Genomic DNA, 72,089 nt, shown 5'->3' on the forward strand with positions numbered 1-72,089 from the left:
ATGCCGTTTTATGGTATGGTCAATGTTTTATCAAGGAAATATTAATATTGGGCAAAATAAGAAAGAAGACATAAGAGAATGTGAAAAGACCCAAAGTATTATGTATAAAAGATAATTATTGTTTGCAATTTGATAATTATTAGGAGAAAAATGGGATTTAAATTATATTAAGGTGGGGGACGAGAGAAATGTGTGAAGGGGGTCAAAAAGGCAAAAAGAAAACAAATGAAAAGCAAGGGAGTTGTGTCTCATTAACACTTTTTTCTTTCTAGCTTTCTCTGATGGATATTATTCCTCTAACATTTATGACATTACAAGTGTATAAATTTTACATTAATTTTTTTATACATCCAGATACAATAGCCATAATATAGAAAGCTGTTTTTGTTTTCAATTCTCTTTTTTTCACTTATCGCGGGTTTATTCAAGTCCTTATCAGTAAATTAAGCACTTAAAAAACAGCAGGGGTGGGGCACAGTGTGGGGGGAAGAGGGGGAGAGGGAAAGAGAGAACTTTCCTAATTGAGTCTGTTTTTTCAGGAACTCGGGATGGTTCCCCTCTGTCGTCTTTTCAGAGAAATATTTGCTTTTTTCTTGAACAGTGTAAGATTCTCAGCACGGATGCATTTGCCAAGAAAAATATCTCTTCCACACACAAAACCCAAAAGTGTAGGGTTCCTTTATCATTGAGACTAAAGGCATTCCTCATGAGTATTCCTGATGAATATTCCCTATAAGCAAATAAAAAAAAAAAAAGAAAATGGAAGGAAATTAAAATAATGGAGTAAAAATATGGAAAGAACTAATTGACAGTCTTATTAAAAATAAATTCTTTGAATAAAAAAGGGAAAATCTCAATAGATGCAATAAACAGGAAACTAGACCCAGCAGCTGTTTTTTATTTAAATTAGTGATTGCTTTTCGAAACTTTTTGATGTCTCCCAGAAAAAAAATATTAATGCCAAATATTAGCTGTTCATATTGCTTCTGTTTTTGTTTTCCTTCAATTCACCTAATCTGAAAATAAAAAGCAATCAAATAGTAAATAATTAAGGAAATGCAAATTATGACCCCAGTGAGTTACCACTACACAACTATCCAAAATGGTTAAAATTTGAAAGGACTGACAGTAACAAGGACATGAACACTGTACTGGTGCAAATCCCCAACAATTTCACTCTTAAACATTTAAAAAAGAGACATGAAGAGATATGTCCACATAAGACATGTGCAAAAATGTTTATAGACTATTTATAAAAACTAAAAATTATAAGCAATCCAAAAGTAAATCACCAGATGAATGGATTACAAATTGTGGATTAGTCATATGATGGACAAGTCAGCAATGAAAAAGAATGAAATCCCTATACACACAACCTGAATAAAACTCAAAAACATTATGTTGAGTGACATAAGATGCAAACGAGTTGATATTGAAGGATTGTGTTTATACGAATTGCATACAAAAGTAAAAAATAATTTACAGTGATGTAAATCAGATCTGTGGTTGCTTGGGTAAAGCAGGTGGGGCATTAGTTGGGAATTGACATGAGTTAACTTTTGAGGTGATGGAAATATTCTAAATTTTAAATGGGGAGGAAGTTACAAAGGTATTTCATTCATCAAAACTCATCAAAGTGTGTACTTCAAAACAGTATAATTTATTGTGTGTATATTATAACTCAACCAAGTGAATTTAAAAATAGCACAGGAAGACATAATTAAAAGCAATGAAGCTAACTCTTCTTCCTCTCTTTAGTCCTATTCCTCAGAGGTAAATTCTCACATAGCTTTGTTTTCTACTAATGTTTTCGTAGTCTTTCCATAGTCTTCTTTCTTTTTTATTTTTACTTCTTATTCCTTTACTACTACTTTAGTTGAATTTCTAGCTTTAAAAGTCAAGAGATGCAACTCAAGCTCTACTTCTCTCGTAGGAAGGAAGAGGTTCAGGGTTACAGTCGACAGGTGGCAGGGAACCAGAGTTACTGCTCTAATTTCTACCCAAGGTATGGTGCTTAACAGCTCAGGCATCTAAGTTTATGTATTAGTGAAGCTCAGCTTCCCTTTTTCTCCTCATTAGATCCAGATGTCTAGATGGATACAGTTTTTTTTAATTTAAATTTTAGTTTTACCATCTAGGTTTCTGATAAAACAGCAGAAATCATCAAGGGCCAAAAATGGAGAGAAAGCTTGAAACGAGAGAAATATTCTGACTCTGAAGTTACCACTCTCTGGGGTTATTTCCAATTTTAATAACTGTACAGTCTGGATTGAACCACTACAACAGAGATAGAGAATGAGGCTTTCACTTAGCTTGAGCAAAGGAGTTAAAAATTAGTTTCTCATGTAAAGCTTGAGGATATTAAAACAGTTTTTTCTATATTAGCTCAAGTTCTAGTTGATTATACAGACCTTTCTGTAATTTCCTAGGCAGACTCACTTAGAATTTAAGGTTACATTCCCTGTGTGATCCTGGGTTGTTAGGACCCCAAATCATCACAGAGAAAGTACATGCAGATCATCCATCTAAGGAAAGGACACTAGCTCAGGTCCAGATGATTGTCATATATAAAAATTAATTTAAAATACCAAATTGCATAGGGAAAAAGTCATAACAGTACTTAGGTGAGATAACAAAGAAATTAGATGCTAATACATCCAGGTAATTGAAGTATCAGATACAGAATGAAAATTAGATGTCTTTCAAATATGTAAAGCCTTGAAAAGTGGAATTAAAGACACAAAAACTGATATGGAAAGTACAAAAGGACCAAACACAAACTTAATCTTTTCCTGGATGTTTTAAGAAACAGAGCCTGAGCCAAGGAATAAAGTAATAAAGTTTTATTTGGGAGAGAAAAAAATCAGGTCATTGAGGGTGCGTAAACAGTGGGAAAATAAAAACTGAAGTAAAAAAATAATATGATTCTGGTTATTATTTCATAATGAGCAGCAGATATCACAGCAAATTGCTCAGAAGTATGTTTCTGTTCTGCATACTAAATTGCTTTTGAATGATTGCAAAAGGAACCCATGCAGTTGAATAATTAATGGGAGAAAGAAAGAAAAAGAGAAAAAAATAACAATTTGTAGGCTGAGGGTGGAAGCAAAGATATGAATGAGAGAAAATCTTAAAGAAGAAATTTAAAGTATAATTAATATATGAAAAGATGCTCACTTTCACGGGCAATTAGAAAAAATTGTAATTAAATAATGGTACATTATTTCAAATTTTAAAGATTAGTATAGATTTTTTAAAATATGAAAATTTTAAAAAGTTAGAAAAATGAGCAGATTAAAGGAAGACTCATACACTGTTGGTGAAATTGTGATGAGCAAAAGCAAACATATGCCTTCTCTGTTATACTCTTTACTGTTTACCTCAAAGAGAATTTTTTGAGCTATAATTGACATGCAACATTATATTAGTTTAAGAGGTACAATATAATGATTTGACATTTGTATATATTCTGAAATGATCATCAAAATAAGTCTAGTTAAAATCCATCACCATATATTGTTATAATTTTTTTTCTTTTGATGAGGACTGTTATTTTTAATAAGAGGACTACTTTATTTTTAAATTTTATTTATTTATTTTTGGCTGTGTTGGATTTTCGTTGCTGCGTGCAGGCTTTCTCTAGGTGCAGCGAGCGGGGGCTACTGTTTGCTGTGGTGCGTGGGCTTCTCAATGTGGTGGCTTTTCTTGTTGCAGAGCGTGGACATTCGGGCTTCAGTAGTTGTGGCGCACGGGCTCTAGAGCGCAGGTTCAGTAGTTGCGGTGCACAGGCTTAGTTGCTCCGAGGCATATGGGATCTTCCCGAGGCATGTGGGATCTTCCTGGGCCAGGGCTCGAACCCGTGTCCCCTGCTTTGGCAGGCGGATTCTTAACCACTGCGCCACCAGGGAAGTCCTGATGAGGACTTTTAAGATCTACTCTCTTATCAACTTTCAAATATACAACATGGTATTATTACCTATAGTCACCACACTTTACCTCCCCAGAATTTATTTATTTTACAACTGGAAGTTTGTACATTTTGACCATTTTCACCTACTTCCCTCACCACCACACCTCACCTCTGGCAACCACAAATCTGTCTGTTTCTATGACTTTGTTTTTAGATTCCATATAAGTAAAATCATACTGTATTTGTCTGACTTATTTCACTTAGTATAATGCCCTCAAGGTCCATCCATTTTGTTGCAAATGGCAAGATTTCCTTCTTTTTATGGCTGAGAGTTGGGAGTCTCTGTGCTTCCTGTACCTGTATATCTGTTTCCTTCTTTAGGTTTGGGAAGTTTTCAGCCATAATTTCTTCAAATACACTTTTCATCTCCTTTTTTCTCTCTTCGCCTTCTGGAACCCCTATTATGTGTACGTTGGCATGCTTTATATTATCCCATAGATCTCATACGTTGCTTTTGTTTTTCTTTACTTGTCTTTCTGTCTGCTGTTCTGATTGTGTGATTTCCATTTTTCTATCTTCTAGATCACTTATTCATTCTTCTGTGTCATTTAGTTGGCTATTCATTGCTTTGAGATTGCTTATTTTTTCTTTTTTTTTGCGGTACACAGGCCTCTCACTGTTGTGGCCTCTCCCGTTGTGGAGCACAGGCTCCGGACGCTAAGGCTCAGTGGCCATGGCTCACGGGCCCAGCTGCTCCGCAGCATGTGGGATCTTCCCGGACCGGGGCATGAACCCATGTCCCGTGCATCGGCAGGCAGACTCTCAACCACTGTGCCACCAGGGAAGCCCCGAGATTGCTTTTTATCCAGTAATTGGGTTATCTATTTTTGATTGGCTCTTCTTTGTAGTTTCTAGTTCCTTGTTACAGTGATCTGCACTTCTATTGACAATCTTTCTTAATTCAGTTAGCGTTTTTATTACCACCTTCTTGAACTTGGGGTCTGGTAGGCTGGTGAGCTCTGCTTTATTTTGTTCTTTCAGGGGATTTCTCTTGTTCTTTTGGTTGGGAGTAGTTCCTCTGCCCTTAGATTTCACTTAAATTTCTATGACTCTATGAATTTAGGGGAAACAGTTGTCTATTTTGATCTAGAAGGCGTGTTTTTATGTGGGAGCATTCCCGTGGAGACTGTGTGTATTCAGTGTCTTTGGTGTGAGAGCTGCCAGCCAATTCTTTCATCAGGGTGTGCTAGCCACGATCACCTTGATAGAGACTGTCATTGGCATTGGAGGATCAAATGCTCGTGCAGGGTGTGAGGAGGGACTTCCTTTCTGTTCAGAGGCCATCACTGCCCTGCCAGGTGCTGGATCTGCTCCCCAGCTGTGGTGTGGAGTGAGCAGGGCTGGGGTGTTTGCCCCTTCGGATTGAGAAGTGTGGTGATGAGGCAGCCACCAGTGCAAGGCTCTCTCCACCTGACTGTTGGCAAACCAACATGTGCACACTCCTTATGAGTAGCATGTAGGCTTCTCCAACCCTTCCGTCTGTCCCAGCAGTTTTCCCAGCAGGCAAGAGAGCTTGTCTCCTTTGTGCAGAACCCAGGACTAGGATGCCTAGATTGTGGCTCACCCTGCTCGCTCCTCAGGTTGAGAGTCCTTTTTTTTTTTTCAGATCCCTCCCAGGGGTGCAGGTCCCGAGGCAATGTCTTTTTTTCCCATCCTACCCAGTTATAGGTTTCTTGCAACTTTGGTTGTGTAGTTCTGCTAGCTTCCAGTTAGCTTTCCATGAGAACTGTTCCACATGTAGATGTATTTTTGATGTGTTTGTGGGGAGAGATGAGTTCCACATTCTCCTACTCCACTGCCTTGATCCCCTTCTCTAACTGTATGTTTTTGATGATTATAAAAAAGATTATTAAAATATGCAAATTGCATATGTTTATTAAACAGTTGAAGTATAAGTTTTTATGAAATTAGTTACTGAATTTTATTCCATATATTTAAAATAATTAATAATAAAAATTTCTGACAAAAGTGCAATAGTTCATTAATTGTTTTTTGTGTTCATATGATTATATATTTTTTAGCCTTCTCAATATGCATATATAATTTTTATTTATTTATTTATTTTTTGGCGGTACACGGGCCTCTCACTGTTGTGGCCTCTCCTGTTGCGGAGCACAGGCTCCGGGCGCGCAGGCTCAGCGGCCATGGCTCACGGGCCCAGCCGCTCCACGGCATGTGGGATCTTCCCAGACCGGGGCACGAACCCGTGTTCCCTGCATCGGCAGGCGGACCCTCAACCACTCTGCCACCAGGGAAGCCCTGCATATATAATTTTAATCACATCAAACAATTGTATAATATTATTTGGAATGCATTTTCCTTGTGGGTAAAATTTTATAACAAATTTTTAGTAGAAAAATTCAAAACATGAGCTAAATATTAATTATTGTTAACTATGGTTTGTGTAAAACTTGCCCAGAAATGTTACAAAAAATACTTGTTTTGCTTTCTATCTAATATCCATCTGTAAAACAAACACAAAGATATAGTAATTGTGTTAGTAGTAGTTATTCATAGTACAGAGTACACATTAGATATGTTTACATTTTCTAGAATGTTCCTGTGATCTTTGTTCAACCCACTGGATTGGATTTGGAAATAGCTCTTATCATCTTTCCAATAAATCCAAAACCCGGGCGGAGAGCCATGCTGCCTGTGCAGAGCTGAATTCCCACCTTCTAAAGATCGGTATCAAGGAAGAGCTGGTAGGGCAGACACTTCTGTTTTTTTTGTTATACTGTAACTATATCTGGTTTCAAAGCATTAGTGATTGACACCATAATTTGGGAAAACTGAAGGTTCTCAAAAGTGTATGATATTTTCTTACTTTGACTCAATTTTCTTAGGGAGAAACTCCACTTTTTGAACATTTAATGCTAGAAGAAAACCACATTAACAAATGAGATACCTTGAGAAAAAATCTTATTAATACTAAGTGGATGTGTGCAAGCCCTTGGGAGAACTTTGACCAATAACATTTGAGTCAGAAAGGAGTGGATTATAATATGCACACATTTCTGGTTTATGATTTCTTTTCCCGATCGGAAATTTTATCCATGCTTGAAATGAAAGGACGGATAGGTCTCAAAATCAGTGAAACCAATAAATCCTGGTTAAGGGAAGATGGCACCACAGTAATTGAAAGCCTGAAAGTATAGTGTTTTGATAACTGAACTTTTCTGAGAGTATATGACAATTCGTGTGTATGTGCATGTATGTGTGTGTGCGTTATGTGTGTAGGGCACAGAAAGAGCAACCAAGAAAAAGGAAATCATTACGGTTTTTGAGGATCAGTCTGTGGGATTTAATTGGGGGAAATTTTCCAGTTCTTTCTAAATAATATCACCTTTAGGGCCTTTACTTCTTTAACTTTACTGGACTCTTAGGAGAAATTTATGCATAGTTTTAGGCAAGCTGATAAATCCATAAACTTCTATCATATTGGCTTATAATTCTACTTAAATAAACAGGATAGGATTAGATACTGTTCAGTATTTTGTGTTAAGCTTAATATTTTGTAATTAAAGACTGTCAATCTTCAGGATTTAATTCTTGTTTTGATTAGTTTGTTCTTTTATTGTTTCTCATTTTGTTCTTTCTAATTTTAAGCTTGAGATAAAATTGGCATTTGTGAATATCACACCTTGCTTTACAATTTTTTTTTACAGATTCTTGCAAATGGAGAACCATGGTTGTCCATATATTGAAGGAAATTATGTTTATGCTTGTAACTGTTCATCTGGGAAAACTTACGTCTGTGTGTTTAATATATAGCAGCTGTTTTCCTAATACATGTTGTGATTGAATCCTAATTAATTAAAGAAGTACAAAATATTCTGTTGCCTTTATAAAATTTTATAAATTATTGTTAAAGTTTTTTTTTTTTTACTGCACTCACAATACTTTAGTTAAATTTTCAACTTTTAAATGTATTCGAAGTGAGGAAAATTCGCCACCCACAAATTCTTTGGGAGTGAGTGTTCTCCCTATGAGAGCTCATATTAATATTAATTTATTAAATAAAGTTAGCAAACTGTTTGTTTTAACATCTTTATTGGAGTATAATTGCTTTACAATGGTGTGTTAGCTTCTGCTTTATAACAAAGTGAATCAGCTATACATATACATATATCCCCATATCTCTTCCCTCTTGTGTCTCCCTCCCTCCCACCCTCCCTATCCCACCCCTCTAGGTGGTCACAGAGCACCGAGCTGATCTCCCTGTGCTATGTGGCTGCTTCCCACTAGCTATCTATTTTACATTTGGTAGTGTATATATGTCAGTGCTACTCTCTCACTTCGTCCCAGCTTACCCTACTCCCTCCCCGTGTCCTCAAGTCCATTCTGTAGTAGGTCTGCATCTTTATTCCCGTCCTACCCCTAGGTTTTTCATGACCTTTTTTTTAATTTTTAGATTCCATATATATGTGTTAGCATACGGTATTTGTTTTTCTCTTTCTGACTTACTTCACTCTGTATGACAGACTCTAGGTCCATCCACCTCACTACAAATAACTCAATTTCGTTTCTTTTTATGGCTGAGTAATATTCCATTGTGTATATGAGCCACATCTTCTTTATGCATTCATCTGTTGATGAACACTTAGATTGCTTCCATGCCTTGGCTATTGTAAATAGTGCTGCTATGAACACTGGGTTCATATGTCTTTTCGAATAATGTTTTTCTCTGGATATATGCCCAGGGGTGGGATTGCTAAATCATATGGTAACTCTATTTTTAGTTTTTTTAAGAACCTCCATACTATTCTCCATAGTGGCTACATCAATTTACATTCCCACCAGTAGTGTAGGAGAGTTCCCTTTTCTCCACACCCTCTCCAGCATTTGTTATTTATAGACTTTTTGATGATGGCCATTCTGACAGGTGTGAGGTGATACCTCATTGTAGTTTTGATTTGCATTTCTCTAATAATTAGTGATGTTGAGCATCTTTTCATGTGTTTGTTGGCCATCTGTTTGTCTTCTTTGGAGAAATGTCTGTTCAGGTCTTCCACCCATTTTTTGATTGGGTTGTTTGGTTTTTTTTGATATTGAGCTGCATGAGCTGTTTGTATGTTTTGGAGATTACTCCTTTCTCAGTTGCTTCATTTGCAAATATGTTCTCCCATTCTGAGGGTTGTCTTTTCGTCTTGTTTATGGTTTCCTTTGCTGTGCAAAAGTTTTTAAGTTTCATTAGGTCCCAGTTGTTTATTTTTGCTTTTATTTCTTTTGCCTTGGGAGACTGACCTAAGTAAATATTGCTATGATTTATATCAAAGAATGTTTTGCCTTTGTTCTCTCCTAGGAGTTTTATGGTGTCATGTCTTATATTTAAGTTTTTAAACCATTTTGAGTTTATTTTTGTGTATAGTGTGAGGGAGTGTTTTAACTTCATTGATTTACATGTGGCTGTCCAGCTTTCCCAATACCACTCGCTGAAGAGACTGTCTTTGCTCCATTGTATATTCTTGCCCCCTTTGTCAAAGATTAATTGACCATAGGTGTGTGGGTTTATTTCTGGGCTCTCTATTCTGTTCCATTCATCCATATGACTATTTTTGTGCCAATATCACACTGTTTTGGTTACTGTAGCTTTGTAGTATTGTATGAAGTCTGAGAAGGTTCTGCCTCCAGATTTGTTCTTTTTCCTCAAGATTATTTTGGCAGTTCTGGGTCTCTTCTGGTTCCATATGAATTTTAGGATTATTTGTTATAGTTTTGTGGAAAATGTCATGGGTAATTTGATAGGGATTGCATTAAGTCTGTAGATTGCTTTGGGTAATATGACCCTTTTAACAGTATTAATTCCTCCAATTCAAGAGCATGAAATATCTTTCTATTTCTTTGAATAATCTTCAGTTTCCTTTACCAATGTTTTATTCTTCTCAGTGTATATGTCTTTCACCTCCTTGGCTAGGTTTATTTCTAGGTTTTTTTTTGGATGCGATTTTAAACAGGATTTTTTTTTTTACATTCTCTTTCTGATATTTTATTGTTAGTGCAAAGAAATGCAACAGACTTCTGTGTATTAATTTTGTATCTTCCTACTTTGCTGAATTTGTTTATTCTAGTGGTTTTTGTGTTGGAGTCATTAGGGTTTTCTACATACATAGTATCATGTCATCTGCATATAGTGACAATTTTGCCTCTTCCCTTCCAATTTGGATAGCTTTTATTTATTTTTCTTATCTGATTGCTATGGCTAGGACTTCTGATACTATGTTGAACAGAACTGGTGAGAATGGGCATCCTTGTCTTCTTTCAGATTTTAGCTGGAAGGCTTTCAGTTTTTCATTGTTGAGTATTATATTAACTATGGGTTTGTCATACATGGCTTTTATTATGTTGAGGTATAGTCCCTCCATACCCACTTTGGTGAAAGTTTTTATCATGAATTTTATTAAATGCTTTTTCTGCATCTATCAAGATGATCAGTGTTTGTTTTTTCTTTTGTTTATGTGGCATATCACATTGATTGATTTGTATTTGTTGAACCATTCTTGCAACCCTGGAATGAATCTAACTTGATCACGGCATATGATCCTTTTTATGTATTGTTGCTTCAGTTTACTAATATTTTGTGAGGACTTTTGCATCCATATTCATCAAAGATATTGGCCTGTACTTTTCTTTTTTTTGTAATGTCTTTGTCTGATTTTGATATCAGGATGTTGGTGGCTTCCTAGAATGACTTTGGGAGAGTTCCCTCCTCTTCAGTCTTTTGGAATACTTTGAGAAGGATTGGTATAAGTTCTTTGTATATTTGGTAAAATTCCCCAGTGAAGCCACCCAGACCTGGACTTTTGTTTACAGGGAGTTTTTTAAAAAATTACAGATTGTATTTCACTTCTAGTGATCATTCTGTTCAAATTTTCTCTTTCTTCTTGACTCAGTTTTGGCAGGTTGTCCATTTTTAAAAACTTGTCCATTTCTTCTAGGTTGTCCAATTTGTTGACATAAGTGTTCATAGTATTTTCTTATGATTTTTTGTATTTCTCTGGTATCAGTTTTTCCTCCTTTTTCTTTTCTTTTTTTTTTTTTTTATTTGGCTCCTCTCTCTTTTCTTCTTGGTGAGCCTGGCTAGTGGTATGTCAATTTTGTTTATCTTTTCAGAGAAACAATTCTTGGCTTTATTGATCTTTCTATTGTTCTTTATCTCTATTTTATTTATTTCCTCTCTGATGTGTGTTATTTCCTTCCTTCTGCTGACTTTGGGTTTTGTTTGTTCCTCTTTTTCTAATTCTTTTAGGTGGTAGGTTAGGTTGTTTACTTGAGATTTTCTTCTTGAGAAAGGCCTGTATTGCTGTGAACTTCCCTTTTAGAACTGCTTTTGCTGTGTCCCATAGATTTTGTAAGGTTGTCTTTTCATTGTCATTTGTCTCCAGGTATTTTCTGATTTTCTCTTTCATTTCATTCTGACCCATTGATTTTTAGTATCATGTTGTTTAGTCTCCATGTAATCATTTTTTTCTCTCATTTTTTTCCTGTGGTTGATTTCTAGTTACATATGGTTGTGGTCAGAAGAGATGTTTGAAATAATTTCTATCCCTTACATTTCTTGAGGCTTGTTTTGTGTCCTATTATGTGGCCTATCCTTGAGAATGTTCCACATGCACTTAAAAAAGAGTGTGTATTATGGTTTTTTTGTATGTAACGTCCTGTAGATATCAAGTTCAACTGTTCTGTTGTGTCATTTATGATCTCCTTTGCCTTATTGCTTTTTATGTCTAGAAGATCTGTCCAGTGATGTCAGTGGGGTAGTAAAGACTCCTACTATTATTTTATTCCCATCAATTTCTCTCTTTATGTCTGTAGTGTTTGTTTTATGTATTTAGATTCTCCTAAGTATATTGGGTGCATACATGTTAGCAAGTGTAATATCCTCTTCTTGTATTGATCCTTTTATCATTATATAGTGTCCTTTGTCTTTTGTTATGAACTTTGTTTTAAAGTCTATTTTGTCTGATATGAGTATTGCTACCCATACTTTCTTGTCATTTTCATTTGCATGTGCCATTTATCTTGTGGTTTAAGCCTTCTTTTCCTCCCCTTCCCATTGTTTGGTTAGGTGATATTTTTAAAAATTACCTTTTCTTGAACTACATAGTTTGACTTGGGTTTATGTCGTTACATCAAATATTCCTAGTGTAGGGCTTCCCTGGTGGCGCAGTGGTTGAGAGTCTGCCTGCCGATGCAGGGGACATGGGTTCGTGCCCCGGTCCGGGAAGATCCCACATGCTGCGGAGCGGCTAGGTTCGTGAGCCATGGCCGCTGAGCCTGCACGTCCAGAGCCAGTGCTCCACAATGGGAGAGGCCATAGCAGTGAGAGGCCCGCGTACCGCCAAAAAAAAAAAAATATATATATATATATATATTCCTAGTGTAATATAGACAACTAGTCATGATTGGAGGATGAATTCATGAATGATATAATGAGTAGTTATTTAATATTTCCACCTATGTCATGGTGATACAGTTTAATATAGTTTGTGTTTTATCCTTTCAAGGGGAATTTATTTTTATCAGAGGAAATCTGCAGATTAAATTATTTATTTAATAAGAATAAAATAGAATGTAAGAACTAGGGCAGAGAAATAGAAATGGTATTTTGAAAATGATGGACTTTGTGCCAGGTAGAGTATGGTTGAGAATGTAGAAATTCCTCAGGATAATTAGTGACAAATATCCTTAAATACTTGTTGAAAATGGGATTATGGCTTTTAGAATTTCTTCCATGACAATAGAAATGAAATAATAATGGATATGAGGAAATAGTGTATGTACTGCCAAGATTTAGCGACTAGTTTAAAAGTAAAACTTGAGGTATTTGAAGTTTGCAGTGTTTATGATTGAGATGGAAATAAGATAACTGCAGGGTGGCTAAGCCGCCATGTCCTCAGATCTTGTAGAATATGAAAACAATTTCTCAGAGACATTTGAAAATGGAAAATCTAAATGACACACTTAGAGGTCCATTTGTCCTTTCAACTGGAGCCCAAAGTCTCCTAGTTTCTGGAGGTTTGTGATGAGGTAAACTGTCTTCAAAATGCCTACGTGTGAGAATTTCCTGTTCAAACCTAAAGTGACACTTTGATGAGAAATCAACTTTTTCCACTCTTGTTTCACTCTGAGCCTTCACAGGGCAGTCTGTGGAGGTCACAGACATTGTTTATTCTTGTCCTAGATGTATGTTTTTAGATTTCCTCTTTTATCACCCAGCCATAGCAGGCCTCTTTTATGAGAGTAACCTGACCTCCCCACTAAAGGATGCACAACTTTCTGGCCAACAGAAGGTATGTGTCCCTCCTCTCCTGTCTCTCTACTAGACCACCTCACTTAGTGGGAAATAACAAATGTTAAATGTAATGCAAGTGAGGTACAATTAATATACAACAAAATCAAAGTAGGATATTGGTGTTTTTTAAAAATAATTCAGGGTAAAAAGCAACCATAAAACATGAAATATGTTGGAAGATTTCTCAAAGTATTCAATTTATTGTCTGTAGGAAGTTAGTCAGTTGCATATGCACTTGCATATTTGGGTTTGTAAATCAATATAATATTAAGTGAAACCCACAGACATCATGGCAGGGAGCAATTAGTTTGGGATTTTATAATCAGTAGAAGGTGGGTTTTTTGTATAATAGTATGTTAATATATATTTTGCTCAACTGTTATAAATAGATTCTTGGAAAGGAATTCATTACATAACAAAAGCCAAACATAATTCCTCATACGTGTACTTAGACTCAATAAAAGCAGCCTGATTTTATAACAAAAATCAGGATGAGGTAGCTTCCTAAATGCTAATTTAAACTTAATTGTAAGTAATGAAAGAATTTTTTAAAAAACTGAACAAACACTGCAAAAAAATGTACCATGCTAATTAAAGACACTCCTGCTTAATAAATTACTTAACAGGGTCTAGCTGATATGAATTAGAAATAGTAACATAGAAATTGTGACTAAAATAATAATTAAAAGTGATACTTGTTGAGAACTTATAAGTGTCAGGTTGAGTGCTCAGTGTTACATGCATTGTATATTACCTATTCTTATTTCCATTTTAGATTAGTAAGATAGGTTACTAGATACTAAGTAATTTTTTAACAGTCACACTCTTGTAAGTTTCAAAGCCATAATTTATTTCCAGGTCTTTCTGACTACAGCATCCGTTGACTGAATTATTAAGTTATGTTATCTGGATTTTTTATACGTAATTTTTATAAGTAATTACCATCACTTATACAACTAAAATGACCTTTACTAACTTCGACACCTATAGGATCTTTCTGGAAGTTTGAATTAACAGTGTTCTTCCATAAATTACTTATATTTGTTTATTATTTTGTGGGTTCATATCTTAGCCATTAAGTCAATTATCGATTACTTTAACAAACTTAAGTATTATTTAGTCTTTTTCTGTTGTTTTATTTTCAATATTGTCTAGGTTATGTATACGTTTAGTGTATCATGTAACATTTTCCAATACATGAAGTATTTCCTCAATTTTTAATGTCTTCTCAGAACTCCTCAACCATTCAAAATAACGACCATTTGGTAACACTTTTAATAAGTAAATGTAAGTCACCAAATAATGTAATTTAGTGTAGGAGATTGTTGTACATGCCAACATTACTCTTTCCCCATCTTTAAAATACTCTATCTTTAACCATTACTGGATTTCAAAATTATCATAAATATAGGTGAATCTCTCTTTTCTAATAAAACATTTTAATTTTAATACAAGCATTATAATGGTGTTAAAATACTTCTGTGGAATCTGACTAGGATATTATTCGTCATGAACTTCTTTATTCCTCCCTAATTTATTGCTTTTCATTGTTTCAACCAAAAATATATTGTCAAATGTAGAATTACTTAAAAAAAAGTATTCTACCATGAGACACTTGTTTAAAGCTCTAAGGAATTTAGAACCAGACCTTAAGATTGTTCTACTGCGAAGTGAGTACTAGACTCTACCCCGCCCATTTTACTGTACTAGGGATCTCATCTTACATATACCATTCATTCCTTAGTACACTTAGAGCACTGTCTGACATAATTCAGCTGCAGAGATGAATAACCAAGGAGTAACCTATGCAGAACTGAAGGTAGCCAAGAACTCAAAGAGGCAGCAAATAAAACCTAAGGGCACTAAAAGTTCCATTTCAATAACTGAGCAGGAAATAACCTATGCAGAATTAAATCTTCAAAATGCTTCTCAGAATCTTCGAGGGAATGACAAGAACTACCACTGCAAAGGTAAAACATTTAATAGTCACATGATGGAACTGTTCTAGGATATGCAGTTGGAGTACAGAGGTTGGAGAAAGAGTAGGGGATACGTTCACATATTTTTCATTTTGAGGAACAGAACTTAAAGTTGGATATGGTTTTCTAATGTGAAATTGGAGGACTACTTTTATTCTGGCATTGCTGTAATTTGTAGTCTTTGATCAACAACTCATGAAACGTTATATATGCTGAAAATGCAATGGTATATTCTGAGAGAAAGATTATAGTGGTAGAAATGGGCTTGGGGTCCAAGTTTATATATATAACTCCCTGTTTATGTGGGTTCTCTTGTTTGTAAACTTTCTAAACAACTGTCACCATCACTCTTCTCAGTGTTTCCTTTTCTTTCCCTGCAGATTTACCATCACCTCCAGAGAAGCTCATTGCTGGGGTTCTAGGAATCATCTGCCTTGTTCTGATGTCCAGTGTGGTAACAATGGTAGTTTTTACTCCCTGTAAGTAGATTTTTGAAAAATTGTAAGGGAACTTTACACTTTAATGATGGTCAGTGCCTCTAAACACTTCATAATATTATGGAATGGGCATCTCATTAAAATGTATGCATTTAGACTAAATGTGGAATGGTGATTCTGAATTTGTCAAAAGTATACAACACAATAATTACAGAGAGTATGTATATGTATATTCTGATTTCATAACTCAAAAGCATGCTCTAGGAGATTGAAAGATCTTATTGAGAAATACAAATTAATTCTTGAGATTGGTTAAAACAAATACTATAAGAGATGGTGATCTGTTCCTTTAGGCTTTTGAAATATTTTTTCAACCAAATCTTCATTACTTAATTTTTCTTGGTAAAATCAATTTTATTCCAGATTATTCTAATCCTAGGCAATAAAGCAAATTTCAACTCAGAAACTACAGTCATTATGATTTATTTAGATCAATGTTAACTTTTATAATGATTAATTTTGTAGCTACTGCAATACAGGAGCAGAATAACTCCTCTCCGATAAAAAGGCTCCAGAAAGGTACATAATGATTTTCAAAGTTCTGATATAAATACAGTTTGTATTTTGTCTCTATCTTAGGCTAGTGAAAATGAGAATAGATTTTGGGGTTGAACATAAATTACAAAATCGGGCAACAAATATTCATAAATAATGATTATAGGAGAGTGTTTCTCCCTATGCAACAATACGATCACCATACCCACTGTTGCCACTGGCTCAAATTTCCTCCCTCTGTAATATGATAAGAGACAAATAATTTTGCTATTCTAAAACAGAGGTTTCATTTTTTGATTTTCAGGACATGTAAAGAGTGGCTATTTCTGTGTGTTTGCTTTATATGGAGACATAAATTGCGGGGTGAGAGATTGACACTTCTGTGATTGTATGAGTGTGGTTTGTTTTATATGCACCAGTCTTGAGGGTGCATAGATGTGTTTTATATATATACACACATATATATTTATACCTATGCATATATGTAAGTTAGTTTTCATTTTTTTTAATTCAAATTGTTTCTGGATAATAATTCACAATCTTTCTTCAGAATGTCATTCTGGTCATTGTCCAAAAGAGTGGTTTACATATTCCAACAATTGCTATTATATTCATTCTGAAAAAAAAACATGGAGTGAGAGTGTGACGGCCTGTGCTACTAAGAACTCTACTCTGCTTTATATAGATAATGAAGAAGAAAGGGTAAGATACTAAATGTTGCAAACACTTTGTTAAAGGCTTGATTCAGTCAATATTATATTTGCTAGGATTCACTTGTGGTTTTGTACATATTTGCAGTTTGTTTAAGGCCTATTAATGTTCCATTAAACAACAGAATACAACTTTATGATATTCTATTTATATTTTTATACCATTAATACACGTTTGATAATTTCCAGTTCTTGCTTTTCATAAAAAAACATGTTTCTACAAATGCTATTATTTTCTAAAATAAGCTGTGCTATTTAATTTTACAGTATATAAAGGAAAATAAACATATCATGATTTTGCATATTGATCACAAAATATATAGAACCATGTAATTGCATATCAGATCATGGAATAGAAGCTTCCACTTCACAGCAGCCCCACTCCTCTGTATTCTCTCATCACTTCTCCACCCTCCTTGTATACCCACTGTCCTGACTTTTGATATTATAGAATCTCTTTGCTTGGTTTTTTGGGGTTTTTTTTGTGGTACGCGGGCCTCTCACTGTTGTGGCCTCTCCCGTTGCGGAGCACAGGCTCCGGACGCTCAGGCTCAGCGGCCATGGCTCACGGGCCCAGCCACTCCGCGGCATGTGGGATCTTCCCGGACCGGGGCACGAACCCGTGTCCCCTGCATCGGCAGGCAGACTCTCAACCACTGCGCCACCAGGGAAGCCCCTCTTTGCTTGTTTTTGAACTTCATATACATGGAATCATAGAGTATGCATTTTTCTTCCTGTCTCCTCTCACCCCCATATGCTATTTTTGCAATTCATCCATATTATTGCATTTATGTGTAGTTTGTAAATTTCCACTGCTCATTATGTAAATATAACATTTAAAATCCAATCTATCCGGTGTCTCTGGGTACAGATGGAGTCTTATGCCCTCAGATATAAAGAGGCTTCCTGGGTTCAGTACTTTTAGTCATGGGATCCCCTTTGCTGGTCCCACCTCCACCCCTACCCCCCAACTCTGGTATCTCTCGGTGAGGGGGAGGAGAAGCACTTACTCTGGCTGCTTCTTGTTAGCAGGTGTCCTGCTGGATCACCTTGTAAGACTCACCTTGTGTTGCCCACAGGATTCCCCTCAACACCAAGGAGGAATGGCTAGGCTGGGTGTTGGGAAGCAGCAGGTCTAGGTCACTTTCTTCGGTTGGGTGGCGGATATAGGATGCCCCTAATAGTTGTTCCTTAACCCCAGGGTCGCAAACCATTTCACCTTTCTCTTTCCACCTTTCAGAGTTCTCCTTGACTTGTGTCTTTCATTAGTTCCATAGTTTACAGTTGTACTTGGCAGGGCACAGCTGAGAGAAATGAGTCTCTGACTCCTTGTCTGGTCCCTTGGATTCCAGCAACACAGAAACAGAATGATTGAGGGTTGATCTAGTCAAAGAACGGTGTGAGCCCCAGGAAACCAAATCTTGGGCTTTCGTGTCACTTATTTTCTCAATTTCATTCCCTTAATTTCCTTCTAAAACCGAAACTCTGAGAAACATAGAGGAGAAATCCATTGATATAGTCACAGTATCCTGAGAAATGGATGTCACAGAATCTAAAATCTTATTTAAAGCCTTGCTATGTTAGTTTTGACAACATGGGTAACAATTGAATTACGTGAATCAGAATTTTCCTTATTAACCTAAGAAAAACAGTGAAACTGCTAAGCATAACTGTTTGAGTTAATTTTACATCAGAAGTACAGACCTTGGTTAATGTATTTGGCAATATTAAAACTTTCAACTTTAATATATTTTTAGTGTTAGATGAGACTCTTAACACTCTCATTTTGTTCAGAAAACTAAGGATCCTATGAAAGAACACACTACTTGCCTTTGAAAAATTAATAAAAATCTTTTATAACAACTATTTAAGTGAAAATTCTTTATTTTTGGCTAGAAATTCCTGATGTCCCTATCAATTATGTCATGGATTGCAGTCTTTCGTGAAGGCCGTGATCATCCATGGAAGTGGCTAAATGGTTCAAGTTACAAACTACAGTAAGTTTTTAAAAATAATACTGTATAGAGGAGGAAAAGATTAAAAATAAAAATTTTAAGAATAATATTAAAACATTTGTTTCAGTTGAATTATAGAAATATGAAGGAAGATGTTGAAAGTTAATAAAATGTTGATATAATTATTAAAGAATGGGCTACTCAGTAGTCCATTTCCCTAATAACAAGCTCTTACTAAAATTATATTAAAATATCATTACCCATTTTCAAAATATCTTTTATTACAGTGACATGGAAGATGCAATTGTTTCATGAGTTGTCCTCATATGCTATAACAGAATTGTGCATTTTTTTCCATTACAGTATAACAGACTCATCACCTGATAAACGTAACTGTGCTCTGTTATATTCAGAGGGCATTAAATCAGACAGTTGTGAGCTTCCACATACATATAATTGCAAGAATCAGCTTGAGAAAACGTGAGTTTGGATGCTGTTGAGTAACTTTAACTTTTATGAAATGGAAATAATATTATGATTGTATAAATTTTAAAATGAATTATATTGAAATATAATATGCACACCAAAAAGTATAGATACCGTTACTTTTGTGTCTGGCTTTTTTTACTCTGCATTATTTTCATGGCCTTCAACCTTTGTAAAAGATCGCATGTTGTGTGAGTCCATTTATATGAAATATCAAGAAGAGGGAAACCTATTCTAGAGGCAGAGAGTGGATTGTTGGTTACCATCATCTTAAGGTTTTCTTCATCATAAGTTTCTCATATGAAAACAATTCCATAATATTCTCATTTTTCAAACAAATTTTATAATCAATTGACGTTACATTTGTATTATTTTTCCATCAGTTGGAATGATAAACGTTTTCTTTGTATAATGATTATGAAGTAAATTACCTTTATTTCTTTCATATGTTAAACCAGTCTTGCATTTCGAAGTAAAATCACAATGATCATGTGTTGTCCTTTTTTAAAAAATCAATGCATATATTATATCTAGGTCAAGCTAAAGTTTTCCTTTATCTGTGTTCCCAAAGAAATTTGATTGAGTTTTCATTTACGTTATGTACTTGACAAGTTGTTACCAAGGCTATTATTAGGAAGTATTTCCTTTTCTTTTACCTGGACCTTTGTGAAAGAGTACTGCTACGTTTTCAAGTGTTATTATTCACTACCAATGCCATCTGAGCTTCTAGAGCTTTTTTGTGGGAAGGTTTATATAAAGAACTCAATTTCTTTACAATATGTGTTAGGTTTACTCAGGTTTCTATTTTTTGTGATGCATTTTGGTAATTTTCAGTTTAGGATTTTTCTATTTTTTATAGATACTAAAATGTTTTCATAATATTGCTTTTTTATCTGTAAAAACCACATGGTATCCCCATATTTATTATAGACATAAAAGACTTCTTTCTTCTCAAATTTTTTTTTTTTTTGGCCACGCCGCATGGCTTGTGGGCTCTTAGTTCCCTGACCAAGGAATGAACCCGGGGCCTCGGCAGTGAGAGTGCAGTGTCTTAACCACTGAACCATCAGGGATTCCCTCTCCTCGCCTTTCTTTCAGCAGTCTTTTATCAATTTTATTAAATGTTTTCAATGAGAATACATTTGGCTTTGTTCCTCTCTATTGTAATTTTGTTCTTTGTCTTGATTTTGTACTATTTATTGTTTTCTTCCTTCTACTTCATTTGGTTTTAATTTCACCTGAATTTAGCTTTTCCATTTTTAGTTTCTTGTGATGCATGCTTGGATTTCTGCTTTGTTTTGTTTTATTTAGTTTGTAAGGTAAGCATTTAAGGCAATTAATACTTCAGAAGACAGACATTTGGTTTTATATTTTCCTTGTAATTCTTATAAAAATTTTGAACGTTCATTGTGGTCATTTCTATGGGCCATCTGTTACTTAGACATTTATTACTGAATTTAACACCATATAAGGATTTTCAAATTTTTGGTTATTGACTTCTACATATAGTAAAGAGCATTCTATTTGGTTAGAGAACTTTCTGTGAAGCTAGAAATATTCCACATCTTTGTTAAAAGTGGCTGGTGTGAAAGAGGAACCAATACTAAAATATTATTTTTTTAACTAATTAAAATTAAATTTGAATACCCACATTTCAAGTGCCCACTTGCCAAACTTGGCTAGCAGCTACTGCAGTGACACCACTTCTATATTTTTATATGAATATGCTTGGAAATATGATTTATAGTGTATTTTATGAAAATTTCTATGTAAAAAAAATATGAATAGTCCATACTAGTATATAGAGTATGTGTTCTACATATATGTAGAACTAATTGATTAGTTATCTAGTTTAAATCTTTCTTTAGCCTTACTGATATCTGCTTGTTTATAAGCAGTGAGAGAGAACTGTTTAAATCTCTGTTTGTAATAGTTCACTTTTTTCAAACTTATGTTGAACTTGTATTGTTAAGTACATAAAGATTTTTTAAAAAACATTGCTAATAGTTTAGATACTCTATCTATCATTATGAAACATGCTTCATCATTTCCAATACGGCTCTTGCCTTCTATTATAACAGTGTACTAACTATAGCAATTTTCTACTGGCTTGTGTTGCATGGTATATTTTTCATCTTTTTACTTTCCTCTTTCTTTAGGCTTTTGTTAAAGGAGTTTCTCATTAAGACAGTTATTTTAAATATAAATATTCTTAGAATTTAAATTGGAAGTTACTCTATATTTAACATAATTTTAAAATTATTATAAGATATATTTACATATATTATTTATATATAAGTATGTATAATATGTATATATAATTAATTAAGTATAATATAGTTATCCTTAATCAGAGATGAATGCTACCATTTCTTTGAACTCCACTTCTTTTGTTGTTTTCTTTTTATCTTCACAATAGCTATTTTAACTCTCCTCTGTTGTCAGTTTAATGTTTTAAATATTATGTTATTAGTGCCCCACGTTTTACAGCATAAATTCTTAACTCATTAAAGTCTAACAAATTAGTACCTTTACCCTTTCTTGAAAAGTGAAAAGACATAACTACCTTCTACCTTTATTTACTGCTTATGCCATATTTGCTCCCTTGAATTCGAATACAAATATATATTTTAAAATTTGAAACTTTATTGTTAATATTTTGTTGACTCGATATCCATTAAATATATCCACATAATTCTTACAACTCTTCTTTCCCTTCTGCATATCCAGGTTTTCACCTAGAATAAGCGTTTCTTTTCTTATATATACATCTTTATTGGAGTATAATTGCTTCACAATGCTGTGTTAGTTTTGTTGTACAACAAAACAAATCAGCCATATGCATACATATATCTCCATATCCCCTCCCTCTAGAGCCTCCCTCCCACCCTCCCTATCCCACCCCTCTAGGTGGTCGCAAAACACGGAGCTGATGTTCCTGTGTTATGCAGCTATTTCCCACTAGCTATTTTACATTTGGTAGTGTATATATGTCAATACTTCTTTCAGTTTGCCCCAGCTTCCCCTCCCAACCCTGTGTCCTCAAGTCCATTCTCTATGTCTGTGTCTTTATTCCTGGCCTGCTGCTAGGTTCATCAGTACCATTTTTTTTTAAATTCCATACATATGTGTTAGCATATGGTATTTGTTTTTCTCTTTCTGACAGTTCATTCTGTATGACAGACTCTAGGTCCATCCACCACATACAAATAACTCAATTTCGTTTCTTTTTAGGGCTGAGTAATATTCCATTGTATATGTATGCAACATCTTCTTTATCCATTCATCTGTCAATGGACACGTAGGTTGCTTCCATGTCCTGGCTATTGTAAATAGTGCTGCAATGAACATTGTATGAACAATGTATATTTGCATTGTTATATCTTCTTGATGAATAACTCTTTTATCATTATATGCAATGACTTTCTTTAGCTCTTGTTACCATTTTTGTTTAAATTCTATTTTGTTTGTTATAAGTATCACTACCCCTTCTTTATTTTGGTTTCCAGTTCTGTGGAATATCGTTTTTCATCCCTTCACTTTTAGCCTAAGTGAATCCTCAAAGCTGAAGTGAGTCCCTATACATATATATGTAGTTGGGTCTCAGTTTTCTTATCCATCCAGTCACTCTATGCCTTTTGGTTGGAGAATTCAATCCATTTACATTTAAGGTAATTATTAACAGGCAGGCACTTAAGCCATTTTATTGTTTTCTGGATGTTTTGTAGTTTCCTTGTTCTTTTCTCTTTCTCTTGCTGCATTTGTTTGTGAATTGATAATTTCCCATAGTGGTATGTGTTGATTCTCTTCTCTTTATTTTTTGTGAATCTATCATAGGTTTTCACTTTGTGATTACCATCAGACTTAAATAATACATGCTATAGATATAACAATCTATTTTATGCTGATAACAACTTCAGTTGCAAACCAAACCTTACCTTTTTACTCAGTCTTTTTATGTTTTTCATATCACAGTTTACCTTTTTTATATTGTGTGTTTAAAAACAAATTATTTTTGCTATAGTTATTTCTAATATTCTTTTCCTTTAACCTTTATACTATTTCAGTATTAGAGTATTCTGGATTTGACCTTGACCAATGTCCTGTATATTTTCTATGTTCTCATGTTACTAATTAGCATCCTTTCATTTCAGGTTAAAGAACCCCTTTCAGCATTTCTCATAAGACAGGTCTAGTGATGATGAATTCCCTCAGCTTTTGTTTGTTTTTTTGAGAAGATCTTTATCTCTCAATTCTGAAGGACAAATTTGCCAGGTTGAATATTCTTGCTTGGCAGTTTTTTTTCCCCGGCACTAGCCCACTCTTTCTTGGTTTGTAAGGTTTTGCTTGGAAATCTCATAGCCCTCTAGGAGTTCCCCTGTAAGTTACTATCTCCTTTTTCTCTGGCTGGTTTTAAGACTATCTCTTTGTCCTTGATTTTTTTTTTACAGTTTTATTATAATGTGTCTTGGAGAGAATCTCTTTAAGTTGATTTTGATTGGTGACTCAGGAGCTTCATAAATGTGGATATCAAAATCTCTCAGCAGACTTGGGAAGTTCTGAACCATTATTTTTTCAAAATAACTTTCCACCCCCTTGTCCCTCTCTCCTCCTGGAACTCCAGTATTCTGCAAGTTGGTTCTTTTGATGATATGCCATATATCATATAGGCTTTATTCACTTTTTTAGTTGGTCTTTCTTTGTTCTCCTCTGACTGGATAATGTCAAAGGTCTTGTCTTCTAGTTTACAGATTCTTTCTTCTGCTTGATCCATTTGGTGTTGATGCTTCCATTATATTTTCGTTTCATCTATTGTATTCTTCAATTCTGTTTAGTTCTTTTTACGATTTGTATCACTTTGCTAACCTTATCATTTTTCATATATTGTTTTCCTTACAGTGTTGAATTATTTTTCTTTTTTTCTTGTAGCTCGTTGAGCTTCCCTGAAACAGCTATTTTGAATTCTGTATTGGTTAATTCATAGATTTCTATGTCTTTGGGGTTGGTTGCTGGAAAATTACTGTGATCCTTTGGTAGTGGCATTTTTCATGCTTCTTGAAGTTTTGTATTGCTGTCTTTGTATTTGAAGTAGTAGCCACCTTCTCCCATTTACTCGCTGACCTCAGGAGAGAATTACCTTCAATCGAAACTGCTAGTGATTCTAAGGCTTTCTAGGACCTTTTATGGATGCACCTGCTCCACACTTTGTGCTCCCTCTTGTGGCAAAAGTTTTAAGTTTGTATACCTTATCTTAATTTTGCAGTGAACCAGGCTGGGTGCTGAAAGCCTTTCTTTTGTTTTCACAAAATGATGTTAAAGTTCGTGTTTGTGGTCTCTTGTTGGCCTTCGGATTCAGACTAGGTTTCTGCACATGCTCACTAGCCATCTGCCAAAGCTCACTCTCTATGCTACAGTAGGGAGTGCCCACAGGGAGGCAGCTACAGGGTGTGGGTGTTTTGAGGTGAGGTGAGCTTATTACTGAGGGTGGCTGTGGGCCAGTTGGGAGGATCCAAGTGGCTCATAGGCAGGTTTCCTGATGGAGTCAGTGACACAGTAGGATCTGCATCCTTTTAATGCCCTTTTAGAGTCCTATTTGCTGCTATCTTAGACTCTTCTCAGCCCCCAGTTATACACATGATTCAGTACCCTGGGTGAGGCATGAGAGAAATCAGCCTCTTTGGCAGCATCCCATATAGCTGAGAAGGCTGGGTGCTCACTCACACTCTCTTTTACTTTTCCTAGTGGAAAAAATCATGGGCCAAGAAGGTCTCTCTTGGCCCTAAAACTGTGTTTCCATGGAGGAAGGGTAATGTAGGTAAAGTCAGGTTGCTCCTCTTATCTTCTCTAATGCATCCAATCTCATATTCTTTGCTCCGGTGGTGTGGTGGAACTTCTTCTCTGGAAGCCTGGACCTCCACAAGGTTTCTTTTGTCTGTGAGTGATTGTCTAAGACATTGTTTTCCAGAGGTTCCCTGAAAGAGGGAGGAACTGGATGGAGCTGGTTCACAGGCAACTGCAGGGTCCACAGATGGGACTGAGTTCTGTATCACTCAATTTCAAATCATATAAAGTGGAAAACACCAAGAATAGTCAAGACAATGTGGGTGAAGAGCATGAAGAATATATTTTGTCATCAGTCTGAGGAACCAAACCAAATTCTGGAAAAAAAAAAAAAGTCTATGAATATATTGAACAATAAATATGTGGTTGCAGAGGTAATATTACAGATCCTGAGAAAAGAATAGATTATTCAATAAAGGCAATGGAAAAAATCATTTCCCTGTGGAGAAGTATTGAATATCAGAGATCTAATTATGAAAGAAGTCCTCACAAGTTTAACAGAAAATATAGTTGCAAACTTCAAAACCTTTGGTGAAGCATACACTTCTCAATCAAATTTCCAAAAATCCAAATCATAAATGCAAATGATGCTGTAAAGTAATAATTAAATAAGTAAATTTATTATCTGGACAGTAAAATATATTATTAAGATTGGAAAGATACACCCAGACTAGCACAAATTATACAATCAGTGAGTGGTTTGCTGGATCAGGCTCATAGCTAATCAAAAGAGATTATTGTTAAAATTTCAGGAATTTTGAAAACAAGCTATTGAATACAATCATTACTAAAATTCAATTATATAAATATAAATATTGTAAATCATACTAACAATAAAAGTAATAAATACTCAAAACTCATTTTTAGTTATTTTGCTAAATTTACTATACTTATGAAGTTATTTGCATCTATGCCATCTGGTTGTTGAAATACTGTACAATGTTGTACTACTATAAATCTCTTCCCTTCTCAATCCTGCATTCAGTGGTATCAGGTTAGTAGCTTTAAATTTGATTATGGTCAGAGTACTTACACAAATAAAATTGGCAAACTCTACCAACGAGATCTTCCCCACCACCATAGAGTGGGTTATTAAACATTTACTAATTTACACTGGGTGCACTTAACAATAGATTTCTATCTAGAATATACAAAGAACTTATGTAAGTCCATAAAAAGGCAACCAATTCAACATAAAATATGTGAAAAGACAATTCACAGAGAATTAGACCTGAATATTCCTTAACGATACTATTATAAAAGTTAAATATAAGTAATTATCATGGAAAGGCAAACCAAGACATCCTAACAAAATTTTGTAATCACGATATTAGAAATATGAAAAGATTGTAGATTCCAAATCATGGATATGGTGTAAAAAAATGGAAGTTTTCATGTACTTCTGCTTGGGGTGAAAGTAATAACAAGTTTTGAAAAGCAATTTGTCAATATTTGTGAAGTTTTGAATATACTTATACTAGTACCCCAAAACTGATAAGTACATAGTCTAGAAGAAACACTCCTGTAAATATGGTTAAGGAAAGATATTGAAGAACATTCAAGACAGAAGTTTGAGAGATAATAAAAAGGAAAAAAAGGAAGAATCTGAATATCCTTAGAAAAGAAAATAGGTGAAAATATTGTCCTATATTCATAGAATAGACTATGAAGAAAGTGAATAAAATAGCACAATATTGAGTATATCAAGATTAAGGGACGTCAAAAATATAAATTTGAGCCAATATAAATAATTCTAAAAATACACATTATACATTGTTTTTGTCCTTTTTAAAAATACATGCAAGACATAGCCGTATGTATTAGATATAAATAAATAGGTAATAGGGATCCTCTAAAGGGAAAAGAGGGAATTAAATTATGAATGAGCAGGTAAAAATTTTACATCTGTTCATAATTTATTTCCTAAGCTTGATAGTGGGTACATTAGTGTTTGTCATATTATTCTTTAAGCAAAAATTATTATCAATAAGGCAATTTAGAAATGTTTCAGAATATTTGTATAAACTTAGAGCAACAGAAGACTTTGTAGGCAACCCAGTACACCCCCTAACCAATAAATAAAAGACTAGAAATATTTATCTACGTAACATAACAATTATGTCAAATAAATAATGGAAAATATATAAAACTCGTAACTAATGTTTGATGAGCACTTATTATGTACCATACATTATTTTATGTGCTAAAGATACATCAGTGAAGAAGACAAACTTCCTGTCCTTTCATAGTTTATATTCTGGTGAGGAAGAAATATAAAAAGCAAAATAAACAGGTTAGAATAAATGATACAAGTAAAAATAAGTTACATTAAGAAATAAAACATATTAATAGTGTGTTCAGGAAAAGAAACTCTAGAAGATAATATTTGACAGAATTTAAACGAAATAATGAACTTATCTGGGCAAATAAAATTCTTATCTGTCGGAGCAGAAAGGCCAAAGAAATAAATGGTGTTGGTGAGGAACAATAAAAAGAACAATGAGTCTAAAGAGAGAGAAAGAAGATGAAGAATAGGTCAAGAGAGAAGAAAAGTTGATATGGACCTAGTGCTTGACCACTTCTGAGTATTAAAAAAACAGAAATGAGGTACACATTTTTGCAAGTACTTTTTAGATGGTTTTCATTCTTTTGACTGCATCACTCCACTGAGACTGAAAATGTGAGTCATTGCTCTTAAAGATACAAGCATATATGTCTTTAATCATCTAAAACAACATCTAATTACAAGGAAGTATTCGGCTTTCTGGTTTGTAATCACATCGGGAACCACCACTCAAACCCTGTTTTAGTGTAATAATGATTATTCATATTAACCTTGAGAACACATCACTTTTGAAAATTTCTTTTTTAACTTGTCTTCTTGACATTTCTTATTAAGAGAAAATTCTGTAAACCACCGAGTATTTTTTAAACAAACTGCCTAACATTAAACATATTTAGAAAGTAAAATTTCGTGTTTTGAATCATACGACTAAGGCCCATGAGGTCCACTTGTATTTTAAAATAGAAATGGGTTAAAAATCCCAACTGGCTTTACACCTTATTATGTCTATATATTAGGTCATCATCCCCTTCCTTAAACTGCTTATTCTAGTATCCTCTATATTAATGGTACCATCATTATTTCATTCAGTAAAAAATAAAAATGTATGCATCTTTCTTATCCTTTCCCTCTCCCCACTTTTTTTTTTTTTTTTTTTTTTCGGGACATGGGCCTCTCACTGCCACGGCCTCTCCAGTTGTGGAGCACAGGCTCCGGACGCACAGGCTCAGCGGCCGTGGCCCACGGGCCCAGCCGCTCCGCAGCATGTGGGATCTTCCCGGGCCTGGGCACGAACCCGTGTCCCCTGCATCGGCAGGCGGACTCTCAACCACTGCGCCACCAGGGGAGACCCCTCTCCCCACTCTTGTCTTCACCTACTGTCAGATCTAATGTCATCAACTATGTCAGTAACCTCCCAATTATTATCGTCTTCACAATTCCTAACATCACAGTTTTGGATAAAAACACTATTTACTTCTACTGTCCCTAACTATTTTTCTTATTTGTTCTTTATCCCCATCTGTATCAAATCTATTGTCCTCTGAAGAGGTCAAATTGTCTACCCACAGTATGGAAATCTGACCTTGTCAATCCTTTCTTAAAACTCCTCAAAGGGCTTTTACTGACTATATGGTACTATTCAAGGTTAGATTATGAATCTTTCTTCTCACTCACACACACCCACTTCTTGTCCTTCCAGACTGTTCCAGGTTCCATCCATCTCCAGATATTTATAACCCCACCTAATAAACCAACAGTACTGGAGTGTGTATAGCTCTTTTTATTCATTTTACTGTCTCTTTCTTCTGAGTCTTTGTCATTTCCATCTTCAATTCTTGGTATGTGTTAACCCCGTTCAACTTGATATCTAACATATTTTTTTAAAAAACCCTCCCTCTAAATCACCTAATCCAGGACATCTTCCCTAACACCATTTCCTCATAGTTGATACTGGTAATCCATTGCAAAATTGTTATGTATAATCCTATCTTGTCTACTACCCAGTAATTGTGTCTACCATTGCAAATTACATATTAATTTAAAACCACATGCGTATGTTTATACCTTTAATAGATTGTGGACAATTCGATGATAAACTATGTATATCCATTGCCAAACCATATGTTTGACACACAGAAATCCTTAACAGATACTAGCTCAAACAATAAACAGGAAACAGCCTTCATGAAAATACAGCAGTTTCTTATGTTTATTTATATATTCTGTTGTGCTTTGACGTTGTTAATTCTGTGTAAAAAGATGGAGAAAAAAATTAATGCAGTATAAAAAGGCTCCAGGAGATGGGCTAACACCACAGAAGGAACATTGTAAGCTTTTAGTAGTTATTTTCAAACTCTCCAAGAGGATAATGTGAGAACTGTAGAGCTTACACTGAATGCATTTTTATTCTTGTGTACACAAATGAATCTACTGGGAACAAATGAAGAAGCAATAAATAAATTAGAATTTGACCAACTGCTATTAGGTGCATTAAAAAAAAAAAGGTTGTGACTTGGGAGACCTTGGTTCTACCTAGATCTTCAACTAATGAGCCTTTTTCTTTGGGAAAAGTGCTGTCTTATTCCTAACTCTATGTCTTTGGGCACCTGGGATAAGTACTGTCCAAATTTCATGATATTTACAAAATTCTATTCTTTGATATTTAAAGTACTGAAGTAAACACAAAATCCACTTGGATGCAAGATGCAGAAGTTGTAAATAGCATCTTTCTTTTTTTCCATGAATGTGGAGATTACTGCTGTGGCAGGAAATGTAAGGTCAAATGGCAAATAAACAAGCAATCAAACAAAGAAAAATAACTAGGATGCTAATAGAGATTTGAAGTCCTCTAATTTGTAAGTCATGCATGTGATTTACTTGAGAGCAATTTTGAAAAGAGTTACTATTTACAGGCGGTTTATTCTCAAATTCTAAGTTAATACCACAGGAGGAGAAAAATTTTCAGTTTCATTATATCATATAGATGGATATTAAACAAAAAATGAAGTTTTCTAGCATGGACTAAGTGAATATAATGAAAATATTTCTTTGTGAAAGAAATGACATCTCAGCAGAATTGTTTATTTTTAGAATTACAGAAGGTTTCAGCCGAGATGGGGCCAAGAAATTACTTATCCATTACAATCCCAGGAAACTGTGTCAAGCAGTATCAGTTAGTTGCCAAGATGGTGATCTATTCTCTTTCCCTCCCTGCTGAAGTTCAAGATTTATGAATTATCTGCCTTGTGTTCATTCTACTACAATGTACTAGTTGGCATTATTCCTCGCACAGTACGTAATACCCACTAAGTGTTCTGAATAAATATTTAGGTTCTGAATAAATATTTTTTCAAGTGTGTTTGCAGATTTTTCACTTTTTTATCACTCAGCATTTCAATTCTGCTTCAATATGCCCATGCATATCCAGACTCAGCTCTGTTTCTCCCTGTCCCATTTATTCACTTCATTGCTCATGTGAATTTTGGAATCTTTTTGTCATGTCTCTTATTAATCCAAACACATTTACAGAAAAGTCAAGACTACAAAAGTTTCCCTTGGCCATACATCATATGCTTGTGTTTCTAGGCAACTGTCCAGTAAACATCCCTGACCACATCTACTTTTAGAGTCGCAGCTTGAAGTCAGTATCCTGCCCAGAGGACTGTTTCTCACCACAAAACTGCATTGTGCCTCACTACCTTCTCCCCTTATGGTACACAGGAAGAGCTTAGTACAGGCTCAGTCATGTTAACCAGACTGTTACTTACTGGCCAAGAAGGCCTGTGGGTTAGGCCGTGGTGGTTTTTCTCACTTAACAAATTTAGTTTCTGCATAGTTTGTGGAAGTGGTGGCAGTTAGATGACTTGAACCCAGGCTGTTTGCAAAGCATTGTAAATTTCTAGATCCAGTAGTTTTAAAAGGTCAGATAAATATGTCCTTATGCAACCTATACATGTACTTTTGTACTCAAATTACTCTTTCTGCATAAATTCATTTTGTTGGTTTTATTCCATTTATTAGAAGGTATGTTTTCTGAAAGCAATGTCATGTCTTTCTGCAATTTCACACGTCACTGAAACATCACTACTATTCAGCACATCCTCAATAAATGTTCCATGATGACAGATGCAAGGTGAATATATGCTTAGCATTGAGAAAGATTTTGGAATTTCTTTGTACATATTGTCTCTTTATACAAGTAAGTTTTTTAACTTCTCCCCTGCCTTTTAAGTTTTTTAACTCACCATCCTAATGCAGAATATACCTCTTTAAGAATCCTTAAAGAAGGATGTTAACTAGATGTTGTGGTGATCATTTTTCAATATATACAAATATCGAATCATTATGTCATATATTTAAAACTAATATAATGTTATATGCCAATCACACCTCAATTAATTAATTAAAAACACTTTGCTCCCCCCACACTTCAAAGAAAAAGAATCCTTTCCTCACTCCATCGATTTATGTAGCAGGGCTTTACATATGACACCATAGCTCTCTGTGCTCAGCTTTATCTATTTCCAGAAACTGTACTTGTAGGTATGTTTTGTGACTTTCCCACAGGACTCTAAGTTCTTATTTGAACTAAATGAAATAGAATATTCAGATGTTCTGTTTCTTCCCTATTGCTATCTCTTTTTCTCGGTCTTTTATTTAAGAGACACGTAATATCAGTTAAATATAAAGCCACTAGGGCTTCCCTGGTGGCGCAGTGGTTGAGAGTCCGCCTGCCGATGTAGGGGACACGAGTTCGTCCCCCAGTCCGGGAAGATCCCACATGCCACGGAGCGGCTGGGCCCGTGAGCCATGGCCGCCGAGCCTGCGCGTCTGGAGCCTGTGCTTCGCAACGGGAGAGGCCACAACAGTGAGAGGCCCGCATACCGCAAAAAAAAAAAAGCCACTAACATAAAAAATACCTCTTCAACTAAGTGTGATTTAGATTTCCCCATAAAAAGCCCACATTCATTTCCTTTTATAAACCAAATATTTTTTTAAAATGTGGTTGTAAATGTCAGCCTACATTTTATGTATAGAGATCTAATTTTACTCTAAAATAGTCAATGGAAAATGTGGATTAGCTGAAAAGAATATTGGTCAAAGACTGTCAGAAGATAACATTATTGTTTTTTCCTTCAACTTGTTTCATATTCACTTATCTTGTTTATTCTTGAACTTGTTTCACACTTTCTTGTCCATTTTTCTATCACCTACACTAAAATGTAAACTCCATGATGGCAAGAAGTTTTGCCTAGATTGTTTAACATTTTCAAGGCTTAGAAAAGCACCTAGCAAATAGTTGTCACTAAAAAACCTATGTTGAATAAAATTGTTTATTGTCCAAGTTGAAACATATCAACAAATTTGCTTTCCTTATTTCCTTAGTATATTTTTAAGAATTTTGACTTTGATATCTTACTTTTCCTTAGAATTTTATGATGTTTTGTTAGCTTACTTTATACTTTATCTCAATGTTTTGAGTAAATGAAAATAAATAAAATATATACTGAATCAATCTTATAAATTGATATCAACTCTCATATATTTACTTATTTTTTTAATGCACACGAGGGTTGTGATTTAAGCTCCTAATTCTTCTGCATATGATGTATATACAGTAGAGATTCAAGTGTGTGTTTTTATATTGGCATAAAAAATTTCACAGCAGTAATTATTTAATAGTATCTCATTTCCTACTTTATCTGCAATGCTACCTCATCTGTTTTTTCATCTATTCACATGGCTTTTCACTGTCTGTATCTTTTCTCTTTCAATTTATCGGATTTGTCTATGTTCTCATGTCACTTTGTTGTAATGAACATAGCTTTAGCAAAGGTCTTAAAAATTAGTAGGACAAGTCCCTCACCATTTTTTCTTCTTCAATAGTGATACGTCTACTCTTGGATTTTGCATTAATGAACATAGGATAACCTGGGATATTAATTGGAATTGAATTGAATCTCTAAAATATTTTAGGATTAATTGACATCTTTATTAGATTCAGTGGTCCTATCAAAATTTAGTTGTTTTTGAAAATATTTCTATAAAATTATACAATAAGTTCAATATAGATCTTGTCTATTCCTGTTAGATTTACTTATAAGTACCTTACGGTGTTTCTGTTGTGGTTGTTAAGTTAATTAATTATTTCTGTTTATTATTGAACTTTAATAGTATTTGCAAATTAATGTTACATTCAGTTATACTAATATTATTTCTATTAACTGGTCATTAAATTATTTTTTTATGTTCTATGTGGATAAATATATCATCAGCAAAAAAATTTTTTTAAGTCCTTTTCTTTTTATTTCCTATGGTGGTCTTAAATGTGCTGGAGAATCTCCTCAATGATATTGAAAAGAAGTGGTATTATTATCATGTTGTCTTAATGATTTTCTAAAAAGCTACGAATACCTCAAGGTTAAGAATGGTGTTTATACAGACTCTGATATGTATGCTAAAGATTGTTTTTATCATGAAAAGCTATTGAATTATAATAAATATGCATTCCATCTGGATATATTCATCTTCTATTTCTTTAATCTACTGTTTGGAGCAAATTTCATTTAACAATTTTTCTTCCAAAATAAAATTATTATTACAACACTGAAATAAACTCAATTTGGTCATCTATAGACTAGACAGTTTTATGTACTGTTTGATTTGGTTTGGTACTGTTTTAGGATTTTGTGACAATTTTCACAGTAAGATTGACTTTTCCTTTTCCTGTTAACGCATTCTCATCTAATTTGGACATCAACACAACTCTAGTCGTAGTGAAAAAAAATAGCAACAATTCCTTTCTCCCCTATAGTTTAGGAAAGTTTATATGTTTTAATTATTTCTTCCTTGAAAGTTTATTATTTCTCTCCTGTAAAAATATTTGGCTTGGGTTTCCCTGGTGGCGCGGTGGTTGAGAGTCCGCCTGCCGATGCAGGGGACGCGGGTTCGTGCCCCGGTCCGGGAGGATCCCACATGCCGCGGAGCGGCTGGGTCCGTGAGTGTGCGCGACCAGAGCCTGTGCTCCGCAATGGGTGAGGCCACGGCAGTGAGGGGCCCGCGTACCACCAAAAAAAAAAAAAAAAAAAAAAAAAAAAAAAAATTTGGCTTTTGTGTTATCCCTATAGGAAGATTTTGAATAATGTATTGATTTCATAAAAATTATTATAGCTTTATCAAACTTTGCAGAATTGACTTTTACCTATGTTAAATTATCTCACACATATTGTACATAGTAAATAGTTACAGTGTCTATGTAATTGTTCTATTGACTAAAAATTATTGCTTGATAATTCTCTTATTGACTGAATAGGTTGTGGATTTACTGGTTGAGGTTCTGTTTTCAGAAGTGCATGTTCAGTGAAAGTTCATTTGAATGACTCCTTCTTAAGCTGTTTCCCTTTAGAGTCATTTTTTGGTTTTCTTTTTCAAATTGCCCCATCTAATTTATAATAATAATAAAGATAATGATTATTACTATTCTGTAGAATATAACATAAAGAAGCACCAATACTTATTTTTAAATAAACTTTTTATCTTAGAATAGTCTTAAATTTACAGAAGAAGTGCAAAAGTAGTACAGAGTGTTCCCATACACCCAGTGTCCAGTTTCTCTTATTATTAACAGCTTACATTAGCATGGTGCATTTTTCACAATGAATGAACTGATATTGATATATTATTATTAATGAACATACTTTACTCGTATTTCTTTAGTTTTTACCTAATATCCATTTTCTCTTCCATTATGCCATCCAGGATACCATGCTACTTTTAGTCATTCAGTCTATTTAAACTCCTTTTGGCTGTCATCATTTCTTAATATAACAAAAATTATAAATAGCTAAAAATGAGAGCATTAAGACATTAGTTGATTATGTTACTATTCTGGTAAGGGATTTGGTGCTATTCTGGGCAATAAAGAGAGGCTAATATAATGAGTGGTGTACACAAGGAAGAAGGAGAAAAGAGCCCTATTTCGGAGCAGAGATAGATCTGAGACACTCACATACATCATAAATGAAATAATATTGGCCATAAGTTGATAATTATTTAAATTAGGCATATGATGATTCATCATGGAATTTTTATCTTGTATACACTTATATTTTCATTATTAAAAGGTCGTATAAATACACACATATGCATATATACATATGTATGCATATACATGTAGGTATGTATGCATATACATGTACCTATGTAGTATATATATGAAAGCTATCTCTCTGTTGTTTCAGCTTATATGATACAGCATACTTAATTCCACTCAAACTTATAAAAGCCTATGCACAAAATGATTAAGAAGTTTAATTTTTTCTCTATTTTTTCCACAAAGTACTTATAACCATATTTTATTACAAATAAAATATGACAAATTTTTCACTTCTGAAAAAAATTCAGAAAGAGATTATGTGATCCCACCATTTGTTTCTTAAAACTCTGGTGACTTCTTATCACTGAATTCACCATTTTTAAGTCATAAAGTGATGTTAGGACCTAACATTTATTCCACCAAAAAGGGAAATTTTCTGTGTAGTGAGAGGCCAAAGCACTGTGGTTTGTGCTATGCTTTTTCAACAGAAAGATGAGATTAGAATAACACTTGTCATATCCTTTTCAGGGATCAGAATTGACTGGATATTGCTAGTATCAAATCTAAATCAGGAACTCAGGACATGTCTAATTTTTTCAGGAGGCTCTTATCCACAAGAATCAGGACCTTCCTTCTCTAATCAGGTGTGTGTCTGTGTGTGTTTGTGTGTGTGTTTCTAACAACTATTGTTCAATAAATAAGAAACTCTTGAGGTTCTAACCTCAAGAAAATTTCTAAAAATATATGCGCTATAAGGTAATTCTAATTGTTTCTTAAGTATTTGAATTGACTTACTGAAGGCAATGAATACTTGTTACTTCTGAGGTATATTCTGCTCCACTTTATTTAATGATAGGTAAGTAGGATATACTTATTGAAGAATCAGAAGTTATGATATTACTATAAGATGTGACACACAACCTTACTTTCGAAATGAAACAAATTATTTTCATTGTTTCCAACTATCATGATCAAATGTAAACCAGTTTATATTTTTAAAAATCTAAGCGCTATGCACATTTATTAAACACCTTTTATTTTTTCCTGAGAGCTCTGCTAGGCAATGTTAAGATGTTACTATATTAACAAATGTGAGATTAGTTTTGCTAATGATAACGATAACTTGTAAATGATGACAACGATATGGACAGAACTTTAATTAAAGTATACTAGAAAAACTCATTCAACAAAAATTCATATATCCTACCCAGACTTACCTTGCAAAGAAAGCAATTACCACCAATAAAGTTACCACCAAATAAAATAAGACGACTGTAAATAAAAAACTGTGTGTGTTATCATTCACTATCAGTGATGAAAAACATCTTTAAGTATCTTAGTGTAGGTGAACTAAAAACAGCTATTACATTTTTTAACATTTTGTTTTTTATTTTATAGCAAGAGAAAATTTAAAAGTAATTTTACCTGGCTCTATATGAATTCTCATTTCCATTCTTTCCTTTTTCATGTCTGCATGGGTGAAATTTTTCTGTATTCTCACTTTTCTAATCTAAATATATCAACTCACCCCAAGGAGAGGAAACAGGAAAAAAAATTCACATTTTTATTTTATTCAGTAATCCTTTGTAAAAAATGAAGAATTTGGATTCATCTGTGGGATAGATGGGCAGTCATAATTCTATGATGGGGTTGGTCCGAGATCCATGGGCCCATCACAGCATGGGTACGTACTTTCCACATAAATGTAGTTTGGTCTTTCTGTACAATTTTAAGATACCCAGAATTTGATACAAGCATATAAGTCATAGAAAAGTAATTTACTATGATTCACTTATGTTCATTTTATATTATGGTCATGTTATATTTTAAATCCTGGCTTCAAAAACTTGAAAGGTTTTTTCCTCCTTCATTTCAATAACTACCTAAAGGAATGTATCTCACAATTTGAGATAACAGCCTTAGCATTTGGAGTTAGAACTGGGTTTTAATCAAAATTTTACCAGTCTCTAGCTTTGAGATCTGGGACAATAACAGCCTCTATGGACTTACGTTTCCTTTTCTATTAAATAGAGATATAAGACATGCCATATTTACCTTGGTGGATTTCTATGATATTCAACTCAAGTGACATAAATTTGAAAGTGCTTTTTTAACCAAAAGTATTATAAATTACTCATAGGTGATAGGTTTATACTGAATAAGCAGTATGATTTTGGCCGCCTCTAAGATTTAATTTCTTCACCCATAAAATAATAATAAATATTTACCTAAATAATACATAAATAATAAATAAAATAATACCCACATTTTCCACATACTTAATAATGAAGTTTAAATTAAATTACATATTGTATGTATAAACTAAAAAAATGTTTTAGTTTAATTTTAGGTGTAAAAGGTAATTCATATTCACATTTCATTTATAAAAGGCTTTTACATATTCAGTAGTGATTATTTCAAAAAGAAAAAAAATTATTTTTCACTCGTGTTGTTCAGAGGCGAGATTCTTTACTTGTCTTTTTCCTAAAATTTTAGAACCTACTATTTTATTCTTTGTAAGTCCTTCACTATAAAGAACTTTACTACATGATTTACATTATTGATACAAGATGCATTTCATTTTCTTTTACTTTTTAAAATACCCACACCAGGTTTTGTTAATATTCTTTGTCTTCCTCCCTCCCTCCCTCTCCCCCTTTCTTTCTGTCTCTCTTTCTCCGTTTCTTTCTTTGTTTCTTTTCTTCTTCTTGCAATTTGTGAAATTATTAACTTAGTAAACGCGGCTCTGTGAATTAAACATGTCTAATGCCCTAGATCCCTGTCTTTTTCATGATAGTGTCTTTATTTTAATGTTATATTTCATTACACATTAAGAATTAACTTATTTTAGGGCTTCCCTGGTGGCGCAGTGGTTGAGAGTCTGCCTGCTGATGCAGGGGACACGGGTTCGTGCCCCGGTCCGGGAAGATCCCACATGCTGCGGAGCGGCTGGGCCCGTGAGCCATGGCCGCTGAGCCTGCGCGTCCGGAGCCTGTGCTCCGCAATGGGAGAGGCCACAACAGTGAGAGGCCCGCATACCGCAAAAACAAAACAAAACAACAACAAAAAATGCATTTAAAAACTTTTTAAAGAATCCTTCTTTTCCTGTTTTGACTTTTTAAATCTACTACATTATATCTGGAAACAGAAATGTGCCTTTTGAGTCCCTGCTGTATATTACCAATATTCTCCTTCATTTCACTGAAGATTTCTTATGGTTAAGTTTTTGTTAAATCTGTGCCATTGTTTTTGGTATGAACTAGAAATTTTATTTTGCTGTATTTCTTTTAGAGGAGTTGTGCTCCTTAGGTGTCTCATTTTTGTCTGTGGCCCCATGTTATCTAGTAGTTTTAGCAACCCTGTTTGTGATTGTGTATTGATTTGGATTCTCTGTTCTATTATATCTTATAATAGATAGAAAACTTGGATGAGTTTAATGATTGAAAATACCCTGAAGACGTCAAGTCCTTCTCACAGTTTTCAAAGCTCTGTGTTTTCTGTTTTTTTTCCTCCTCTAGGATTATATCAGACCATTTTCCCTTTCCAACTCTGGCACCCAGCCACCCTGCTCTTCATTCCACCTGCTGTTTGGTTGTTTGTTTTTCTCTCTGCAGTACTCTTATCTCCTGGATCCCTTTCCTCTTTTGTTAATAAAATTATTCATTCCTGAGCTCTCTCCATATCAGGAAGGTCTTCACTAAATTCTCAGTCTAGATCAAATTCTTTACTATACTCTGATAACTATCTTTTCCCCCTTTTACAAGAACTGATTTTATTTATATTTTGTATTTATCAATGTGATTACTTTACTGTCTGTCCTCTCCTTTAGTTTGAAAGCTCCACGAAAGTAGACATAATTCTCTAATTTGTACAACAGTGGATCTCCAGCACTTGAAGCTCAGTGCCTGACCAATGGCAGGAAAAAAATTCTTGTTTTTGAATGAAGCAAACTCTATTTATTCCACTCCAGTGGAGACTATCCATTTTCACTCTGTGTACTTTTTGTGGCTAACAAAGTTTTAACATCTCCTGGCTCTCTATAGCTACTTTTAAAGCATTATTTTCTAGCTTATCAAAAATGTAAATTTTTCTTTAAGATTCATTTTATCAGACAATTTTGTCTTACCCTGACCATTATCAGACAATTTTGTCTTACCCTGACCATTCATTCTTCTCACAGATGACCATAATGAGGCAAAGAAAGACTGGTGTCTTTTATAAAACTAAACAAAAGTATGAAACTAACGTGACAAAATCTATTTTGAAAGTACTAGAAGACCTGAACATCTTAAAACTTGACTGATTTAATACCTCTGTCCCAGTAATGGAGGGGTTTCCTAAATACTTCTATCTCAATAATGTTCCTTCACATTCTTTATTTCCTTTGAATTACCCAATGTTATTAAAATATTGTTTATTGTATTTATTCTGTTACAAATTAATGAATTAAAGAATAATATATAACTTCAATGTTTAATGACATCTACTTTTAGCTAAGTAAATATTTCACACAGTTGAAGTCATCACACTGGGAAATCTCAGGTGTCCATTTTCTTTTATTCTTTCTAATGTATTTTATCTAATCTGAATATATTTTCTTCTTACAGATACAATAGCCATTACTATGGCAATCTTCAGCAACTATCTGGCCATATTTTATGTGTACACATTTATTATTAGTATTCTCGTGTCCTGAAACTTGAAGCCTAGAAGAGAAAATACTTTCCATTAAATGCTGAACTTGCTTTATATATCAATTATACTTTTAAAATTCATAATATTTCGACATACTTACAAAAAAGCAGATATGTCATTTCCCAGTTCTCTAACAATACAAATAATGAATACATTGTCATCCAAAATTTAATATTAAATCTAGAATTGGGATGCTAACAATGCCTTTAATTCTGGCTTTCATCTCTGTGACCTCAGGCAATTTCAGAGTATCTTCCATTTTCAGTGGAGTTTGCTATATTTCTTTTATACATTAGTGTTTTGATAAACACATTCTACTGTATATACAGTACAAAAAATTGTTGTTAATCATAATTCATTCTTTCCGGGAAAAGTTTACCTTGCTCCAGAGTAAAGATCAGACTCCTCTATACTAATAAGTCTAGGAAATAGTTTGAAAAGATCAAATATTTGAATATGTAAATGAGAATCAGAGCAATTTGTAAAGGTTTAATGAAATATGTGCTATAATTCCTGAAAAAGGGATACATTTAATATATTAAGTGCAACAATTAGAAATGAATATTTAATCACGCAGAATTTGAAGCAAATCCAAAGTCTTAATTTGAACACAAATTATGTTAGAAAGTCATGTCTGTTAAGTGTGGATATGTTGGGAGAAATCTTGCATATTTTATTCATAACATTTCATGGTAGAAATCATATTTTTAAATTATATTCATCTATTTAAAATTTTATTTGACACTAATTTACTATTAAGATCTGAGGAAGGAAGGGAAAGAAGAGGAAGAAGGTCAGATAATAACTTTGTTGAGTACTTATGTGCCAGAAACTTTTCACATGTTTAAATTGATCAATTAGTGTATTTTCACAATCACCCCATGAAGTGGGTTCTATTATTCATCACATTTTATAGATGATGGAATAGAAACTTAAACACAGAATGTTTGAATAACAAGACTAAGATGATCCAAGTGGCAGAACCAAGACATAAATCCAAGTGCTTTAGCTTCAGAGCCTGTACTATCAATTACTTACTGGATTTAACTGTGGAATTTAAAACTGGGGAATCAGGGTATCAGTAATGCAGTATTTCCCATGGTCTTGCTAAACTGGCTTTCACACACATTGTGTGTGTACACTAGAATGCAATGTTATACCTCCCACTTCCAGATAGCCTAATAAAATCATCTGAATTGAGGCCTAGAAATCTTCTTTTTTGTACGTACATAGTAGGTTGAATAGGGTCCCCCTAAAATTCATGTCCCCCCAGAACCTCAAATTGTGACCTTATTTGGAAATAGATTCTTTGTAGATGTAATTACGTTTAGGATGACAATGAAACCATATTGGATTGTGCTCTAAATCCATGAGAATATCCTCATAAGAGAGCAATAGACACACAGAGATGCAGAGAAGGAGCAATGGAAGTTGGATGTATAGACAATCATCCCTTTGTCTCCAGGGTATGTGTGGGGGAGTGGGATTGGTTCCAGGACCCCTGAGGATATCAAAATCCACAGATGCTCAAATCCCTCATATAAAGTGGAATAGGGGGGGGACCTTGAAGATGGCGGAAGAGTAAGACGCGGAGATCGCCTTCCTCCCCACGGATACACCAGAAATACATCCACACGTGGAACAACTCCTACAGAACTCCTACTGAAGGCTGGCAGAAGACCTCAGACCTCCCAAAAGGCAAGAAACTCCCCACGTAACTGGGTAGGGCAAAAGAAAAAACAGAGACAAAAGAATAAGGACGGCACCTGCACCAGTGGGAGGGAGCTGTGAAGGAGGAAAAGTTTCCACACACTAGGAAGCCCCTCCGCGGGCGGAGACTGCGGGAGGCAGAGGGGGGAGTTTCGGGACCGCGGAGTAGTGCATAGCGACGGGTGCGGAGGGCAAAGCGGGGAGATTCCTGCACAGACGATCGGTGCTGACCGGCACTCACCAACCCGAGAGGCTTGCTGCTCACCCACCGGGGCGGGCGGGGCTGCGAGCTGAGGCTCGGGTTTTGGTTTTGGACGGAGCTCAGGGAGAAGACTGGGGTTGGCGGCTTGAACATAGCCTGAAGGGGTTGGTGCGCCACGACTGGCCGGGAGGGAGTTCGGGGAAAAGCCTGCACCGGCCGAAGAGGCAAGAGACTTTTTCTTCCCTCTGTGTTTCCTGGTGCGCGAGGAGAGGGGTTTAAGAGCGCTGCTTAAAGGAACTCCAGAGACGGGAGCGAGCCGCGGCTAAAAGCGCGAACCCCAGAGACGGGCGCGAGCCGCGGCTGAGGGCGCGAGCCCCCGAGACGGGCGCGAGCCGCGGCTGAAAGCGCAAACCCCAGAGACGGGCGCGAGCCGCGGCTAAAACCGCGGACCCCAGAGACGGGCGGGAGACGCTAAGGCTGCTGCTGCCGCCACCAAGGGGCCTGTGTGCGAGCACAGGTCACTCTCCACACCCCTCTTCCGCGGAGCCTGTGCAGCCCGCCACTGCCAGGTTCCCGGGATCCAAGGACAACTTCCCCGGGAGTACGCACGGCGGGTCTCAGGCTGGTGCAACATCACGCCGGCCTCTGCCGCAACGTCACGCTGCCTCTGCAGCCGCAGGCCCGCCCCGCACGTAGTGCCCCTCCTACCCCCATCCCCCAACCCCCGGCCTGAGTGAGTCGGAGGCCCCGAATCAGCGGCTCCTTTAACCCCGTCCTGTCTGAGCGAAAAAACAGACGCCCTCCAGCGACCTACACGCAGAGACAGGGCCAAATCCAAAGCTGAGCTCCTGTGAGCTGTGAGAACAAAGAAGAGAAAGGGAAATCTCTCCCAGCAGCCACAGAAGCAGCGGATTAAAGCTCCACAATCAACTTGATATACCCTGCATCTGTGGAATACCTGAATAGACAAGGAATGATCCCAAATTGAAGAGGTGGAATTTAGGAGCGAGATCTATGATTTTTTTCCCTTTTCCTCTTTTTGTGAATGTGTACGTGTATGCTTCTGTGTGAGATCCTGTCTGTATACTCTTGCTTCCACCATTTGTCCTAGGGCTCTATCCGTCCATGACTTTTTTTTAAAAATTCTTTTTCTTAATAATTAAGTTTAATTGTAATAACTTTATTATACTTTACCTTCGTTCTTTCTTTCCTTCCTTCCTTCCCTCCTTTAGACAACGAATCACCCCAAATTGAGGAGGTGGTCTCAGGGAGCAGGATTTATGATTTTTCCCCCTTTACCTCTTTTTGTGAAGGTGTATGTGTATGCTTCTGTGTAAGATTTTTTCTGTATAGCTTTGCTTCCAACATTTGTCCTAAGGTTCTATCCGTCCCTTTTTTTTTTTTTTCTAAATATTTTTTAATTCAATAACTATATTATACTTTATTTTATTTTTACTGTATCATCTTTCTTTCTGTCTTTTTTCCTTCTTTCCCTCCTTCCTTCCTTCCTCCCTCCCTCCCTCCCTCCCTCCTTTCTTTCCTTCTTTGCTTCTTTCTTCCTTCCTTCCTTTCCTCCTTTTCTTCTTTCTTTACTCATACTTCTACTAATTCTCCCTACTTTTTCTCCCTTTTATTCTGAGCTGTGTGGATGAAAGGCTCTTGGTGCTCCAGCCAGGAGTCAGGGCTCTGCCTCTGAGGTAGGAGAGCCAACTTCAGGACACTGGTCAACAAGAGACCTCCCAGCTCCACATAATATTAAACGGTGGAAATATCCCAGAGACCTCCATCTTAACACCAGCACCCAGCTTCACTCAACGACCAGCAAGCCACAGTGCTGGACAACCTATGCCAAACAACTAGCAAAACAGGAACACAACCCCACCCATTAGCAGAGAGGCTGCCTAAAATCATAATAAGGCCACAGACACCCCAAAACACACCACCAGACGTGAACCTGCCCACTAGAGAGACAAGATCCAGCCTCATCCAGCACAACACAGGCACTAGTCCCCTCCACCAGGAAGCCTACACAACCCACTGAAACAACCTTAGCCACTGGAGACAGACATCAAAAACAACGGGAACTACGAAAGTGCAGCCTGCAAAAAGGAGACCCCAAACACAGTAAGATAAGCAAAATGAGAAGACAGAAAAACACACAGCAGATGAAGGAGCAAGATAAAAACCCACCAGACCTAACAAATGAAGAGGAAATAGGCAATCTACCTGAAAAAGAATTCAGAATAATGATAGTAAGGATGATCCGAAATCTTGGAAGTAGAATGGACAAAATGCAAGAAACAGTTAACAAGGACCTACAAGAACTAAAGATGAAACAAGCAACGATGAACAATGCAATAAATGAAATTAAAATCACTCTAGATAGGATCAATAGCAGAATAACTGAGGCAGAAGAACGGATAAGTGACCTGGAAGATAAAGTAGTGGAAATAACTACTGCAGAGCAGAATAAAGAAAAAAGAATGAAAAGAACTGAGGACAGTCTCAGAGACCTCTGGGACAACATGAAACGCACCAACATTCGAATTATAGGGGTTCCAGAAGAAGAAGAAAGAAAGAAAGGGACTGAGAAAATATTTGAAGAGATTATAGTTGAAAACTTCCCTAATATGGGAAAGGAAATAGTTAATCAAGTCCAGGAAGCACAGAGGGTCCCATACAGGATAAATACAAGGAGAAACACGCCAAGACACATATTAATCAAACTGTCAAAAATTAAATACAAAGAAAGCATATTAAAAGCAGCAAGGGAAAAACAACAAATAACACACAAGGGAATCCCCATAAGGTTAACAGCTGATCTCTCAGCAGAAACCCTACAAGCCAGAAGGGAGTGGCAGGACATACTGAAAGTGATGAAGGAGAATAGCCTGCAACCAAGACTACTCTACCCAGCAAGGATCTCATTCACATTTGATGGAGAAATTAAAACCTTTACAGACAAGCAAAAGCTGAGAGAGTTCAGCACCACCAAACCAGCTTTACAACAAATGCTAAAGGAACTTCTCTAGACACGAAACACAAGAGAAGGAAATGACCTATAGTAGCGAACCCAAAACAATATGTAAAATGGAAATAGGAACATACATATCGATAATTACCTTAAATGTAAATGGACTAAATGCTCCCACCAAAAGACACAGATTGGCTGAATGGATACAAAAACAAGACCCTTATATATGCTGTCTACAAGAGACCCACTTCAGAACTAGAGACACATACAGACTGAAAGTAAGGGGATGGAAAAAGATATTCCATGCAAATGGAAACCAAAAGAAAGCTGGAGTAGCAATTCTCATATCAGACAAAATAGACTTTAAAATAAGGACTATTAAAAGGGACAAAGAAGGACACTACATAATGATCAAGGGATCGATCCAAGAAGAAGATATAACAATTGTAAATATTTATGCACCCAACATAGGAGCACCTCAATACATAAGGCAAATACTAACAACCATAAAAGGGGAGATCGACAGTAACACATTCATAGTAGGGGACTTTAACACCCCACTTTCACCCATGGACAGATCATCCAAAATGAAAATAAATAAGGAAACACAAGCTTTAAATGATACATTAAACAAGATGGACTTAATTGATATTTATAGGACACTCCATCCAAAAACAACAGAATACACATTTTTCTCAAGTGCTCATGGAACATTCTCCAGGATAGATCATATCTTGGGTCACAAATCAAGCCTTGGTAAATTTAAGAAAACTGAAATTGTATCAAGTATCTTTTCCGACCACAACGCCATGAGACTAGATATCAATTACAGGAAAAGATCTTTAAAAAATACAAACACATGGAGGCTAAACAATACACTACTTAATAATGAAGTGATCACTGAAGAAATCAAAGAGGAAATCAAAAAATACCTAGAAACAAATGACAATGGAGACACAACGACCCAAAACCTATGGGATGCAGCAAAAGCAGTTCTAAGGGGGAAGTTTATAGCAATACAAGCCCACCTTAAGAAGCAGGAAACATCTCGAATAAACAACCTAACCTTGCACCTCAAGCAATTAGAGAAAGAAGAACAAAAAAACCCCAAAGCTAGCAGAAGGAAAGAAATCATAAAAATCAGATCAGAAATAAATGAAAAAGAAATGAAGGAAACAATAGCAAAGATCAATAAAACTAAAAGCTGGTTCTTTGAGAAGATAAACAAAATAGATAAACCACTAGCCAGACTCATCAAGAAAAAAAGGGAGAAGACTCAAATCAATAGAATTAGAAATGAAAAAGGAGAAGTAACAACTGACACTGCAGAAATAAAAAAAATCATGAGAGATTACTACAAGCAACTCTATGCCAATAAAATGGACAATCTGGAAGAAATGGACAAATTCTTAGAAATGCACAACCTGCCAAGACTGAATCAGGAAGAAATAGAAAATATGAACAGACCAATCACAAGCACTGAAATTGAAACTGTGATTAAAAACCTTCCAACAAACAAAAGCCCAGGACCAGATGGCTTCACAGGTGAATTCTATCAAACGTTTAGAGAAGAGCTAACACCTATCCTTCTCAAACTCTTCCAAAATATAGCAGAGGGAGGAACACTCCCAAATTCCTTCTACGAAGCCACCATCACCTTGATACCAAAACCAGACAAGGATGTCACAAAGAAAGAAAACTACAGGCCAATATCACTGATGAACATAGATGCAAAAATCCTCAACAAAATACTAGCAAAGAGAATCCAACAGCACATTAAAAGGATCATACACCATGATCAAGTGGGGTTTATTCCAGGAATGCAAGGATTCTTCAATATACACAAATCTATCAATGTGATAAACCATATTAACAAATTGAAGGAGAAAAACCATATGATCATCTCAATAGATGCAGAGAAAGCTTTCGACAAAATTCAACACCCATTTATGATAAAAACCCTCCAGAAAGTAGGCATAGAGGGAACTTTCCTAAACATAATAAAAGCCATATATGACAAGCCCACAGCAAACATCATCCTCAATGGTGAAAAACTGAAAGCATTTCCACTAAGATCAGGAACAAGACAAGGTTGCCCACTCTCACCACTCTTATTCAACATAGTTTTGGAAGTTTTAGCCACAGCAATCAGAGAAGAAAAGGAAATAAAAGGAATCCAAATCGGAAAAGAAGAAGTAAAGCTGTCACTGTTTGCAGATGACATGATACTATACATAGAGAATCCTAAAGATGCTACCAGAAAACTACTAGAGCTAATCAATGAATTTGGTAAAGTAGCAGGATACAAAATTAATGCACAGAAATCTCTGGCATTCCTATATACTAATGATGAAAAATCTGAAAGTGAAATCAAGAAAACACTCCCATTTACCATTGCAACAAAAAGAATAAAATATCTAGGAATAAACCTACCTAAGGATACGAAAGACCTGTATGCAGAAAATTATAAGACACTGATGAAAGAAATTAAAGATGATACAAATAGATGGAGAGATATACCATGTTCTTGGATGGGAAGAATCAACATTGTGAAAATGACTCTACTACCCAAAGCAATCTACAGATTCAATGCAATCCCTATCAAACTACCACTGGCATTTTTCACAGAACTAGAACAAAAAATTTCGCAATTTGTATGGAAACACAAAAGACCCCGAATAGCCAAAGCAATCTTGAGAACGAAAAAAGGAGCTGGAGGAATAAGGCTCCCTGACTTCAGACTATATTACAAAGCAACAGTAATCAAGACAGTATGGTACTGGCACAAAAACAGAAAGATAGATCAGTGGAACAGGATAGAAAGCCCAGAGATAAACCCACGCACATATGGACACCTTATCTTTGATAAAGGAGGCAGGAATGTACAGTGGAGAAAGGACAGCCTCTTCAATAAATGGTGCTGGGAAAACTGGACAGGTACATGTAAAAGTATGAGATTAGATCACTCCCTAACACCATACACAAAAATAAGCTCAAAATGGATTAAAGACCTAAATGTAAGGCCAGAAACTATCAAACTCTTAGAAGAAAACATAGGAAGAACACTCTATGACATAAATCACAGCAAGATCCTTTCTGACCCACCTCCTAGAGTAATGGAAATAAAAACAAAAATAAACAAATGGGACCTAATGAAACTTCAAAGCTTTTGCACAGCAAAGGAAACCATAACCAAGACCAAAAGACAACCCTCAGAATGGGAGAAAACATTTGCAAATGAAGCAACTGACAAAGGATTAATCTCCAAAATTTACAAGCAGCTCATGCAGCTCAATAACAAAAAAACAAACAACCCCATCCAAAAATGGGCAGAAGACCTAAATAGACATTTCTCCAAAGAAGATATACAGAATGCCAACAAACACATGAAAGAATGCTCAACATCATTAATCATTAGAGAAATGCAAATCAAAACTACAATGAGATATCATCTCACACCAGTCAGAATGGCCATCATCAAAAAATCTAGAAACAATAAATGCTGGAGAGGGTGTGGAGAAAAGGGGACACTCTTGCACTGCTGGTGGGAATGTGAATTGGTTCAGCCACTGTGGAGAACAGTATGGAGGTTCCTTAAAAAACTACAAATAGAATTACCATATGACCCAGCAATCCCACTACTTGGCATATACCCTGAGAAAACCAAAATTCAAAAAGAGTCATGTACCAAAATGTTCATTGCAGCTCTATTTACAATAGCCAGGACATGGAAACAACCTAAGCGCCCATCATCGGATGAATGGATAAAGAAGATGTGGCACATATACACAATGGAATATTACTCAGCCTTAAAAAGAAATGAAATTGAGCTATTTGTAATGAGATGGATAGACCTAGAGTCTGTCATACAGAGTGAAGTAAGTCAGAAAGAAAAAGACAAATACCGTATGCTAACACATATATATGGAATTTAAGGGAAAAAAATGTCATGAAGAACCTAGGGGTAAGATAGGAATAAAGACGCAGACCTACTGGAGAACGGACTTGAGGGTATGGGGAGGGGGAGGGGTGAGTTTTGACAGGGCGAGAGAGAGTCATGGACATATACACACTAACAAACGTAGTAAGGTAGATAGCTGGGGGGAAGCAGCCGCAAGGCACAGGGATATTAGCTCGGTGCTTTGTGACAGCCTGGAAGGGTGGGATGGGGAGAGTGGGAGGGAGGGAGATGCAAGAGGGAAGACATATGGGAACATGTGTGTATGTATAGCTGATTCACTTTGTTATAAAGCAGAAACTAACACACCATTGTAAAGCAATTATACCCCAATAAAGATGTTTAAAAAAAAAAAAAAAAAAAAAAAAAAAAAAAGTGGAATAGTACAGTCATCCCTCTGTATCTGCATGGTTGGTTGGACCCGAGGATTCGGTAGGCGCAGACACGCAAGGCTGACTGTCTTTGAATGAAGCCAAGGATTGCCAGAATACCTTGTCTTTTCACAGAGGTTTACTAGATTTCCTTTATACATTAGCATTTTGATACACAAGTTCTACAGTATATACAGTACAAAAAATTGTTTTTAACCATCAATAACAGTTTTCTCCCTGGAAAAGTTCAGCTAGCTCCTTCAAGACAAAGGATCTTCCAGAGGAACCAACTCTACCAAGATCCATTTCAAACTTCTGCTCTCCTGAACCATGAGAGGATTAACTTCTGTTGTTTTAAGCCACCCAGTTTCTGGTGATTTGTTATGACAACAAACTAATACAAACTACACTGAGAGAGTCCTAGAGAAGCAGAGAGCACACTTTCAGAAAATTTCATTATGTGCACATGTCTTGGAGTCAAACTATATTGAAGTTAAAATGACAAATCTGATACGTACTCACTTTGTAATCTCATGCAAGTTTACTTATTCAATTACCTTTTAGTAAAATGCAGAATGGTAATAACTCAATCAGCAACCTAAATGAGTTTTGAAAGTAAAATATTTAGCTTAGTATAAAATTTAGTATTTTACTCCCTTCTTTCCATCTTTCCTGTCGTTTCCTTGTTGATTTATTATGGCTACACCTGTTATGAAATCTAACATCTGTCCATATCCACACTAACTATTTAGATTTAGAAGAAAATAATATTATTCTTTACTGAAATTTTAAAACAGCAAGAGACTTTCTTGTTCAGGGTAAGTTGTGTGCCATCTAGCCAAACACATTTCAGTTGTTGGTTGTTGTAGTATAAACTGATTGAAAACTTTTCTTTTTGCATACCACATTGCATTTTTGACAATTTTATTATAAAATTCTGCAGAGAAGAAGAGGAAAATAAATCAGAAAGTAGAGCTTTCCTTGAAAAGGAGGAATATAATAGTTCAAATGCTCATATTTCATGTAAACTTCCTTTTGGATTCTCTGTTCTTTATATCAAGAGAATCTGGAAGGATTAACCATAAATTCTTCGGCCATAGGCTGCATGTCCAGAGCTAATGACTCATTTATTCACTGAGCAATTTTTTTAGTACACATTATATTCTAGGCATTTTCTTAAGTTATGGGTTGTAAAAGTGAGCAAAAAGTCTTAAAACTGTAGTTGCTTAAATTAGGCACTGAAAAATTGAACAATATTCAATGAACTTATATAATGAGAAGTGACATATGCTACAAGAACAGAAATACAAGATCAAGGGAGAAGAATTAACAGGGGATTTTAACAGGTTTTAGTGAACCAAAAATATTTTCCAAGGGGATCGTCTAATAAGCTAAAATCTTAAAAATGAGGATGTATTAACCGAGAGACAGCAGATTGGGATGGGAGGTGAAGGAGATAAAATTTGTCACAGGTAAATGGAAAAAGGGCATAAAAGAGCATAGGGGGACCAAGATGAATTTAAATAACTTTAATACAGCTGGAGACCATGGCACACTTCCCTTAGAGCTGTGTTATGGAGAGTCCTTAACAGCAGAGGAAGCCAGAGAAATAGGTAGAAATCAGATCACAAGTGACCTTATCTACATGTTATTTGTACTTTACCCCAAGTGCTGGGGAAAACCACTCAGGTGTTATTGAAGTACACATTCAAAATTACAAATTGCAAAGATTTCTGCGACTATGATATGGAAGGTAGTTCAGAAGAATATAAAACTCGAGTGACTGCTGTCATTCTAAAATTTTCTGATACTGAAATTTATGAAACAAAAATCTTGTCTTTACCATCTCTTCTTCAATATTCAACTTAAGAAATCTTGAATCTAAATCAGTGCAATAATGGTGACATTCTTTCCAAGGAAGTGTGTTTCTTTAATAAAAGTAGCAGTTTTCTCCATACTGATGCCAGTTGTTTGAACAAGTAGGATATTTCCAAACTATTAAAAAATTATAATATAACTGAATGACTTCCATCAGTGCAAATCACATCCAGTAAATGGACAGAGCAAATCTACTGTCTACAAATAAAAAGTCTTCTGATTTTTACATTATAGACTGTGTGCACTTAAATTTAGTAAATTTATCTTAAATTAAGTAAATTTAATTTACTTAATTTAAATTAAGTAAATTTATCTTAAATTAATAACTCACTTCTTTGAAAACATTTTGGTCTTCAAGACTCATAAGATGCATATTGGGAAACAATTTTTTAATGACAAAATTAGAAATGTATCAGGAAATATATCCAGTATATATAACTGTTAAAATTGTCAACATAATGTTCTTTTTCTTCACAATGAAAATAAAACATGTATATATTTATTTTTTAAAAGCTGTAAGTTTCAAAAATTAGAAAATAAGAGATACATAATTGAAATTATATATAGATATCCCAAAACAGATACCTTGTCAAAGTATTTTATTTAACTTTAGGTCATCATTTGATAGTGTCATCATTTTGAGTGTATACAGAGGACTACAAGAGAAATACTCTTTGACATACAAGTAGATTTGACTCATATACATTTACATGTATCAAGCAAAATAGTTAATTATCACTTCTCTCCTGCAATAAAATTATGACTCAGGGACTCTTTCAAAATTACCTGTTTTATTTACTTCCTTGTTAGAGGAGATATTTCCTGGACATCCTTCTAATTGAAATGATTTCTTATTCATTGGAGAGAATTCAGAAAGGTCAGTTTTAAACTCGAAAAGAAAAATAACTGGACACATTCTTATGTGTAAGACATTGTACTGAATTTGGAAATACAAAAATGATTAATGAAACATCACTTGCTTCAAATAACTCAAATTTGCAGAGTCGGATTAGCAGAGTCAAAATCATAAAAATCAAATTACAATATATGTACAGCAACTTCACACAGCAATCGATCACAGAAGAAAGAAAAATTGGTCTGATAACAGTGTAAGCAAGTTTTTCATAGAGTAAAAAAATTTTTAAAGGCATTTCTGGTAAAGGAAACATGAGAACAAATAGTAAGGCATTAAGTAATGTTCACGATATGCTTAAAAATGGACAATATTTTGATGTGTCTCTAAGAAATTATCTTAAGTTCGGTACAGACAATATTATACTTTGTAAAGGAAAAGAAATGATCAAAACACTGTACTATCTTCAAAAGATTTCACTGTGTTGTTTCTTCAAAAGATTTCACTGTGTGAGTAATGGAAAAGCAAACTTCTTCAAAAGATTTCACTGTGTGAGTAATGGAAAAGCAAACTTCTATTTCACATTGTGACTTACACTCAATGGCTAAGTATACAACAGATGAAAGAAGCCCCAGGCAAACGATCCACAGAATCACTGCAACAAATTTCCATGAAGAAGATGGATTAAGATGATCTGTAGAAAGAGATGAATAAACCTTGTGACATCAGCTTCTAAATATTTATTTAGAGTTCTTCTGTTTTAGGTGTAGTAAACTATACAACAATATAGCTCACATCCTAAACATACAGGAAAGGAAGGTAATGTACAAAATCATGACTCATTTTGAGGGAATGAAGCAGCTGAATTTAAAAAGTGATCAGGTGATTTGAATTCTAAAGAGGTGAAGCCCCGCTTCCTTGGAAAGACAGGACACAAACTCTATTTCACCTTTGGCAAAGCATAGGAGGAATAGTGGCTGTCATAAAACAGTGAAGAATTTCAACAAATCTTCAAGGCTAAGAGCAGGCTATCATGAGACTTTAGAATCTCTTGTAGCCATAGACTAATGGGAATTCACACCCAACTGCCAATTATTCTCTGTTGGCTTCCACTGGGAAGCTTGAGAGAACCCCCTCTCTCTGATGCAGGTCTACAGGATCTGCCAAAATTTGTGGGTGTAGTGGGTAAATCTGGAGAGGACCATCTCTGCTCTCAGCCCTGCCTATGTACAAGGTGGTTAATGTCTGTCCTTGAGAGACAAACATAAAACCCACCTGGTGCCGTGGGTGTCCAGACTCCAGGACCCCAATAAAAACAAGCTGCCCCTGGGGAAGGATTAATAAATGTTCCACCACCCGCCACCTCACCCATTCTAGGAAGAGTTCACCTGCTACTGGAGGAAAAAGTAGAAATCTAGCCCACCCTGTACCCTGCACTGACAATAGGCAGGAACCACCTGCTTCTAGAGAAGGGACAGAAAACCATCTTCTGCCCAGGATCCTGAAATTGTACAGAGCAGAGGACCTCCTCTGGGGGAGAGAAAGGAAATTGCCTCACACACAAAATCTACCAATACGGGACAGATGCCACAATGAAAGAGACAGAAAATCCACCTGTCTGAGCAATGAATTCTGCACTGAGTAGAACATTTTTTAAATATAAAACATTAAAAACCAGATCTGGAGATGGATCCATTGTAATTTCTAGGCAGGGAATTTGAAATAACAGTGATTGACAGGTTAAAGCACCTAGTAGGAAAGATGGAAACTGACATAAACATATGGGACATTTCAGTAGAGATTTGAAACTTCTAAGTACATAATGAAAATAAGAACATAATCTGAATAGAAAACATGGAATCTGAGATGAATAACTTGCTCCATGGACTTCTCAGTAGAGGTGACACAGCAGATTTTACCCTTCAGATCCTCTAGGCCTTTGCTCCAAACTTTGATAATACATGTATGTCTTCTTAAACTCCTTAAACTTGAATTTCTTGATTTTGCATTCTTCCGAGTCTTTAATATTATCAAACCTACTTGTCAAGGTGGAATCAATGAAAAACAGTGGACCTGTGGCCAACCTGTATTCATCTGGCTGAATCCCATATCTTTCACTTCAAATGTCAAATTTGTGCAAAACATTTATGTAATCATGACAGCGAGCATAGAAATCCAAGATTGATATAAATTTTGAGTCATTAGCAGTTAGATGATATTTACAGCCAGAAGACTAGGTGAATCAGTAGGGAGTATATGTAAATATGAAAGACAAGAGGGTAAGCTGAAACTACAGACAGTCCAATATTTAAAGAATAGTGAAAGTAAGCATTTTATATCATGTGAAAACAAAAGTTATAAACTTGTATTTTGTTAAAAGAAAAAATAAGTTTATTTAAGTAATATATGGTATTATTTTAATGTTTTTATGTATGCACTCATATAATTATATATATGTAAAAATAATTTAAAAGGCCTATGTACAAATTTTACTTATGTTATTTTTGGTGATATAATTAATGTCCCATGTTACCTCCTTTTTCTTTCTTTTTGGTAAATTATAATTTTGCGTATTAATTATGTAGCACTTTGAGAATAATAATACCTGTAAGAAACGACTCTACTCTTCCCTCATATTTTTTCTTTATGGCCATGAACACATCACCAATATCTGGAAAAGAATTTGACCTTTGCTTTATAAACAGTGAAACCCGAGGGCCAAAATTATCTTCAACTAACATTTCAAGAAATACTGATAGGTTCTTGTGTTCACAATGTGAAGTGAAACATTTACCATCACATACATCAATCCTTAGCTGTAGTTTCCTGAGTGAGGTACATAGCAAAGGTTGTATTTTAAGAAATTTAGTTAAAACTAGAAAAAGAAAAACATCCAGCTCCTTGTTGAAGAGTTAGTTGAGAGTCATCAGAGGAAGAAAAGGCCTTGAACTTCGCAGGTAAAGACTGACTTCCAACAATTACAGACTCCAGTGTCTGTAACATGCCATTTAACCACCATGTCTCTGCTTACGTTTGTATATTGGGTGTAAAAAAGAAACTTACCTTGTGGAGTTCATTTGTAATTGATTTCCATATGTAAAAGCACTTTATAAGCAGTGAAAAACTAAGAAATATTGTTAGGTAAAGTTAAAAGACAGGATAATGACTCTAACTCATTCTGTTTTGACATATGGAAAAACAAGAACAATGGTGAAGTATGTCATTTAACACATACTTATGCATATACACACAATTAATAATATCATCAATAAAGTGTTCCCAGACCATTAGACTTCCCATACAAATCTAATGGTAACTACATTGGTAAGAAGTACATACACTAGTAAGATGAATAGTTCATGAGAAATAAAAAAAGGAAATTTCTGAATCCATAACAGGCAGAGTGTATAAGGTGTAAAAGGGCTTTTTAAAAATTGTTAACAATATATTAAGCAAAATTGAATTAATGAATTCATCATTAGCCACATGGTATATGTGTATATCATAAATAACATTGTAATAATTAACAATCTAAAAAATTGGAAGGCAACCAATTGAGGCCCTAGTTAAAAATAATACATCGTAGCCAAAGTCATGAATATCCATTTCATGTAAGACAAAACAGAACTAGCACATTAATACACAGCACACTTCTAATCATTCCACTTATTAATTTAAAACATCCAAGGAATGCAAATTAGCAACAGGGAAAATACAAATTAAAGCAAATTTCAAATGATAGGAAGATAGTCAAAGTCCATATAGGCATACATACCAGTAAAGTAATAGCACTGCAGTGTGTGTGAGAAGCATGACACTTGAAAAAGATACACTTTGAACACACTAAGTTAGCAAATATATAAATCAGGAAAACAAGAAAATTAATCCCTAAGTCACAGCAACTGTGTTAGAATAGTGAAATTACCTCTACATTTTATCACTTCTCTATTTCACAAATATCCTATTATATAGCATTGATATCTTAAATGACAGAAAATGATAAATAACATATTTCAATCCCCAAATATTTTACTCATTCTAAAAATATTGATGTAATGTTTACAACATAGTTAAAATTATGGACTCTCATAGGGAAAAAGTCAATTTTCCTTCAAACGTGCTTATTTTCCTTGTTTAGTAAAAGAAAAACATTTAGGGACTTCCCTGATGGTACAGTGGTTAAGACTTCGCTTTCCAATGCAGGGGGTGCGGGTTAGATCCCTGGTCGGGGAGCTAAGATCCCGCATGCCTTGTGGCCAAAAAACCAAAACATAAAACAGAAGCAGTATTGTAACAAATTCAGTAAAGACTTTTTTTTTTTTTTTTAGTAAAGACTTTTAAAAAAATGGTCCACATCAAAATAAATCTTTTAAAATAAAAGAAAAATATTTAAATTATGTGTGTGTGCATATGAGCATGATAATGCATAATTTTGCATATTTTTAAGTGCAATTTAAGATAAAGTGTAGAAAACACAAAATGCATTGATGTCTGAAACACAAGAGACCTTTTCTCTTAGGAGTTTCAAGTCTTTGCCTTCTCTGTGGCTAAGATGATGGCTGAAGTTGCAAATCGGAGTAAGTTACACCTTCATCACTCATTACTGTAGGGAAGAGATACAAGAAAATAAACAGAAAAATACATTTTAAATTCATGTAAATTATGAAATCCATAAGTAAAATTGGTGTTGAATAAAATAGTGTTGGGAATGAACTTGAATAACTAGTGATTAGAATATAATTACAAATATGAAAATATATCAAGAATGAAAAAATATTATTTTCTAAGTGTTACTTAATGCGTTGGTATGGTATATCACTTTTAGTCTTCTTAATATTGTCTATTCACAATTGCAAATCTATAAATGTCATTTACTGATAAGTAAAAATGCAAAAGATGATCTGATGGCTTTACTGAACTCTCTCAACTGAAAATTTTTTTAAAACATCTTTATTGGAGTATAATTGCTTTACAATGGGTGTGTTAGTTTCTGCTTTACAACAAAGTGAATCAGTTATACATATACATATGTTCCCATATCTCTTCCCTCTTGCATCTCCCTCCCTCCCACCCTCCCAATCGCACCCCTCTAGGTGGTCACAAACCACCTAGCTGATCTCCCTGTGCCATGCAGCTGCTTCCCACTAGCTATCCACCCTACGTTCAGTAGTGTATATATGTCCATGCCACTTTCCTACTTCGTCACAGCTTACCCTTCCCCCTCCCCATATCCTCAAGTCCATGCTCTAGTAGGTCTGTGTCTTTATTCCTGTCCTACCCCATGACATTTTTTTTTTCTTAGATTCCATATATATGTGTTAGCATACGGTATATACAGATTGCCAACAAACACATGAAAGAATGCTCAGCATCATTAATCATTAGAGAAATGCAAATCAAAGCTACAATGAGATATCATCTTACACTGGTCAGAATGGCCATCATCAAAAAATCTAGAAACGGGCTTCCCTGGTGGCACAGTGGTTGAGAGTCCGCCTGCCGATGCAGGGGACACGGGTTCGTGCCCCGGTCCGGGAAGATCCCACATGCCGCGGAGCAGCTGGGCCAGTGAGCCATGGCTGCTGAGCCTGCGCTCCGCAACGGGAAAGGCCACAACAGTGAGAGGCCCGCGTACAGCAAAAAAAAAAAAAAAAAAAAAAAAAAATCTAGAAACAATAAATGCTGGAGAGGGTGTGGAGAAAAGGGAACACTCTTGCACTGTTGGTGGGAATGTAAATTGATACAGCCACTATGGAGAACAGTATGGAGGTTCCTTAAAAAACTACAAATAGAACTACCATATGACCCAGCAATCCCACTACTGGGCATATACCCTGAGAAAACCATAATTCAAAAAGAGTCATGTACCAAAATGTTAATTGCAGCTGTATTTACAATAGCCAGGACATGGAATCAACCTAAGTGTCCATCAACAGATGAATGGATAAAGAAGATGTGGCACATATATACAATGGAATATTACTCAGCCATAAAAAGAAATGAAATTGAGCTATTTGTAGTCAGGTGGATGGACCTGGAGTCTGTCAACTGAAATTTATCTTTACAGCCTGGCATTCACATTTTTCCACAGTTTCACTTGTTCCTGCTTTCTTTTCAGTCTCATCTTTCACTTCGACCTATTTCCATTTTCCCCACAATTCCACTGACACACTTGTTCTTTTTCAGCATACCATAAGCACTTCTCCAATCTCAATGTTTTGCTCAAATTCTTCCTTCTCTAGTACATTTTCCTCCTGTATTTGCTGATTATAATTTTAGTTTGTTCAATCTGTAAATCAGATTCCACCACCTTTAATAAAACTTCCAGATCCTTCAATAACAATTCACCTCTTCTTTCAATTATTCTCATTATTCTTCATTTGTCACCATTCCATTAGTTATCTTCTCTTATCTTTTTTCATTAAGGTCTCCCCACTGTATTATGAATTTCTTGATACATCTTATGATTCTTTGTTACTGCTGCAATTGTTTATTAGATTTCTACACAAAGTATAAAAAAGTTAAATTTATCTTCAAAACTAACGTATTGTGTACTAAATAAACTCTAATTCGAGAAAAAATTGAAAAATATTTTTCCTGATTAAAACATTTTAGAAAATTTGATAGGAATCTATGTGAAATGTTTTTACTCTCATACTAAAGGATAATATACCCAAGTTATTCATAGTCACAAAACACATCTATGAAAAGGCTGATTATGCTTTACCCTGGTGAAATTTTGTATTTCATTTATTTTCTTTAAACCTCTATACCACTTAACGATGTTATCATAAAATGTCATATCTAATAATAACAGTGATAATAATAATGAAATTACTAAAAATAAATAATAATTAGAATAGTTTCTTTAAGACTACTCGAGCTCATTTTATTTCCCCCCTAGCATCTCTTTTTTCTTCAATTCTTTCTCCCTTCCTTTCCTCTCTGTCCCCTTTCCCCACTCAGTCACTCATACTTTTATTCCCTTTTCTCTCAAATGATATATATATAGAGAGAGACATATAAATATATAGATATACATATTAATCATATGATTAATCAAAGATTAATCATAAACTCAGCAAGGGAACTTGGTTTTAGGGAGACTTGATTTCACTCACTAACAGCCAAATGGAAGAAATGCATAGGACAAAGCATGTGTAAAGGCCAGGGAGCTTCCACGCCCACTCTAGACAGGTGCACCACCCTTCCAGCATACGGATGTGTTTACCAACCCAGAACCTCTATGAATCTCTTTGTTGAGGGTTTTTGTGGAGGCTTCGTCATGTAGGCATGGTTGATTAAATCACTGGTTATTGGTGATTGAATTCATGTCCAGCCCTTCTTCCCCTTCCTGTAGGTTTGAGGGTGGGGCTGAAAGTTCCAACTTTCTAATCTATATGGTTGGTTCCTCAGACAACCAGCCCTGGTTATCCAAGAGTCACTTCATTAGCATAAATTTAGAAATGGTTGAAAGGGGCTTACCATGAACCACAAAAGATGCTCCCTTCACACTTCACTCAGGAAATTATGAGGGTTTTAGAAACTCTGAATCAGGTACCAGGGAGGGAGACCAAACATACATTTCTTATAATATCACAGTATCACAGATAAAATATATTAGCAAACTGTTGTATACATTTTCAGCTCTAAATTTTTTTTTTAAAAAATCCACATTTTCGTTCAGAAAGAGTGAGACGAATAAATTATTGACATCATTTTTCTTTTCAGAAAAGTGACGATAGAACTTCCCAAGTTAGTAGATCACATGAAGCACTGAAATAAAGTTGTGTATTATTTGGTGTCAATCTTCATTTAAATCTGTGTTGAGATAATTGCTAAGAAAAGAAGTATGGTGAAAAAAAATACTATGTATTTAACATAGAAAATTAAGATCAGAATATTCATAAAATAATGTACTTTATAATTTCAAGTGGCACAGAAATCTCCTCAATATTAAAATGAGGGCTTCCCTGGTGGTGCAGTGGTTAAGAATCTGCCTGCCAATGCAGAGGACACAGGTTCGAGCCCTGGTTTGGGAAGATCCCACATGCTGTGGAGCAACTAAGCCCGTGCACCACAACTACTGAGCCTGCGCTCTAGAGCCCACGAGCCACAACTACTGAGCCTGCACTCTAGAGCCTCCTACAATGAAGAAAGAGAAGGTTTATTACTGTTATATTCCCTCATGCTCCTGAGTGGTGGAGTACAGGAAAACCTCTATTTTCAGATTTAAACCAACCACTGGGGTTGGTTTACAAATATTGAAACCTACATGGTGATGGTGGTTCCTGGAGAGGATATTGCCTGGAAAATGTGTTTAGAAAATGCTGTAAGAAAGCATTAGAGGGGCTTCCCTGGTGGCGCAGTGGTTGAGAGCCCGCCTGCCGATGCAGGGGACATGGGTTCGTGCCCCGGTCCGGGAAGATCCCACATGCCGCGGAGCGGCTAGGCCCACGAGCTATGGCCGCTGAGCCTGCGCGTCCGGAGCCTGTGCCCCGCAACGGGAGAGGACCCAACAGTGAGAGGCCTGCATACCGCAAAAAAAAAAAAAAAAAAAAAGAAAGCATTAGATATTTACGTGATTAGGTTCAAGTTTCAGGAAATACATGAAATTTTACGAATGTTATATATTGGTGAAATAAAACCTTTATGGTAAAAATGCTTCTGAAAAGCTTTGAGTCTCAAAAAGCTTCTCCAGAAGAATATTAACCACTTTTAAATGAGTCATGCTGTAATTCAATAAAAGGTGCAGCACTCCTAGAGTCTCAGAAATAAACCTTAATGGAACAGTCTAAGAAGATGCAGAGGAAGAAAGAGAAGAGAGAATCAGTCAAGAGATGGAGGTCTTAAAAATGGAAACCACCGGGGGAGAATTCAAAAGGCTCCAGGATCTGCGTAATAAATATATGGATATGTCTTTTAGTCATTTATTTGATACATAGCCATTTGAGCAATGAAACACTGGAAAAGGAAGATGTTCTGTTCAGACCCCTAACTCCATAATTTTTAAGTGGAGTACTTTATCCTTCAGTGAGATTATTCTTACATTTTCTTATCTACCTCCATCAGAGGAGTGTAAAGTGCTCAAGGGATATGACTAAATAAGTTGGACATGATCCTTTACACCATATTATAAAGGGTAAGGTAAAGGGTAAGATAATAAAATTACCAATAATTTAGAAATTTGGAGTAAGAAAGCAGCAAGCTACCTCAGTTATTAACTGAGCATCTGCTCTGTTCTCATTTCTGTTTTATATGCTTGCTTTTCAAGTACATTTTTTACTTCTCATTAAATTCACGAGGTAGATATTCTCAACGTGTAGATGAAAATTTGAGGCTCTGGTAATAAAATTATTTGCTCAAAGCTTCAAATGTAGTCAAAATTGAACTAAGAATTCAAATTCAGCTTTGTCTAAGCCTCTAGCACTTTTAAATCTCAACTGCTTTACATTGTCACTAATAAAATTACTTTTGGAAACTTATCCTTTTCTTAGTGCTAGTGAAAGTTGTACTCTGAGTGATTTCTAGCTGCACATATATCTAGTTTAACCTTTTACAAATGGCTATCCAGTTGTCCATACAACAACATCTATTAAAAAGCCTATGATTTGAGAACACTGTCTTTATCATAATCTAAATTTCTGTATGTAGTTGAGACTATTTCTGGCCTTCTTATTCTATTTCTCTGGTTTGCTGATTTGTGTGTCATTACCAACTACACTGTTTTAACTGGAGGCTTTTGAGGTGTGTCTTAATAATTAGTAGGTCTAGTACTTCCTCATAGCTATACTTTTATAGTCATGTAGACTGTATGTACATTCTATGTGCTTATTTTTCCATATGAACTTCAGTGTCAGCTTACCCAGATCCATCAGTCATTGGATTTTTATTGGTATCACTACAAATTTATAAATTAAGAAAAGGTCCTAACCAAAACCAGGAGATAGATTTACGTTTTTAAAGCCTATTTTTTGTCTTTCAGGAATATTTTACATTTTTTTCATAAGATTTCTACAAAATAAAATGCTGGCTTTAGAATTCACACACACATACACATATACACACACACACATAAGTAAAGTATATACATGTACTTTATCCAGTTAAGGAAGTATCCATACATTTTTACTTTCTTCAAAAGTTTTGTATATTCAATCTTTGCAGATGTTTCAGGTGCATTTGGAAGGAAGTTACATTTTCTATTATCTATGTATAGTGGTCAATATGTGTCCAGAATATCTACCATATTAACTATATTATTTAGATCATCTATAATATAACTTATTTTTTTTGTCCAAACTTTCTATCTTATATTGAGAGTGACCTGTTAAAGTCACCTTTTACTAAAGTGACACTATGCATTTCTTTTTTCATCTCCTATAATTTTTATATTATATAGTCACTGTTATTTGCTGGATGGATTCAGAACTATTTAATCTTCATGGTAGCATTTGGCTTTTAACATTATAAAGTGTCTTTCTTTGTCTCATTGAATTCTCTTTAGGTATATGTCTTCACCTAGTATCAGGATTCCAACCCCTGAGGTCTTTTTGCTTCCTTTTGCCTTGTAAATCTTTATTCATCACTTTACTTTTAGCATTCTGTTACTTTCCTGAGTATGATCAACTTCTGCTTTACTTCAACCTTTTCTTTTCTTTTTTTTTTTGCCTTTCCTTTCTTTTTATGATGGTAGGAGTATATCTAATTTAATTTGCAGTAGTATATTACAGTTTTCTTCAGCGTTATGGTTGTTTCCCTTTTTAGGTGGATGACTTTTTGTAGGTATAAAATATTAAATTCACATTCTTGAATTTTTAGAGTGGTTTTATGTAGACGTAATCTGTTTTTTTCTATTCCTATTTATTTAATGGTCAAGGTTCCTAGTTAGAGAGCTCCTTCTTCTGTCAGTTCTGCCCTATTCTTTGCAGTTTCCTTCATCGATGGTACTGCTATGGAAGTGAGGAGGGCAAAGGTGTGTCTTTTTTTTCTCTTTCATTTTCCCAGCATCCTTAAATCCTCCAAATTACGTTTTCGCTTTTCACGCTCATAGCTCTAAGAGGTACCACCCTATTTTTGTTATCTGCGTCTCCAAAGGAAAAAAAATATTTTCCAAGTTTCTCACTTCCTGTCTTACATTTCAAACCCTTCCCCAGTGCTATGAACTACCAAGTCCCAACCTATGTTAAGTATTTTGGAATTTATTGTTGCAATTTTATCTTTATAGGTTGATTATGCCTATACTTCATCTATGTCCTCTATTTTCACTTTTTCATAGATTATTTTAAGAACTAATTTCCCTAACCTGCACCATAGGCATTCAGTAGTAGTCTGGAGCAAGAGCTCTGTTAACATTTTTTTATTTCTACTAACAGATAATTTGAAGGTTGTGATGCTCTGTGTCTCTGGACATGCTGAAAGGGCATGGGTCTTCTGTGGTTTTATTTGTTTTCCTTATTGATTTTATGGATTGGGGGGAAGGCTGGGGGATATTTAGAATCAGGCAACCATCTTTACAACACAAAACTGGCGATTTAGTTAGTATATTTTTTAAAGTATCCTTTCTTTTAGATCCCTACTTAAAATCTATTTCACACTCTGAGCCACTAAAAGCTTGTATGACAGTTCTCAGTGAATAAGCATTCTAAAATATTAACCTGATGTGACAGTTTTCCATGTATGCATTTGCTTTCTGGTAGCCTCAGAAATAAATGTTGTTATTTATTTAGTGTAAATGTTGTTATTTATTTAGTGTTCTAACAAACAACTCTAGCCTATAATGGCTGAAAAAAATGCAAGTCTAACAATTTTAACGCTGGACGAAGTAAGAAACATACAGAAGAAGATTATCACATTGGATTATAAAATATAGGTTTTATAGTAGCTAGTACATACTGATGATATAAGATACAACTGTTTTTGTACATCAAAATTTATAAGTACATTTACAACTGTAAGGTTCAACCTGGAGAAGGATAAGGCAAAGTGTAGAGTAGCACTGATGCCTATATATTCTCCTTTTACACATTTTGACAGGTTGGTTAACTATGGCCTGTAGATCAAATTTGTCTCACCATCTGTTTTTATAAATAAAGTTCTTTTGTAATGCAGCTAAACCATTAACTTTTGTATTATCAATGTCTTCTTTTGCACTACAGAGACAGAGTTGAGTAGTTTCAACAGAGACTGGCTCACAAAGTTGAAACTATTTATGATCCAGTTTTTTCGAGAAAGTTTTCCAACCCCTACACTAGGATATAAAAAGTTTCAAAAGTTCCAAAATTATGGAAATGAAAAGGTGGTTTAAATGTTCCAAAGATTTCCAGGTTTAGATAATTGAAATAAATCAAAAGGCTCCAATGAGCATAATCATATAACGCTTTTAATAAAGGCAAATAATATAAGACGACAGGAGAAAGATAATTCAAAGAAACATCCAGGAAAAAAAAAAAACACAAACATCCAGGAACAAGCTTCCCTATGTTCTTATTTGTCTGAAGACATGATTCATCATCTCTGAATGAAACTGCTATTATTTGTGCTGACGTACGTGTGTTGAAACTTGGTTTCAGGAGAGCTCAGGCAGAAGTTTCCTGCAGAGTCTAGTCACATAGCAAAGATAGGATATCTAACTGATTACCTCAAGTGAAAGTTATCAATAAACAAATTAGTCATACGTTCCACTCAGGAATTCTGAACCTCTAAAAAATTTATCATAAATCATTATTCAGTTAGTTAGTTAACTCACTGCCCTTATCATGGCCAACAGTCAAAAACAACTCTCAAGCCTCTCTGGAGATAAGCAAAGAGCTGTCTCAGTCTAGCTGTAAAATAACTCTATTTTCATTAAGCAAATTCAGATTCACTAACAGAGGAACTAAGAATTAATAATATATTGGAATAAATAGAAAAAGATTACTTGTCATGACATATGTGAACCAAATTCTTAGTTATCAGGAATCAAAAGGCAGTGTTGGAATTCAGTAAGCTATGGAGACTTCCCTGATGGTACAGTGATTAAGAATCTACCTGCCAATGCAGGGGACACGGGTTTGAGCCCTGGTCCGGGAAGATCCCACATGCCACAGAGAAATTAAGCCCGTGTGCCACAACTACTGAACCTGTGCTCTAGAGCCCATGAGCCACAATACTGAAGCCCTTGTGCCACAACTACTGAAGCTCACGAGCCTAGAGCCTGTGCTCTGCAACAAGAGAAGCCACCGAATGAGAAGCCTGTGCACCACAAGGAAGAGTAGCCCCTGCTCGCCGCAACTAGAGAAAGCCGGAGAGCAGCAACGAAGACCCAACGCAGCCAAAAATAAATAAATAAATAAACATTTTTAAAAAGAGAGAAAAGTCTTTCAAAAAATTCAATAAGCTATGAAGTAGCAGTTATGACATATTTTTAAGGGTATGTTGGTATGGTAGGCAGAGCTCTAAGATGACCCCCAAAATACTCAAGCCCTGGTGTGCATCTATATAATCCCCTCCCCTTAAATTCCAGTGAGATTTGTGAAGATGATGGAATGCTGCTGTGATTAGATTACACTAAATGGCAAAAATAAAGCTATTTTTCAGCTGTAACTAAGGTTCCAAATTAGTCAACTTTCAGTTAATCAAAAGAGAGATTATTATGGGTGGACCTAACCTCATTGGGTGAACACTTAAAACAGACCTAGAGGTCATAAAGAGAGGAGTCAGGGGTGCTCTCCCCTGTCCTGGAAGAAGAAAGGAGCCCTAGTGTGACTGCCTATGGGGAGGAGAGGGGAGCTGTGGGTCTCAGTCCTACAACCACAAGGAATGAAATTCTGGCCAAAGGGTGAATGAGCTTGGAAGAGGACTCTGTTTCAGATGAGAATACTGCCTGGCCAAGACCTTGGTTCCAGCCTTGTGAGGCCCTGAACAAAGAACACAATTAAGCTGTGCCTAGTTCCTGATCCATAGATAGTGTGAGATAATAAACATGTTGTTTTAAGTTTCTAAATTTAGTGTAATTTGTTATGCAACAATACATAACCCATATTACATACATTCAGGGTAATGGATAACACATTCAAAGCAACAGGATGAAATTAAGAAAGAATAAACTGACTTTTGGCAATATTATTTTGTTATATTGTGTGTTTTTTACAAATTTCCTTACCCTCTTCCTTTTCTTCTATATCCAACATTGAGATAGTCATTCAACTAGATCCTTCCATGTACATTAGTCCATTTCATAGCAAAAAACAGAGAGCAAAAGAAAAATAAATGTCTCTCTCCAGACAATATATCAGAAATGTCATGTCAGAGGGAAAAAATATTTTGTGCAAAACCTTTCTATAAAAAATGTTGTTCCCTTGGGATTCCCTGGTGGTGCAGTAGTTGAGAGTCCGCCTGCCGATGCAGGGGACACGGGTTCGTGCCCCGGTCCGGGAAGATTCCACGTGCCGCAGAGCGGCTGGGCCTGTGAGCCATGGCTGCTGAGCCTGCGCGTCCAGAGCCTGTGCTCCGCAACGGGAGAGGCCACAACAGTAAGAGGCCTGTGTACCCCAAAAAAAAAAAAAAAAAAAAAAATGTTGTTCCCATCCCAAAGACTACAAAGATATTTTCAGGATGAAGGAAAGCAGAATGCAGGTAAGAGTGGCAGAAAAAATAAAATGAAATGGGTCAGATGGTCCTGGATTGACTGTGATTAGTATGATGGGGCCAGATGTGAGCAGGCCACTGCCATGGGTGACCAGTACTCTTCATTCGAATCAGCACTTTTCATCATAATGCCCTGAAAAGATATGGGAGCTTAAAAAAACATCTGAGCTATAATTGGGTGGCAACAGGAATTTTCTTCCCTCAATGGAGACAATGTTGACATAGATTACTCTCTGAAATTAGACATCATCTGTCATATTTAACACCTTCCATTCCCTCATTGTTCTTGCAGCATTGTAATAAATGTTCATGAGTTCTCAGAAAAAAAAAAAGGCTGATTGAACTCTGGACATTTTATAGTGTGATGATATGAAAGTAACAATTTGAACCTATACTTTAATGTGGCTAAATAAACAGAGTTGAGATTCATCCTGGACAAAAATTATGAAAATAGACTATCCTTGGTTCATTACAGAGAAAACTACTCTAGGTAGGAAAAAAAAAAAGAAACACACAAAAAACTCAGAGGAAATTTTTGTGGGAAGAGGACAGATTGATGGGACAGTTGGAACAGAAAAGTATTTATTTTCATTATAAGCTTGCCTATAATGTTCTTTTTAAATTCAATTAAACTATATTATTATGAAAATCACATGGACAGCAAAGGCAAAACATTTCAAATATCTAGAAAGTGCAATGCATGTTCACTTAGTCCAAGTTAAACATTTGAAAGATGTTATAGTCTATCCTGAATTTTGCATAGTATAACTTAAGTGCATTTTTCCTAAGTCAACCTGCATACAAGAACGTGAAGAGTTCAAGTTGTAGTACTATTATATTTATATTTTGAGAAATAAAACATAAGAGGCTCTTTCCTCTTCCTGACTCTTTGTATTTTAAAAATCAACTTTGGGTTCTTAATTATTATTATTTAATTAAAATATAAAACTAGAGAGCAAATAAAGATGTCAATACACAATTTTTAAGATGTAGATGCAACAATTACAAAAAGGGAATTGGCTTTTGATATCTGTGAGGTTGGGAAAATCTCTTCCAGGTCAGATGGGCATCAGAACTCATTGTGTTCCCACCCTTTCTTTTACCTATTTAGAAATCCTTCAATAAAATGAGCTAGCCCCTCCTCCACCCCCAAAAAAGGGTAATTATTGGGTTGGCCCAAAAGTTCATTCGGGTTTTTCTGTAACATCTTACAGTATTTAGTTTTTGGTACATACTTTTAGGAAAAGGCTTTGGGGACTGGCTAGAGATTAAAATCTTCAATGTACATGTAAGAATGGCTTTTTTTTACTGATGGATAAGCATAGGCAAGAAAAATATGTGGAGTAAAGAAGTAAGTATTATAAATTTATATGATCAGGGCTTAGATGTCCTTTCCTCTTGTAAAATATGAAAGCAATCACGTGAGACCATATATTTGGCCAAAGACTTCCAACTGTTCTGCAGAACTCTGTAGCATCAAGAGAAGACACACAAGTGTGTTCCCCTCTGAGGCCAGGTGATACATATGAAGAAACTATTATATGGCACTTTCAGCTCTAAATTAGAACATATAGATGTATAGATATCCAGAAAGAATTGAAAAGGAACACTAAAATTATTTTTACTTCCAGAAAAAGAGAGATGAGGATGGGACTTCTCAACTTAGTACGCCATACAAAGGACTGATATGATGTGATATATATTATTTGGCATGAATTAAGTTTTATTTAAACTTCTGCAGAGAGAATTTCCAAGAATATATGCATAAACTATTAAATTCACTATTTACCATATACATTAATATTCATGAAATTATTTATCTTGACTATAATTTTAGGTGTAGGCACACATTTCATCAATTTTAAGACATGGCAAAATTGAAAAATTATAACTATATATGATGATGGATGTTAATTAGACCTAGTGTCTAGTTATTGTTATGTTGTATACTTGAAGCTAACGTAATGTTATATGTCAATTATATCTTGATAAAAAACTTAAACACATTTTCAAATACATGAAAATTATGATTGATAAGACACAAATTGAAACACTTTACAGATCCCAGAAGTAGGTAGTTAGTAATATATGTTACCATTCTAAGTAAACTGAATCTTCATTGCACACCCCTTCTGCCCCAAGAAACATCTAAATAAGCTGTTGCTTACAGACATAACGATATTCACTTTCACAGTCTGCATCCATAACACTTTCGATTGGGCCATATATTGTGCAGTTCTTTGGATTTAGAGAGTGAAGGGATAGAAATCTGTAATGAAGAAGAACGTTTTAATATATTGGGAAAAGGAAATGAGAATGTTCAAGGATGATGTTTTTGTTAAATGATAGAACTACAGACATTTTAAAAGCATTTTAATGAGATATTACCACATTGAGACATTATCTTTTTTTCATTCAAGTCAGTTTTCACAATTTCAGAGTACAATGTTACAAAAACTCAGCTATTGCATCAATAATCAATAGCAATGAAGTTGGGGATTTTTTTGTTTTTGCTGTTGTTATTAATGGTTTTGGTATGTTATATACTTTACTTCTAAGATGCATCTGCTAATCTAGTCTAGGAAAAAAATCAGAGCATAAAACCTGTCATTGTATGGTACTGTAAATCCCATGTTTATGAATGAAAATGAGATTTGAAGATTACAAATACACAGAAAATAAGCCCAGAATGTTTGAAATATGGGATGATGCTGAGAATATTGGGCTCCACCAGAACAAGTAAAATAGTGGATATACTCTTTTCTCTGGATGGCTTTTGTGTATGTGAGAATCTGTACATGTACATACATATCCGAGTGCTTGTACCAAGGCAGGAAATAAAAGCATATATCAAAAGCTCTTTTAGAGTCACAAGTACACTAACTTCATGTCACTTGAGCATACACTTGGGTGTTGTGGCTGGGACTAAAATTGTTATTCTGTTGTTGTATCAATTATCTTTTCTGTATTCTCACGTCCTAAACAGGATATCTTACCTACAGTGTTCCTGGATGTTACGTTCTCTGATCAGATCTAAGGATAAACTCAAAAAGAACAGAAAAAGGTTTTGAGTGCCAGAAACTTACAGATCTTGGGAGAGAGTAGAATTATCCTCCCACAACCAGGCATGATGTTCTTCACTGTAAAAGAGTCCAGTCCAGTAAAAATAGGAAATGGAGTTCATAAAATACTGTTTGGAAACAAAGACCAACATATTAATCTATTTTGAATCTACTCTAGGGATCATGTACTTTTTTTTTTTTTTTTTTTTTTTTTTTTTTTGCGGTAGGCGGGCCTCTCACTGCTGTGGCCCCTCCCGTTGAGGAGCACAGGCTCCGGACGTGCAGGCCCAGCAGCCATGGCTCACGGGCCCAGCCGCCCCGCGGCACGCGGGATCCTCCCGGACCGGGGCACGAACCCGCGTCCACTGCATCGGCAGGCGGACTCTCAACCACTGCGCCACCAGGGAAGCCCTGGGATCATGTACTTTTAAGAAAGTCAGTGTCTAGTATTCAGGTTCAGTTTTTCAATTATACAAACTAAAATCATTTTTAACTTTTAATTTAGGAGGTATAGTCAAGTCACATGCCTCATATTTCTCATTCATCAGGCCCATTCATGTATGGAGGAAAACGTACCACAAAATCTCACTTCTTGAAAGAATGAAAAACGTCATAAAGGGAATTAGAGCTTTCATGGAACACTTCCTTCACAGGGGATCAGCAATCAAATTTGATCCCAAACCAACAGTATCTTGAGGGATAAATCTTAGCACAGGTTCTGCATGGAGCTAGAGAAAATTTTCACTTTTTCTTAAGAGTTGGGTAATTGTTTTATAATATTCTTCATATTCATTCCAAGAGTGATAACAAAAGCGATATAATTACAAAATAAATTATAAATTCAATTAATGAACTAAAAATTCAAAGTTCTTTGAATAAAAATAATGATCTATTATTTATTCTTTGAATTCTCTCTAAAAAGTTTCTTGTACTTTATCTGTCACATTCCTATAATGTAAATCTTTGAGAAATTTTGTGTAGATTTTATGACTGTTTCAAAGTATAGGAAATTAGTTCAAATATAACTGCCTATTTACTATCTGATTAAAAACTTGAATCAAAGTATTCAGCTTACTTAGATAATATTTTCCTAGGTCAAAAAAATGGTAGAAAAATCAGAATTAAATACATGCCAGTTCATTTCTGTTTTGTATATGAAGTAGACTGGAATTATGAGAGACACAAAAATTTCTACTGTCTTTCCATGTTTTTGATTCACTAGAAATGAAGTAACAGCTGCATTGGTAGCCAATCCACTTTTCTCGGCAAGAACAGCAGCCAGATCCTAAGGGAATAAACAAAACATGACTTGATGACATTGGAGATTCCGTTGTTTTCAGTGCTGTTTACTCATTTGTTATTTCATGTTTTCTACAACTATCCTTTGAGAATTTTCTGCATACGCCACAGTTCAGGGGATATTAATCTGAATGACTCAGACATGACCCTTCTTCCTCATGAAGATTATATTCTAGAGATACAGACAGAATTATACAAACTTCAGTCATTTATGAATTATATTTAATGATAATTTGTGTAAGTATACACAAGAAATTCAGTATGTTAAAATACTGTGTAGCAGAGTATAGGATGGGGGGCGGTTAGAAGAACCTCTTTTGAGGAAGTGACCCAAAGTTGATCTCTGCTGTGTAATTAAAAGTGAACTAGATAAAAGAGATACTTAAAGGAGGAAAGCATTTTAGCATATTTCCTGAGTCAGAAAATAATTCTGGATATTTTATTTCAAAATGAAGTTAATAAAGCACTTAGCTTGAAGTCTGACCGTCCAGTTTACTAGTGATAGTGTCTTCAACGTTTACCATCCTCAGTGATAAAAGTCATATTATGTGGTAGGCACTCAAATCTTTGTCAAATGAGTGGTGCTGAGATTGTAGAATTGAATGGTGGCTACCAGGGGCCGGGATGTGGGGGAAATGGGGAGCTGTTGGTCAAAAGGTACGAGCTTCCATTTAGAAGATGATTACGTTTGGGGGATCTACTGTGCATCATTATAACTAGAGCTAACAGTACTGTATTATATACTTGGGAGTTGCTACAAGAGAGCTTCGTAAACATTCTCACCACAAAAAGACACGATAGTTGTGTGACATGATGGAGGTGTTAGTTAATGCTATGGTGGCAATTATACTGTAATAAGTGAATCGTACACTTTAAACTTACACGATGTCATATGTCAATTATATCTCAATAAAGTTGGGAAAACGCTGAGGGAAAAAAGATATGAATGAAGTGCTATATGAACACAGAAGATGATGAGACATCATTTAGGAAAAGATATGTTTAAAAATATCTTTGAGCTGACGTTCACTGGTTAAGTAGAGTTTAGAATTGCAGAAATCTCTGTGCTTC

At 35.3% G+C, this 72,089-nt stretch overlaps 2 protein-coding genes and 1 long non-coding RNA gene across 5 annotated transcripts in view; 1 reads left to right on the forward strand and 2 right to left on the reverse strand.

Annotated features, from left to right (window-relative positions):
- The first annotated feature begins 15,030 nt into the window (after positions 1 to 15,030).
- LOC116760490 (NKG2-A/NKG2-B type II integral membrane protein-like) lies at positions 15,031 to 31,039 on the forward strand. Of its 2 annotated transcripts, none has more exons than XM_032645408.1 (7): positions 15,031 to 15,235; positions 15,625 to 15,723; positions 16,207 to 16,260; positions 16,787 to 16,938; positions 18,843 to 18,943; positions 19,265 to 19,381; positions 30,384 to 31,039. In XM_032645408.1, exons 1-7 carry the CDS (start codon positions 15,049 to 15,051, stop codon positions 30,508 to 30,510), a joined length of 837 nt encoding a protein of 278 aa, XP_032501299.1. In that variant the 5' UTR covers positions 15,031 to 15,048; the 3' UTR covers positions 30,511 to 31,039. The 2 variants fall into 2 exon arrangements, with proteins under 2 accessions (XP_032501299.1, XP_032501300.1); XM_032645409.1 differs by having other exon boundaries at positions 30,395 to 31,039.
- Positions 31,040 to 51,760: 20,721 nt separating this feature from the next.
- LOC116760973 lies at positions 51,761 to 56,272 on the reverse strand. Its single transcript, XR_004351900.1, has 2 exons — positions 54,635 to 56,272; positions 51,761 to 52,723 (listed from the first exon to the last, which is right to left on the reverse strand). It is a non-coding gene; the product is annotated as an uncharacterized LOC116760973 (long non-coding RNA).
- Positions 56,273 to 56,375: 103 nt separating this feature from the next.
- Positions 56,376 to 72,089, reverse strand: part of KLRD1 (killer cell lectin like receptor D1) — a 17,935-nt gene continuing 2,221 nt past the window's right edge. The window contains exons 4-7 of one of the 2 annotated variants that reach the window (XM_032646598.1): positions 70,853 to 71,004; positions 69,744 to 69,847; positions 68,826 to 68,926; positions 56,376 to 56,632 (exon numbers count right to left, since the gene is read on the reverse strand). In XM_032646598.1, coding sequence (XP_032502489.1) covers positions 56,577 to 56,632; positions 68,826 to 68,926; positions 69,744 to 69,847; positions 70,853 to 71,004 — 413 coding nt within the window. In that variant the 3' untranslated portion in view covers positions 56,376 to 56,576. Of the gene's footprint in view, positions 56,633 to 66,582; positions 66,791 to 68,825; positions 68,927 to 69,743; positions 69,848 to 70,852; positions 71,005 to 72,089 lie in introns of those variants that run through there. The other variant, XM_032646599.1, reaches the window with a different exon arrangement.

The sequence above is a fragment of the Phocoena sinus genome, chromosome 10 (genome assembly GCF_008692025.1).
Source record: "Phocoena sinus isolate mPhoSin1 chromosome 10, mPhoSin1.pri, whole genome shotgun sequence".
In the NCBI taxonomy this organism is placed as follows: domain Eukaryota; kingdom Metazoa; phylum Chordata; class Mammalia; order Artiodactyla; family Phocoenidae; genus Phocoena; species Phocoena sinus.

Excerpts from the sequence above, each read along its gene's own strand:
- LOC116760490 (XM_032645408.1), top strand. The coding sequence starts at position 15,049 with ATGAATAACCAAGGAGTAACCTATGCAGAACTGAAGGTAGCCAAGAAC. Across the intron at positions 18,944-19,264 it reads GGTTCAAGTTACAAACTACA|TATAACAGACTCATCACCTG; the intron begins GTAAGTTTTTAA and ends TTTCCATTACAG. Across the intron at positions 19,382-30,383 it reads AAGAATCAGCTTGAGAAAAC|AATTACAGAAGGTTTCAGCC; the intron begins GTGAGTTTGGAT and ends GTTTATTTTTAG.